Source organism: Dermochelys coriacea, chromosome 4, assembly GCF_009764565.3.
Source record: "Dermochelys coriacea isolate rDerCor1 chromosome 4, rDerCor1.pri.v4, whole genome shotgun sequence".
Taxonomy (NCBI): Eukaryota; Metazoa; Chordata; order Testudines; family Dermochelyidae; genus Dermochelys; species Dermochelys coriacea.
This window is the reverse complement of record NC_050071.1, coordinates 81,012,212-81,084,300: the sequence shown is the minus strand read 5'-3', so window position 1 is coordinate 81,084,300 and position 72,089 is coordinate 81,012,212. Positions and strand designations below refer to the sequence as shown.

General features: G+C 41.9%; 1 protein-coding gene and 1 long non-coding RNA gene across 3 annotated transcripts in view; both read left to right on the top strand.

Moving 5' to 3' along the window:
* The first annotated feature begins 17,004 nt into the window (after positions 1-17,004).
* Positions 17,005-50,647, top strand: DCTD (dCMP deaminase). 2 transcript variants are annotated; one of them, XM_043513546.1, is made up of 7 exons: positions 17,099-17,238; positions 27,649-27,760; positions 32,151-32,286; positions 32,765-32,839; positions 43,999-44,115; positions 47,586-47,682; positions 50,242-50,647. In XM_043513546.1, exons 1-7 carry the CDS (start codon positions 17,198-17,200, stop codon positions 50,318-50,320), a joined length of 657 nt encoding a protein of 218 aa, XP_043369481.1. In that variant the 5' UTR covers positions 17,099-17,197; the 3' UTR covers positions 50,321-50,647. The 2 variants fall into 2 exon arrangements, with proteins under 2 accessions (XP_038255511.1, XP_043369481.1); XM_038399583.2 differs by lacking the exon at positions 32,765-32,839 and having other exon boundaries at positions 17,005-17,238.
* Positions 50,648-62,788: 12,141 nt separating this feature from the next.
* Positions 62,789-72,089, top strand: part of LOC122459833 — a 16,753-nt gene continuing 7,452 nt past the window's right edge. Inside the window, exons 1-2 of the long non-coding RNA XR_006280787.1 lie at positions 62,789-62,798; positions 68,201-68,205. This is a non-coding gene — a long non-coding RNA (uncharacterized LOC122459833). The remainder of the gene's footprint in view (positions 62,799-68,200; positions 68,206-72,089) is intronic.

The following is a 72,089-nucleotide window of genomic DNA, read 5'->3' as shown; positions in this document are numbered from 1 at the left end:
AAATTCATCGAAGCTGACTCGACAAAGCATGTCCACTTCCATATATAATAGGAAACGTGAATCAAGTCTGTCCTGACACATGGTTGTTCTCTGAGGGTTTTTTATTCTTTTCATCTGAGAAAAAGAGCATTCTGCGGAGCAGTGAGTAATCATCAATGTTAGAAAAATATGTAGTGCGATCTCTACATTTGGAAATACACATTGTATTCTGTCTTTCACTATTGTGTCATGAAGATCAATGTAACTGAATTTCATTTTTCCTATTTCATTAAATTTTGTGCGCATATAACAGTGGAACTGCCATACTTCTCCACGGAAATTCATGTTGAAGTCAACAGGGTATGAGTCAATTTTTGGGAACCTTGTGAATATTCATCAGATAAGTCCATATCGTTTAGAAAAGAAAATCTACTTGATACTTCTTTGTACACTTCACCTCTCCTCTTCATATGAGCTTCAAATGTATCAATTATAGCGTAGTAAGTAGATACGTGAAATGTGTCTCTAGGATTCAATACTGTTTCTGTTGCACTGCTATCATTTGCTTGTTTTTTCCTGATTTGCTTGTGGGACTGGGCTTCTTTGTAGTTAATATCCGGCAAGATATCTTTTGATATGTCTTCAAATCTTTCAAAATCATTCCTCAAAGTGTGTAAGTGGTCTGCTAATGATTGACAGAGGTCTGCACATGTTTTCAAATCCAATTCTTTTTCTTGGCAAGCTTGATTTGTATGGTAAAAGTGTTGTAAAATTTCATTCCACATGATCAACATGAATACAAACTCTAGTTCTTGCATCTTGTTTGCAGTGTTTTCTGTCTCTCTTGTAGTTTCTCCCTTTTGTGATTGGTCTTCAGCTATACTTTCTAATGCATCCACAATCTTTGAGTAGGACTCCAGAATTTCACTTGTTGCCACTGCATGTGCATCCCAGCGAGTATTAGAAAGAGATTTCAACACACAATCATTGCCCAAATATATTTTAAGAACTGCCCATCTGTACTTTGAGGCAGAGAAAAATGTATAAAGTAACTGGACTGTTGAGAAAAAACTTACTGCTACCGGACAACAATCAACTGCATTGCGGCCAACAAGATTGAGAGAGAGTACAGCACATGGTATGAATATGGCATATTTGTTCTGTTCTAAAAGCTTCTTCTGCATTCCTTGATAATGCCCTGACATGTTGGCAGCGTTGTCATAAGATTGATCTCTGCACTTTGAGAAATCTATTTTGCACACTTGGCACAGATAATGCAGTATTTGATTTGCCATTTCTTCACAAGTGTGGCTTTTCAAATTGAGGAATGTTATAAATCGTTCAACTGGTTTTCCATCTGTGGGAGACACATATCTTAGTACAATACTCAATTGATCAATATGTGAAAGATCAGGTGTAGAGTTGAGAGATAAACTGAAGTACCTAGCAGTACTTATTTCATCCACAATAGCTGAATGAACTTTGTCACTCATTAGACCAATGAGTTCATCACATATTGTCTTGGATAAGTATGATGGGTTACCTTTGCCAGCATTCCCATATTTTGAGATATGATCTGCTAAAAAGGGGCCAAACTGAGCCACAAGCTCCAACAATCCCAAGAAATTTCCATTCTGCAATGATCCAAATGTGTCACTTGATCCCCGGAAAGGCAGACCACATTCAGCTAATGTTTGAATAACAGCTATAACAGACTGCAAGACATGTTTCCAGTATTCACACTCCCCTTTAATTTGTTCTTCCAATTTTTGTGTCAATTCAAAGCCCTGTCTTCAATTTAAATATGTCAACATTGAATCTCTGTGAGTAGTGCTATTTTAATGTTGTTCAATTAAAACAGTATTCCGCTTGTCACTAAATCCATCTGCAGCAAACCAGGATGTTAAAGGTTTATATGCAAAAAGTTTGCAAACAAAAGAGTACACAGACCCTGTTGATGGTGAATACAGTAGCCATTCTCGAGTGTATTTCTCACCATTTGCTTTCATGCTGAAAAATATTTTTTGCGAACAATATCTTGTTTGTTTGCCATTGGTAAAAGTCCGACGTGATTTCTCAAATGGCCCAGTGTGGTGTTGACAGTCATTTGGTCCACAATCTATCCAGTAAGCTACATCATCAATACTGAAATCAACCCACATACCAGGATCTTTTCTCCTATTATTTACAGCATGAGCAGATTCAGTCTCTGACACATCCACACCTTCTAGAACAATGTCTGTTTTACCACCAGGAGTAGAATGATCAGTTACAGTCTCTGACATATCCACATGTTCTGGAATGGTGTTTGTTTCACCAATAGAAAAAGGGTCAGTCTCTGAAACACCTACAGGTTTTGGAACGATGTCTGTGCTACTGAGAGAAGATGTTGCTTCTGATAGATTTGCTTTGAAAAATGTCAGCTTTGGAAGATTTTGGAAAATTTCACTAGTTTTTTGTTTCTTTTCTTCCTCCAGTTTACGTTTCATCCTGCCCTTTATCTCAGTTATCTGAACTTAAAAAAAAAAACAAATTACACAACGTACACTATTTTTATGTATAGATATAATATATATAAGAAAGAAAAAAAGAATCAAGTACGTATAACTCAGAAGAATATATCAATAATAAAACATAAATGTATTGCAATACATGACAGGATCTGATTTCCTCGCATTATTTTGTCCTATGTAGGACGCCCCCCTGGTTTAGGTGCGGATAAGTAATAAAAAGAGAACATAAAAACGGGGAAAGTGTGTGTAGTGGAGTGTAAGGAAGTCTAACAAAGTTCTGATTTTTCCCATGATGACTACTTTGATGCTTTTTTTGAAATATCAAATATCAAATTTTTTCCAAAAAAACCTCATCTTTTTTGGTGCCCCCTGCTTTGCTGGTGCCCTAAACATGTGCTTAGTCTGCCTATTGGGTAATCCAGCCCTGATAATGACACCATCAAATAATTTCACACAGGTCACCAAAGAGCCTTCTAACAGTATCAGTTTTGGACACTCCTAACCAAGACTGGACTTGAACCAATTAACTGTAGGTGAAAGGCTTCATCATCCCTATTACCATTTTCTTGAATTGACAGTAGTGCCAACCCCCATGTGTTCAACTATTATGATTCAGATCCCCCCCCCCCAAATCACCAGTTTGGTTTTAAAAATCATGTGATTTTAAAATAGTAATATATTTGGGGTTCTTTTTATTTGCCTTCTGGTCAGAGTCTTTAGGTTCATGTTTCACTGCACCAGGAGAATCTAGCATTTTTTTAAAAAACAAAAGCTGAGATTCTCATGGAATCACATGAGCCCCGGATCTTGGAGCTTTAAGAAAAACACCAAATATAATGATGCTTGCAATAAAATCATGAGAGATGGAAACCTTTAGGAAAATTCAGAGCTATGGTATTGGGGACTATTTTAGTACAAAACAAAACCCACTATGTGTTGTAAAAATAAACACTAACTCCCACACACATCCATATGCCAAGTCTAAAGAGACAAGCTTCTCACATGGGGGGTTCACACGAGCTAGGGAGAAGCGCTCTTGAATCTTCAATAATCATTACTGCTCCTTAGTTGTCACTCTGTGGGGTTCCTTGTCTGTGGTATCTGCACAGTGATGGTTCCAGTCTGTTCTTCCCCTGGCATGAATGAAGCTCTGCTCTGCACAGTGCAAGGGATATGTAGCTCTTGTACAGGATCACAAATCTAGATCCAAGCCCTTGTACAGCATAAACATACTGGTTTTGATCATTTGTCCCCTACCTGTGTGGCAATGCTACGAGAAGCAGGATTTACTTCTTTGCCATTGTTATAGTCTTTTCCACCAGCACCATTCATTTTGAGATATACAGTACACCTTTTCTAGCTGCCACTTATTTTTTCTTCATTTTAGTTATACAAATTAGTAGTTGCCAGCACACAATCTACAAGAGAAATTCGGCACAAGCAGTTTATATCTCCAATAGAATTTTTTTACTACTACTGTAAAACTATCAGGAGAATAGTGAGGACAAATATTTTCAAGAGCTATGTTTGGTGCCAGTTGGAAGCAGAACAGTACATTTATCAAAAAGCTTCTTACGTCAGAGGACATCTGTTATATTGCAACTAGCAAAAAACCGTATATAGCTTTATTAATATTCTTTACGGCTTCTGGCTTTGAGACTAAAAGTATGAGCTCACATGAGCCATAGCAGTTCACATATAATCTGTAACTCATTTCAGTGGATATCATCTTTCATTTGTCAGCTCAGAAACTGACAAACTCTGTGCAATGTCTGTTATTGACTGCAAAAGCTGATACTTTCTTAGTAATGATCTCAGTCCACATATCTGAATTTAAATGTATGATTCACATTCTTTTGAAGTTGTAGGACTCTTGGCTCCCTCATCCCTCTGCATCATGTTTGATAAAATTAGCTCCTATTTAACATTAATAATTACATTTTCCCTCATGCATAAGGAATAGTACAGCTCAAATTTCCCCAATAAATACATATTTTTGCTGCAATATTTTGCCCATGGAAGCAGTACTGTCATCCTCAAATGTTCAAAGTCATGAGCCAGGACCATCCAAATCATGAGCTTTTAAAAAATAAAATAAACTGGGGGTTGTTTTTATTTGGGTTCTGATTTTTGAGCCTTCATGATGCACTTGGGTCACATTTTCAAGGTTTATTCTACAACCACAAGGGCTAGAAATTTTGGGGGGAAGGGCGGGGGGGGAAGAGGGGCAGTGTTAAATAAATGGTAGCTGAGGTTCTCACAAAAGTAGTTGTCAGCATTTAAATAAAACATCAAATATTGTGATACTCATAAAAGTGGAGAAGGAGCTGTGTGGATTTGAAAATTGTTTGATATGAGATGCTGGCATACGATAAGCATTAAATGATACTAATGTTGTGGGATGAAGATCAAAAAAGAACACATCCCACTCAGTGCACTGAGACACAGAGGCTTGGACACCTGGACAAGAGCTCCACACAGACTGCCGGTTTGGACTTTTGCAGGGGCTGAATTTGAAGAACTGTCTGTCAGCTCCTGGAGAGATGGACCAGGCTCAAAATAGGGGTTAGAGAGCTAGAGTGTGGCAGGAGGGGAAGCACTGCTAGGCTCTTATGAGATTAGGCTGTCCCTATAAGTAAGAAGTAGGAAGGTCACTGAATGGTGGTGTTTTGTTTTATGTTCTGCTTACTTGGGTTAAATAAAAGTGTAGTGTTTTCTCAAATCCAGGAGTTTAGAGGTGTCATCAGTTGGTGGGTTTTGAAGAGATCTGCAGAGGTTTTGAAACAGAGTTTGGAAAAGGCTTTCTTGATATTCACAGGCAGGTGGTCCTGAGCAGGAGATCAGAGGGGTCAAAAGGCTGTTCTAGTGACCCAGAAACACCGGTGTTGAATAAGGTGTGTCCAAGAAAGGGCAGGTCGTGAAAGTTGGTCACGCTGTGGAAGCATACTGGGAAGGAGGACTGTGGTCAGTTCTACCTGCAGGTATAAATAGTGATTGAGAGAGAATGGAGTACATTTTAAAAAGATTAAATTAATGTTTGAGCTTCCTTCTACCACCCTACCAAAAATGATGGCAAAAATATTTGCTGGTGGAAAGAGAGATTCCTGTTTAATAGGATTAACACTACTATTTCATTAATCCAAGGGGACTTTTCTTTTAAATTTAATATAATCCATAAAACTAGCATTCCAAGGATGGCATGGAAAGTACCTATTCCATGTTAAGATAAAACTATTTGGCTGAACACAATTGTGATTGTGAACTAATGAATTAGATTACATGATGCTCACCATGATTTAGTGGTCATTCTACACCAGGACAAATCATGTCAGTTATTTACAATGGATGTTAACAACATAAGAATGGCCATACTGGGTCAGACCAAAGGTCCATCCAGCCCAGTATCCTGTCTACCAACAGTGGCCAATGCCAGATGCCCCAGAGAGCATGAACCGAACAGGTAAGGATCAAGTGATCTCTCTCCTGCCATCCTTCTCCTCCACCCTCTGACAAACAGAGGCTGACAAACATGGATTTAACCTCCATGAATGTATCTAGTTCTCTTTTAAACCCTGTTACAGTTCCAGCCTTCACAACCTCCTATGTTAGTAAATGAATGGTAGATTACAAGGTAATGCTGACTGATACTATATTTTTAAAAACTGAAAACATTTAACAAAAGACTTTAAGTTGATAAAGTTTGCACCCTGCAACTGCAGTTAGTATATGATTGTAATCATAAACAGTCAGCTACCCCTGAGCAAAATTCTCCCCTCACTTACAGAAGATTAAATAATGTAAAGCTGTATTGAAGTTAGGTCACAGAGTTCTTCACAGAACTTTTTACTGATGATTTTTGCAATGGCTCTTTAAGGAACTTAATTCATAGTCATTCCAGAATGACTTCTAGTCCAGCACCTGTCTCCAAGAGTGTCCAGTTCTGACTGGTTTCAGAGTCGCAGCCGTGTTAGTCTGCATTCGCAAAAAGAAAAGGAGTACTTGTGGCACCTTAGAGACTAACAAATTTATTTGAGCATAAGCTTTCATGAGCTACAGCTCACTTCATCGGATGCATTCTGACTATTTCAGAAGATGGAGTAAAACCTCTGTTGTGGACAGTCATGCAATAAGACGTCTATGGGAGAAGTTTTTCCCTATGCCCCAGCCATTTAGGCCCAGATCCACAAAGTGTTGCAATGTTCAGCATCACAACACTTAACCATTAGGTCCCTAAAAAATCACTGGTTTCAGAGTAGCAGCCATGTGAGTCTGTATTCATAAAAAAAAAAAGGAGTACTTGTGGCACCTGATCAGGCCCTGCATGCAAGATAAGCAAGCAAACATCCATCTTCCCCAGTTTGTGGATGTGAGATTGGTATCCAGACACCCAGTGTGAGGCAACAGTGCTTATGCCCAGAGGCAGAAACATAGGCACCAAGGGAACTTTTACCCTGAAAACTTAGGCGTTGAATGAGTTTAGGCATTTACAGGCTTTGGTGGGAGTTTTGTGGACCATAGTGGACCCTAAAGCTGGGACTAAGGCACCTAAGTCTGGGTTTAGATGCCCAGGTAAAAAAGTATGAGGCACTTACATATAAGTCCTGCTAAACTCTTCATCTGAGTGTCGTCTTCTAGGAATGAATGTCACAGGTTAATTATGACTTCTGCAATGACTTCCTTTTATCAGTATTAAATTTGTCTCCTTTTAATTTCAGTAGGTATCTCTTGTCCTTGCATTAGGAGAGAGGGTAAGTAGGTGCACCCAATTTACTTTCTCTATATCATTTATTATTTTACATACCTCTATTATGGCATTACTTATTTATCTTCTCTCTAAAGTAAATAGTTCTTATCTTTAGAATCTCCCCTCATATGGAAGCTTCTAATCACCTTTGTTGTCCTTCTTTGGGCTTTTTCCAATTCTACTGTGTACTTTTTGAGCTGGGATGGCCAAGAAAGGAATGCAGTATTTATGAGGCTAATGTTCCATCAGTACTGTCAGGCTGTCTGGAATGATTCCACGAAGTGGGTGCCAATTTCAGGGCAGACTGTTATTAACCAGGGTACAAACCCAAGCTGGTTGCAGTGGCGCTGGAAGTTTTTAGAGTGCTGCAGCTGCACTCCCCTTTCCCCTGTCTGCACCGCTCACAATCCCCTAGATCTGGGGCCAGTGCAGGGGCATGGATAAGGGGGCTGAGGCTGGGGCCACAATGAGTGCAGGGTTGGCAGCCGGGACCCTGGGACTGGGGCTGGCAGCCAGGCACTATGCTGGCAGCAGAGCCCCCCGGGCGTGGGGCCAGCAACCAGGACCCATGCAAAACCTGGGGGTGCTTGCAGCACCCCCTGCATGCCTAGTTCCCACACCTCTGGCTAGTTGTGCGCTCTATAATTAGATTTCCCCAACCAAGTTCAAGTGTGAAATCTTCAAGCACTATAACAGCTTTAACTTGGAGTCACATGCCCTTGGACATGCTGGTCTACTTGCACCCAGGCAAGCTTGCCTTTGTAAGAGATGGTCCCTTACACCAAAAATCATAACAATATTCAGTTCCAAAGGACTTACGCCAAGTTAATTGTACCTTAAATCTCTTATCAAAGACAACACTTGTAGCCAATCCTCTAATAACCTAACTAAAGGTTTATTTGCTAAGAAAAGAAATGAGAGTTATTACAAGGTTAAAGCAGGTAACACACACACACAATGAGTTACAATCTTAAATTCCAAAAGACGATAGTAGCTACTATATGTGCAAGCGCTACATGTCCTTTAGGGCTAACCCAAATTAAGCAGCTTGGGGATCCCTTACTTATGCTCATAAATATTGCATTCTCTGAATTCTAAGCAGAATAGTGATGATAATTTCTCCTTAATGGGGATTTTTATTCCCTTCCCCCAGCACTCAAGCTGTGATGGGACAAGGGCTTGTGCCGGTACCCTCTTCACTGATGTGGGGCAAGCGATTAACATAGTCTTTTGCCCACTGATGTTTTACAATGGTTTGTCTAGTGTCTATATACCACCTCTTGTGGTAAACTAGTATTCCACACTTGGTAATGCTCTCTCCTAACTGTGGGATTTTATGGGTTCAGCAAACACTTTATAGTTACAAAGCAAATACTTAAATATTACATGGGGACAGAATATAAGTAAAAGTAATACATGCAGCATCCTACAAGCACTTCCTGAAGTCTAAACATAAACACATTCTATAACTCTAATGTCTATTTTAACAATACTAACACACAAGCAAGCCAGACTGGTTTCCAACTATTCAGTGAGGCCAGGGGCCATAGCATAACCTGGCACCTGGTCTGCCAGCGTCACAAATACCTCTCCTGGGGTTTCAAAGTAAGCTAGGAAATACAGAACACCACTCCCTCTATTCTTAAGTGTATCTTAATGCATCCATCTTCAGATTCTCCTTCTCAGATAAAATTGTCAGAGAATTGGGTGTATGTGCAATTGTCCACTAGAGAGCAGCCTGAGACCAACAAACCTTTTACTTGTGTCTTAGCCAATTTGAACCCAGGTGTTCAGTGTAAATTGTTAGGACATTAAGCACTGCACTCTCTAGCCTCCATGTTAGTTTATAAATTGCTATCAAGTTGATGGCTATAGCTTGTGAAGCTTAGTGACCCAAGATGGTAATAATAAAGTATTCTGGAACCTGGATAACATTTTATTCTGTCACTCTGGTTTCTTGCTCGGGTGACATCAACTAATTTGTACTGGTTTACAGGGAATTTTCTATATCCAGCTCTTTAGCCAGAGTCTCGGTTTCCTTACATTGCTCTTACTCTTTTCTGTCAGACTGAATTTCTTTCAGAAAAAAAAATATTGCTCGATATTGATTCCAGTGCACTAGATAATTCAGGTTCTCACACTGTAGTTCATCTGAAGCACTGCTCAATGTTTTCCAAAGGCCTGAAAGCCTTTGTACAAAAGAGCAGTTTCTTAAATCCTTTGAAAGATTCTTAAATCCATTTAAAAAGACCTATGAATTGAAACTCTTTCCATTGTTATTAAAATTGAACCATATCATAGGGAGTTGTATCAGCAAAACCAGCAAGTTTTCAAAAAAGCCATAAAGCTTTTATGTTTCCTGGACTATTTCTTACTGTGCTTGTATAAAATGTTAGCTTGTGTGGAGAAAATATGTATCTGCAAAGGACAAATGTACAGTGAAGACCTTTGGAGATTTCCTTGATAGCTGCCTGTAGAGATTCTTCAGGATTGTTGTTGCAACTATAAGGAATTTCTTGGTGGACTTGCCAGTAAATGACTAATGTCAATTTCAACTTCCCTCTGCTTCATCAATATTGAAAAATAAATTAATATTTTATGTTATTTTGATTGCTTTATTTTCCCCTGCAGCTCTAAACGAGGGTAGCTTCAAAGCAAAAGTAACTTCTATTAACTTCAACCCTTACAACCCTAATATCCCGCTCTAGTATTGGAAGGATAAGAACAGAGAATAACCAGCTCATCACCTCTCCTGCAACACTGCCCATAGGCCTACCTTACCTAAGTACTTTTCAAGAGTACCTAAAGTTCCCCCTGAGGGCAGGCAGCATCCTGCTTACTGCCTTCATCCCCCCTCCAGCTCCTTAGCACAGAGCTGCTCTGGGCTCCATGCAAGGATTCTCCACCTCTCCTGTCTAAAAGTTGCCCTTCCCTGCTGAATAAATGCTGCTTTAATTTATATGATTTTATAACTGTAATATCATTAACTCAATACCAACACAAACTGGAAAATAAGAATAACATAATTATAGAGGAAGACACACCACATGGAAAATTTCAGCCCAGATGATTAAAGATTGGCAGCTAGAAGCAACTGAAAATAGGGTCTTACAATACAAAAGTGTGAGGCAATCTTAAGTATGATACCAGCTCTACCTATTATATAATTAGGCCTACCAACAGCTACATTTTCTCCTTACATCTATAGGGTGAGCAGACAAATCGGTTCCCTTAAGCTAGGGTGTTAAATATATTGCTCTGGACCAGATCCAGCCCACTGTGCACCTTTGACACATCAAAGCAGCTTTCAGCTGTTCCTCTGTAGCTAGTTCATAGAAGCTGAGAGAGACAGGACAGAGCATGAGTGAGAGAAACAGAGAAAGAGCTCATACCTCATAGGGCACAGGTATCTGCTCCAAGCACAAGAGCCATGGCTCAAAATGGGGGCTCCTTTTCAGTCTCTCCTGCTATGTCTCTGTCACTACTGCCACCAAGCTTGTAGCACTGGGCTCAGGGGAGCACTTACCCCTGTGGACCCCTACCACAGTAGGCTCAGGTGAGCACTTACTTCCCACCCCTCTTCTTCCCCCAGTTCCTGCCATCACAAGAAAACGGGATCCAGGATAAAAATGCCCCAAATGTGAAAGAATTAGAGACACAGAGTGGTGGGAAGGGAAGAAGAAGACAAGAGGGTGAAAAGAATCCCAAAGGGGATGGGGAGAATCTCAAAGGGAGTAGAGGGGAAGAGATAAAGAAGGAAGGCAATCTCAAAATGTAAGTAGGTGGGTGGGGAGAAAGAAAAATGCCCAAATTATTATGGGGAAAGGAAAACATCCGAGGGGCTGGGAAGATGGGAAAGATGGAAAATTCACAAAGTGTTGGAAGGCAAGAGGGATACTGGTCATGGGAGGAGTGTATGGAGGGGTAACTTAATGAACAGAGGAAGGGAGATTGTATGAGTGTATTTCCTTTAAAAAAAAAAGGAAAGAAATCAATGTTTAACCTTGCTAACTAAAGAGGAGTATTCTGAAGTCATAGAAGACTCCAGAATTGGCCTCCTAACAGTTTTACTTCGGTCCACAGACTATAGCTGAAAGGGTAATTCAGCTCTCACCACAGAAACATTTGATACCCCTACTTTAAGCCTTCTAGCTCTAAGGCTTACATTCAGATACAACCAACTATTTGTATAGCTTCTTTTATATAGAAGTTGAGTATCATCAGTGTGATATCTAAGATTAAAGGTACAGTTAAGATGACTGAAAGGGAGAAGTAGATCGGAAACTAGGCAAAAAGAAAAAAAAAAAAAAAAAAACTAAAAAAAAAGGAATTAAGGCTTGTGGGACTCCATACAGGAGAAATTTTAGGCTTAGCACAGATAAGGAGGCATCACTGAAATACAGAGGATAGGTATACTAAGAATGAAACTGGCAGGAGAATTGTTTGCAATAGCAATAGAAGCTGTCCCACACGATGGAATGCTTTTCTGAGGTCAAGGAGAATAAGTAGAGAAGGAAGTTACATCTGCAGAAAAAGGTCAATAACTATAAAAGGAAAACAGTTTTCCTGATATGGCCAAAGTAAACCCCAAATTGCTAATGCTCAAGGCTATTGATGTGTGCTGGAAGAGATGAGAAAAGGCTATACAGAATTTTGCCAAGAAAGGCAAGGTTAAAACTGAAGTGGTGGTAAGAGAATGTCATGGTCAGACCTGAAGAAGAGCTCTGTGTAAGTTCAAAGCTTATCTCTTTCCCGAACAGAAGTTGGTCCAATAAAGATATTATCTCACCCACCTTGTCTCTAATATCCTGAGCTCAACATGACTACAACACTGCCTGGTTAAAGAAGGGTTTTAAGAACTTTATGGACAGTAGCAGATTTTAAAGCATTGGGAACAGATACAGTACCAAACAATGGGAGTAATGTAAGAAAGCAAGGAAAAGAGACAGGAATTAATGATAAAAGATACAGAGTCAAGAGAGTAGGTAATTTTCATAAAGGGCTGGATGATGTCAGATGTCCACAAAGAACAAGGAAGGGTAAGGAGAGGAAAAAGAAAGCTAATAAAAGCATGGGCAGGTATTGCAGGTGGAGGAGATATTCTCATGAAACAGGCAATTTTATACTGAAAACAGAAAACAAATTCCTGGGAAATGACTGGGATTGGCATGCGTTCGAGTGGGTGGAGAAAGATAATGTCTGGAAGAGAGCGGCAAGTATTGCCAGAACCATTGGAAATAAGAATCGAAGATTTACTTTGCAATCCAATGGTGTAAAAGGATTGGCACCCACCTCTCACGAGTGCCCCCTTCTGGTTGGCATATCTGCATTCTTTAGTTCTGATAACCCCTTTTGGTGGTTCTCAGGCAGGTTTATCAGTGACACAGCACTCTGGCCACGCTGTCTGCATGTTAACCAGCACAAACCCCTTTAGGGGTATATAGTCCATCGGTACTATTTCAGTACCCCTCTGGTGGTGTCTCTTTCTAGCCCTCCCTGAGCTGTGGTCTTTAAGTAGTCGAGCCCTGGTATGGGGCTGTATCCCCAGAGCTTCCTTCCTGGAGACACTATCTTCCTGAAGCCCTTCTCAGGCTCAGTCCCTACACAGTTCTAGCAACCAGCCAGGGGCTCCCTCAATGCTCCCCAGGCCCTGCCACTCTTCAAGCAGCCAGGCCTACAGTTCTTCTTCTTCCTGCTCTAAGCAACAACTGACTACTGTACTGTTCTGCAGCTCCTTTTATATGGCCCTCCTGGCCCTGATTGGCTGCTTACCTGCCACCACTCTATCCTGCTTGGAGGACCTCTCCACTGCTCCTTCCTTGGGATGGGTGTGGCAGAACCCTGAGGCCTCTAACAGGGCCTTAGGGCCTAGTCCACCCCATCACAAATGGGCATCCTGGTTAAGTGTCTGATGAGAACTTCCAGTTCCTGTGGTGGGCAAGGAGATAGAACCTGTGCTGTTGTCTTTTGAGGTACTGGTCTGTGCCCTTCAGTGCAGCTGGTCTGTATAATGGGGGAACTTGAAGTGCAAGGAATAGTGTGGGTTTTGATGAAGACAAGTTGATTAAAAGCAGAAACTGGTCAGGGCTGTAAATATTAACATATGAACCAGAAGGAAGGAACGAGCAAATCCAGCTGGAGAATCTACTGGTATCAAAGCAATGAGTAGTGAGACAGGGTAATTTTCTGAGGAGCAAGGCAAAGGAGAGCATGTCCAACTGTAACCAGAGTGGTCAGTGTTGATGGGAATGGGCGACGGGGATGGATCACTTGACGATTACCAGTTCTGTTCATTCCCTCCAAAGACCTGGCATTGGTCACTGTTGAAAGACAGGATATTGGGCTACATGGCCCTTTGGTCTGATCCAGTATGGCCCATTGGCTGTTCTTATGATGGCATGAGTAAAATAAGCAAATTAGGGGGATGAGGAGAAATATTGTATGTCTATGGATATTCTTAAATGAGATGATAAACAAGACAAAGCGGTAACCGTCAAAAATGGAAAGTAAATTAGAAGAAATATAAAAAGATGTTATCGATATGCTCATTCAAGTCCCCAGTGATGGTGAAGTCTGCAAAAGAGACAACAATCAGGGAGAAGATATTAAAGAGTTGTTCTCCTTCCCTCAAGGAGGAAGTTGGATTTAGGAGGGCTGATATACCACAGAGATTTTGAGACAGGAAGACAGAGAATAAGATGTTCAAAAGAGAAGAGATCTTGGAGGAAAGAGCAGAAACTTGAATTCAGTGTTGGTCATACCTTCAATACCACCATCTTTACCCAAGCTGTTCAAAGAAGCAACATCTTGGGAACATAAGGAAGCAGTTTATGCAAGCTGGCAGCAGTCTGAGTATGGGAAAGAGATCACCTTTACAAGAAATAAATTAGCAAAAATAGTCCCATATCAATGTAGAAAATCCCAAGAATATGGTGAAAAATTAGCCATATTCCTGGGATTTCTCTACACTGATTCTTTTCCTGAGTAATTGATGAACAGTTGCCAAGTGGTTAAATATTTAGCATATGAGTCTTTTTTGCAGCTAACTGGCTTCTCCATTGCAAGGACATCTCAAATGTTTGTAATCCACTTGATATATTAATGGCTGGTTTCAGAGTCGCAGCCGTGTTAGTCTGTATTCGCAAAAAGAAAAGGAGTACTTTTGGCACCTTAGAGACTGACAAATTTATTTGAGCATAAGCTTTTCGTGAGCTACAGCTCACTTCATCGGATGCATTCGGTGGAAAATACAGCGGGGGAGATACACAGTGGTCTCCCCACTGTATTTTCCCACCGAATGCATCCGATGAAGTGAGCTATAGCTCACGAAAGCTTATGCTCAAATAAATTTGTCAGTCTCTAAGGTGCCCCAAGTACTCCTTTTTCTTTTTGATATATTAAGTGGCTAAATGTAATATTATGTATTGACATCTATACAAATGTGCTTGCAGTAGGCATTGCTAAAAACTCTTCAGAAAAAAAGAAAACTCAGGAGGAACTTAACCTCCCTCTTTATATGATAGGTTTCTGATAGGTTTCACTTTTCTTCACTTTCTCCTTCTCTGGAAGAAAAGAGAACTGAATGGTGAAACAGCTAAAATGTCAGATACATAGGCAACAAAAAGAGTGGGTGAAGTACTTACATGAGAGAGGTTTTGCTTGAACCCGTTTCTTCCAGAGCTCATGCCTACTTTAAAGGTAACTTTAAAGTACCACATTCCCGTGACGCTATCAATGAGGGCTGAATGTCCCTGTTCTGCTGAAGGATTCAAACTTCTTTTTATAACAATGCCAGAGAAATTTCACTATTATATTTTAAAATATATTTTATTATAATTTTTGTCCTAAAATATTAGCTTTTATATTAAAACTGTCACAAAATAGTCTGAATAGTTATTTTACTAACTGTATCCATTTCTTTGTGGTTTTTTTTAACATGATCCTGTTTGCAAAGTGAGAAATCAGATTTTTCTCTGTTATTTTTGGCTGAATTTTATATATTATTCCTTGGCTGGAAAATATAGTGGATGTAGACAGAGGGAATTGTTTGCAAAGGTACCTAATCATTTTAGATTATGAAAAATTCACTGGAGGGAGCACTATCACATTCTGGCTAAGCAAAAAAATACTGCAAGAAACAATTGCTAATAATTTTACTGAAATATATTATTTCTTCAGGGCACAGAAGAGAAAAAATAATTTGTTGTATGTGCGTAGCATAAAGAAATAAACTGCTTTTTAAATGTTAAATATTTATTATGGTTTATCTTCAGAACCATAAACTTTGCAAATAAGAAAAATAAGTAGGAAAAAAAATCTAATTTAGAATGGATAATTGTAGCATTAATTCTCTGTTTTATACTTAGAGAAGGCACATATATGCATACAGATACCAGAAACTTGTTTAACTGCTAAATTATTCTCTGGAGAATTAAGATTTATTCAGTAAATATTCTTTACCTTTCCAGGACCAACCATAATCATGTCTTTCATTTCACTTTCAGGTGAAATGTTTTCCCTGCAGATAATTATTTCATTAATTTTCTTTTCCTTTTACATTTTTTTTGTTTCAGTTAACAATAACTTTGCAAAAAACATTTTCTGTACATATGAAATAACAGAGTTAGAGACATGATTATGTAGTCCTTGCTCAGACATTAAAGTAAATGGAAATTCTGCCTGAGTATAGGCTACAGGACTGATCTCTTGTATGCCTGGCTACTGCATTGATGGACTTTTCAGGTTTACAAATGAACAGGAATATATATCTGAAATGAACATCTTCCATCGTGTAGTTTCCCATGCTCAAAATGATAAATTGCTGATTCAGAACTCTAAAGAAGCTCTTTTACATTTAAGAGATAAGGACCTCTGTTTTGAGCTTACTATTAGTGTCCCACTTCTGCTCTCAAGTTGACTTCAATGGGAGCAGTATCAAAACACTTAGGGCTCGGATTTTTGCCAGTTCTTTTGTGTACTCTCTACCGCCTCCTCGCAAGTCCTGTGCAGCAGACAGCCATAAGTGCAAATCGTTCTTGCACTCATTTGAGTGGCACGACTGCAGAACAAGTGCTGCTACAGCTCACTTCAACTGATGCATGTGGTGTGCAAATGCATCCGATGAAGTGAGCTGTAGCTCACGAAAGGCTTATTCTCTAATAAATTGTTAGGTCTCTAAGGTGCCACAAGTTACTCCTTTTTCTTTTTACTCTGAAACCGTTCATTTAAACTATAACCCCAGTGCCCATGGTTAGAGCCCTGCAAACTCGTGGACATCTGCTTTATATCCCTGGACCATGTGTGCGGATCACAGGATGCGGATCCAAATTTTGTATCCCCGCAGGGCTCCATCCATGGTCCCTTACTCCTGATGTAAATATTTCCAGCCACAGAGGGTGAGAAGCGGAGGCGTCCCTGGGAACGAGGGGCAGCTGCAAGCTGCGGCACGGGTGTCCAAAGTCTGCCCTCCGCTCCCATGGCTTTTGTGGTGAGCAGAGCTATGTGGCACTGGAGGGCAGACAAGATATTTTAATCATACGCTACTATTTCGGTGCTTCATATGCGTTTACCCCCGGGGGGCTGCCGGCACTTAGTCCGGGGCAGGGGACCACGCGGACATCCTGCCAGCAGCGGAGGCCCGGGGACCAGTTCCTCCTTCGTAGCCTCCTGCGCTGCACAGCCAGGAACCGCGGCAGGGTCGGCCCCGCCTCACCTCCGTGCGACTACGGCTCCAGCGTGCCATGCTGCGCGGGCCGCCTCGCCGAGATGGGGCGTGGCATGCTGGAGCTGCAGTCCCCAGGCTCTTGCCTGCGCTCCCAGCCCGGCCTCGGCCGGAGCCCGCGCGCGCCCCAACGCGATTGGTTGGGCGCGCTCACGCGGCGGGGGGCGGGGCACAGCGGCTCCGCCCTCTCCTGCTTTGGCGCCAAAGAGCGCGGGCGGCGGCGGAGTGGCTGTGAGCGAGATGAATGGGGATCAGCACAGCTCCTGCGGCCAGCTCAATGGGTACAGCCAGCGGGCTCCGTCCCGGAGGGCGGGGATTCGGCCTCGGCCTCGGCCTCGGGTCACCCTGGTTCCCGTGGCCGCCTCCACCCTCCCCGCCACGGCTGCGCTCCTGCCCTGCCCTGCCTTGCCCGTGCTTTGCTGCCCCGGCTGAGCCGCACGCTGTGGAGCACCGCCGGCCCCGGTCCCGGCCGGGTTACAGCAACGCGGGGGTGGGGTGGAGTGCTGGGCGCGGCGCGGGGCTCATTGCTGCTCTTCCAGGGTGCAGGGAGGGAATCCACAGAAGTGGGGTGTAAGTGGGGGCTCCGCCAGCTGGTGGATGGATGGTATGGAAAGGAGGACAATGAGTGGGGGATTGGGGCTGGCATCGTGGATGGGGCAGCGCACAGTACCACGGGCTGATGATGTGAAAGCTGTGCCGCAGGCCCCTTCAAATAGCAGCCGCCCTGGCATTAGGGGTGAGGCTGCTGGAAGGGTTAGGAATGTGCCCATCGCGCTAGGTGGGTCTAGATAAGTGCTACTCACCAGCAGATGGGGGGTTTAGCATCTTAGGCCTCAAGTTCAGATCCTCAGTGTCCGTGGAGCCCTTCCGAATTAAATAAATTGAGTCCAAACCTAGTTTATTGCCAATGCGCGATTGTTCCCAAGTTCACATTTATTAGACTTGCTTTGCCAAATCTGATTTAAAATCTTTCCCTATGAGAGGGCTTCTGCTTCTTCCCTTGAGTCTATTCCACAACCTGTTAGATTTTACTGCCTGGAAGCTTTTTCTGTTATTTAGTCCAAATTTCCCCTGTCACTTATATCTAGTTATTTCTGGTTATATGCTACTTTGTTCCACTAAATAATCTGTCTCTTGATGTTTACATCCTTCAGATATATCTTTCTGAAAATATCTTTAAAAAGCCCTTTACTGTTCATGGATGCTACACTCCTCTTGGCAGGGGTTGGAATAGGTCCCATATGAGGAGAGATTAAAGAGACTAGGACTTTTCATCTTGGAAAAGAGAAGACTAAGGGGGGATATGATAGAGGTATATAAAATCATGAGTGATGTGAAGAAAGTGAATAAGGAAAAGCTATTTACTTGTTCCCATAATAAGAACTAGGAGCCACCAAATGAAATTAATGGGCTGCAGGTTTAAAACAATAAAAGGAAGTTCTTCACACAGCTCACAGTCAACTTGTGGAATTCCTTGCTTAAGGACTTTGTGAAGGCTAGGACTTTAACAGGGTTGAAAAGAGAACTAGATAAATTCATGGAGGTTAAATAGCTATAGCCATAATAGCAGGATGGGTAAGGAATGGTGTCCCTATCCTCTGTTGTCAGAGGCTGGAGATGGATGGCAGGAGAGAGATCACTTGATCGTTACCTGTTGGGTTCACTCCCTCTGGGGCACCTGGCATTGGTCACTGTCGGTAGACAGGATACTGGACTGGATGGACCTTTGTATGGCTGTTATTATATTTCCTGATAGTGGTATTTGCCCCTGTGCCCTTGGCCAAAATTTCCATGCACAGACCCTTCCTGCAGTGTGCTAATTAATTGCTGCTCCCCAACCCAAGATATGGCAGTAAATCAGTGTAGCTGTTTGTATGAAAATACTACGTAATTTGCAAGGTCGTTGAGATTAAATGTGTAATGTAAAAGTAACTTTACCGTCACTGGTTATCTTCTAGACACTCTAAAAACTTCAAAACCCATTGAAAATGGGTTTTAATATATCTTGATGATATAATAATTGTTTGGAGTTTTGTTTTTTTAAAATGGTTGGACACTCTAACTGGGGTAGGCTGTGGCAGAATGTATATATAGTCTTGTCCATCTGTGCCAGCTGTATTGCTTATTATGACAACAATTCCAAGTTTCATGCAAAGATTGGAGGATTCTGGGGTTACTTATCACAAGTCATCATTTTGAAAACTGTCACAAATTTGCCACTTTTCAGAGTAGCAGCCGTGTTAGTCTGTATTTGCAAAAGAAAAGGAGTACTTGTGGCACCTTAGAGACTAACAAATTTATTAGAGCATAAGCAGTGAGCTGTAGCTCACGAAAGCTTATGCTCTAATAAATTTGTTAGTCTCTAAGGTGCCACAAGTACTCCTTTTCAAATTTGCCACTGTGATTGTATATTGGCTCTCTTGTGGACTTAAGCCCTTGTCCTGTAAATATTGGGGGGTAGCCGTGTTAGTCCACAAAAACAAGAAGGAGTCCGGTGGCACCTTAAAGACTAACAGATTATTTGTGCATAAGCTTTCGTGGGTATCTGAAGAAATGATGCTTTTACCCCATGAAAGCTTATGCTCAAATACATCTGTTAGTCTTTAAGGTGCCACCGGACTCCTTGTTGTCCTGTAATTGACTCCAAGCAGGTGGAGCTTTATTTAAGTCACTGGGACTTTGTGAGAGTGACGTGCCAGCAGACCATGGAATCACTGAGAGGAATGGGTCTTGAGTCCTCTACGCAGCAAGGAATTTCCCACAATCCTGGAGCTACAGATCCTGATCCAAGAATCAGAGGAGTGAAGTTTTGGAATAGCCTTCCAAGGGAAGCAGTGGGGGCAAAAGATCTATCTGGCTTTAAGATTCTACTTGATAAGTTTATGGAGGAGATGGTATGATGGGATAATGTGATTTTTGGTAAGTAATTGATCTTTAAATATTCAGGGTAAATAGGCCTAATCCCTGAGATGGGATATTAGATGGATGGGATCTGAGTTACCCAGGAAAGAATTTTAGTGTAGTATCTGGCTGGAATCTTGCCCATATGCTCAGGCTTTAGCTGATCTGCCATATTTGGGGTCGGGAAGGAATTTTCCTCCAGGGCAGATTGGAGGGGCCCTGGAGGTTTTTCGCCTTCCTCTGTAGCATGGGGCACGAGTCACTTGAGGGAGGCTTCTCTGCTCCTTGAAGTCTTTAAACCACGATTAGAGGACTTCAGTAGCTCAGACATAGGTGAGGTTTTTCGTAGGAGTGGGTGGGTGAGATTCTGTGGCCTGCGCTGTGCAGGAGGTCGACTAGATGATCAGAATGGTCCCTTCTGACCTTAATATCTATGAATTGCTCATTCTTTTATTTAAAGCACCCCAGATTCAGTATGCCACAAAACAGAGACTGGCATAAAGAATTAAAAAAAATTAAATTCCCAAAATGATTCTGTGAATGCAAAATACCGTGTGACTTGTGGAAACATTATTCACTCTTACAGAGTATTCAAGAGGGACTGATTATTGCCAAAAGGCCTGGAAATTGTAAACATAAACAGTATTATCTTCTGTAAAGATTTTGATTATAGCCAGTCTTCTATGTGGGGGGTAACATTCAATTTTAAGGAATACTCTTAATTCTTTGCTGGAAAATAGATATTTATATATATTTAAGTATCACCCCTCAGATGGGGGAGGGAAGAAAATCTAATTAAAGTAAAGGAATCAACTAATTTTCTTGACTAGAGGCTATAAATAAAACAATTAGTGGTATGGGGAGGAAAGTTAATAGCCAGAGGTCAAGTCCACATATTCCTTGTGCCTCTCTGGGAGGTGGAGCATCACCCAAGTGTTATGCTATACAAAGCACACTGGATCTTTTATAGGAGTGAAGGCAAATACGCCATATTTATTGAAAATACAACAGTTAGCATATGCTTTTTCAGTCACACACAGATACACATCATGCAAAGAGTCTTGCCAGTTGGTTTTTATAGTTACCATCTGTTGTAGCTCGAGTCAATCTAATGGCCAGTTAGATTGAACACAAGTGAGGAGCTGGGTTCTGTTCGTCGTGATCGGATGCTCTGAGGTTTTGCAGGACTGAACCCAGAGTTCCATAGCAAAACACCCCATCTTTATAGTTGTAAATTCCCATTTGAGTCCATGCATTTTGAAATGTCATCCTGTAATCATTAGTCCTTAAGTGGTGTTAATCTTGGGGTTTTCTGCTGTTGTCATTTGATGGTTATTGTCAGGCTTCCCATTGCTATGTCCTATTTGTTGTCTCACCTTCCAGGGTGCCAGCCTCACCTCTGAGGTCGCCCGTGCTGCTAACATGTTTAGCCTCAGATACAATGGATATGTTTTGATTGTCTTCTGATGTTTCCAAGATTCTTTTTTTTTTTTTTTTCTTGACCATCTGGAAATTTGTGATGGCTTTTACACCTTATCTTTTCCAGATGCATGCATTCCTCATTCACACAAACAAACTCTTACAGAGAAGACAGCAGTATTTTATATTCAGCAGAATACATTGTAAATTAAACTTCACTAAATCTTGTGGTCAAAACAGTTTATATTGTGGCTCAGGCCTTTAACATTCCTTTAATCTAATTAACATTGACACAGTACAAGATCCTGTCTTTTACTCATTAAATCTTAAAACAAAGAAATGTGTATGTAACTAGAGTGCCTAATTCGTAATACATATAGGAAATCATAGTAGACATTATAAATTATCCTAAAACAAAAGGATGACCATAATCAGTCATAAGGATTGTTCTGGTCAGACAATGAAGATAGAGGAAAAAACTACAAATATGAATAATAAGGCCAAGGACCTAGGACCCAATTTTCCTCAGAATGTACTTTACAACTCCATTGACCTCAATTTACTCTGGTTTGAGAGCAGAGCCAGGGTCATAGTCTATTTCAGGATTCTCCACTAAATCTTTCATAATTTCTTTAGTAAATTCTTCCTTCCTTTCCTCCCCCCCCACCCCAAATGCAATTGTTGCATTTTTAGGGGTTCTGGAACTATACTTGTGTTGCCATAACTAACTTGAAGGCTACCTGAACTTTAAAAAAAAAAAAAAAAAAAAAAAAAAGGCTGGTGAGATGCCTGACTCATAAGGTGACTTTTTAACTGAAGAATAACTTATGTTGTTCTTAGCTAGGCTGGATGTGTAATTTGGAAATAAATACATTATTCTTTACATTGCAGTTTCTCTTTATCTCTTGCTGCTTTCAATATATTATTTTGCACAGTGGGCTTACACATTGCTGGTAATTCTAGAATTTGCAGAAGACATCTCTTTCATCAGGGATCTTTTGAGCAGAAGTAAGCATGATAGTTGTAAATTTCCTACCCTGCTCTCAGCTTTCATTTTGTGGAAATTATCATCCCAATATTTTTATCAGTTAAATTCACAGAGCCTTGTAACATATCACAATGTTCAGCCTTATTAAGATCTGTGGTAAATATCTGAACATTTCCTGTAGTAAGAAGAAAAGGAGTACTTGTGGCACCTTAGAGACTAACAAATTTATTTGAGCATAAGCTTTCGTGAGCTACAGCACACTTCATCGGATGCATTAGGTGGAAAATACAGTGGGGACATTTATATACACACAAAGAGAACATGAAACAATGGGTTTTATCATACACACTGTAAGGAGAGTGATCACTTAAGATGAGCCATCACCAGCAGCGGGGGGGGGGGGGAAGGAGGAAAACATGGTGATATTCATGGTGACAAGCAAGGTAGGCCATTTCCAGCAGTTAACAAGAATATCAGAGGAACGGTGGGGTGGGGGGGAGAAATACCATGGGGAAATAGTTTTACTTTGTGTAATGACTCATCCATTCCCAGTCTCTATTCAAGCCTAAGTTAATTGTATCCAGTTTGCAAATTAATTCCAATTCAGCAGTCTCTCCTTGGAGTCTGTTTTTGAAGCTTTTTTGTTGAAGGATAGCCACTCTCAGGTCTGTAATCGAGTGACCGGAGAGATTGAAGTGTTCTCCGACTGGTTTTTGAATGTTATAATTCTTGATGTCTGATTTGTCCATTTATTTTACGTAGAGACTGTCCAGTTTGACCAATGTACATGGCAGAAGGGCATTGCTGGCACTTGATGGCATATATCACATTGGTAGATGCGCAGGTGGACGAGCCTCTGATAGCGTGGCTGATGTGATTAGGCCCTGTGATGGTGTCCCCTGAATAGATATGAGGACACAGTTGGCAACGGGCTTTATTGCAAGGATAGGTTCCTGGGTTAGTGGTTCTGTTGTATGGTGTGTGGTTGCTGGAGAGTATTTGCTTCAGGTTGGGAGGCTGTCTGTAAGCAAGGACTGGCCTGTCTCCCAAGATCTGTGAGAGTGATGGGTTGTAGATCCTTGATGATGCGTTGGAAAGGTTTTAGTTGGGGGCTGAAGGTGATGGCTAGTGGCGTTCTGTTATTTTCTTTGTTGGGCCTGTCCTGTAGTAGGTGACTTCTGGGTACTCTTCTGGCTCTGTCAATCTGTTTCTTCACTTCAGCAGGTGGGTATTGTAGTTGTAGGAATGCATGATAGAGATCTTGTAGGTGTTTGCCTCTGTCTGAGGGATTGGAGCAAATGCAGTTATATCGTAGAGCTTGGCTGTAGACAATGGATTGTGTGGTGTGATCTGGATGAAAGCTAGAGGCATGTAGGTAGGAATAGCGGTCAGTAGGTTTCCGATATAGGGTGATGTTTATGTGACCATCGCGTATTAGCACTGTAGTGTCCAGGAAGTGGATCTCTTGTGTGGACTGGTCCAGGCTGAGATTGATGGTGGAATGGAAATTGTTGAAATCATGGTGGAATTCCTCAAAGGGCTTCTTTTCCATGGGTCCAGATGATGATGTCATCAATGTAGTGCAAGTAGAGTAGGGGTATTAGGGGACGGGAGCTGAGGAAGTGTTGTTCTGAGTCAGCCATAAAAATGTTGGCATACTGTGGGGCCATGCGGGTACCAATCGCAGTGCCGCTGATTTGAAGGTATACATTGTCCCCAAATGTGAAATAGTTATGGGTGAGGACAAAGTCAAAGTTCAGCCATCAGGTTAGCCATGACATTATCAGGGATACGGTTCCTGATGGCTTGTAGTCCATCTTTGTGTGGAATGTTGGTGTAGAGGGCTTCTACATCCATAGTGGCTAGGATGGTGTTTTTAGGAAGATCACCAATGGACTGTAGTTTCCTCAGGAAGTCAGTGGTGTCTCGAAGATAGCTGGGAGTGCTGGTAACGTAGGGCCTGAGGAGGGAGTCTACATAACCAGACAATCCTGCTGTCAGGGAGCCAATGCCTGAGATGATGGGGCGTCCAGGATTTCCAGGTTTATGGATCTTGGGTAGCAATTTCTAATCATGTAGTTCCAGGTTTCACAGATTGGGGGTTAAGAATGGCAACTTGCTAAAATATGTTACATGTCCATGCATTTCCACTAGTTTGTCTCCTCCTTAGTCTTCAAGTTTCTTTCCTGTGTGCACTTGACTGCACCCCTAACTTGGATGCTACTAAATCAGAACAATAGCATTTTATCCCATTCTGTGCTGGTATAAATGAGTGCACAAGGTGCAGGGAGTGGAGAATCTGTTATTGTTAGTCATAAGACTGTCCATAAGTGCCATTAAAAAACAAACCAGAACTGTAGAGCTCTTTCTTTCTCTCTGTACAAGCCTTTCATCGACCTTGTAGTATGTCACTTCTCCAATCCATTCATGCAAAGTTGGCACCTTAGAGGATTTCCAGTTACGTGTTATGTATAGTTTGGCACACACAAAGAATAAATGTAATAGCTTGGTCCTTTATTCTATGTAAATATGGTTTCCAGGAAATAGTTTAGCAACAGAGATTGCAGGAAAAATGTTCTTCTCCTTTATTCAATATAGCATTAGCTATTTGGAGAGCTTCTTAGCTTCACATTATAATGTAATATATCTTCATCATCAGTTATACATCCCCAACATTTTTACATTGAATCTTGCTCTATTTGGATTGATTTTAAAGTAGCTTTTGAAGTCTCTTCCATTTGTGATTTCCCCCCCCCCCCTTTTTTGTTTGTTGTGTATTTCAATGAGACACTAGTCTCAAATCTGTTGAAATTAATTCATTCAGATTGTCACAGCTTGACTACCCTGTGATGGTGTTTGGGTATTGGGACTTCATGAGAGGTTTCCAGTTTCTCCTTTTCTATCGCACTGTCATCTTTCACCAAGAATTCTTCCTTCCTTAGAGGGCAGTAGGAAAGTCCTCAGGCCAGTGCTGGCAGAATCCTTTACTTGTGCTGTCTATTTAGGATAGAGGGATGACTAATATGTTTTGCCTGTCCAGCATTACAAACTCTTCTCTCCCCAGGAATGGAGAGGATGAAAATTCCCCCATCAGGAGAGAGTCAAATTTCCACATTCACAACCTGTATTTTAATAGTGGTGCTACTAGCCTCTGGACTTGCTTCCCCACCCAACGTTTAGAACAAAATAACATAGGAAAAACCCTTGCTGTTAAATCTCCTTCCTAATGTACTTTTGTATGCAGAGGGCGCCTGACTCTGCATTGCTGTGAGGTGTCCTGCTGTCTGATGGGAGGCCATCATCTGCTGAAAAGTGCCTCTGAGGCCCCCTCTTGCAGGGCATTCTCCATTGTCTTGGAGCTCTTAACTAGATTCACAACTTTCTTCTCTTCTTATCTTTCTGATATTTTTAACTGGGATCCTTAGTAATAGCAACTCTAGATTAAAAAAGAAAAGAACTTTGTTCCTTTGTTTTTACAGGTTATCTACCATGTTTTATATAGAAAACTCTGGTTTCAGAGTAGCAGCCGTGTTAGTCTGTATTCACAAAAAGAAAAGGAGTACTTGTGGCACCTTAGAGACTAACAAATTTATTAGAGCATAAGCTTTCGTGAGCTACAGCTCACTTCATCGGATGCATCCGATGAAGTGAGCTGTAGCTCACGAAAGCTTATGCTCTAATAAATTTGTTAGTCTCTAAGGTGCCACAAGTACTCCTTTTCTTTTTATAGAAAACTCTGTGGATGATTGGAGAATTGATGGGATTATGAGATAACAAGTGGGGTTTTTGTTTGTTTTGTTCTTTGTTTTTTTTAACAGTTGGGAAAGGAAGAGTTTATGGTCAGTTTGGTAGTTTCAAGCTCTTTTTCTGTTTTGACATGTCTGCTTAACTCAAATAAGTTACAGCTGAGAGAAAATGTTTTTGTGAGAGATTCCTTGCACCCACTCCTTCAATTGTAGGATATGGAAGTACTCAGTACAGTTCTCCAGTCTTCCCAACAGTCCTTCAGCCAAAAATAGGGAAGATAAGATTTTTATATATTAAATTAAAAAGCAAGCAGGGGAAAAAACTACTACCTTTCAGCTGCCTTTATATTATCTATCTGTCTATCTATCATAAAAAAGGGTGTGGAGAAAGGAGCACAAATCCATTTTGCTCCTTTCACTTTTTTGCAGGTCATCTTTAAAGGGCCTGTACCTGAGCAAGTCTTTTTACTCTTGATTTTTAAAACAAATTATTACATTCAAGAGTTATATTGCAGGAGTCTCCTGTTTGAGATAGAAGAATTGGTAACTGTTGCTACTATATGTACTTTGGTGCTTGCGTATTGTGGTGGTGAACAGTGTGTAAATGCCTTGATAGATAATAGTCTCTGTGTGGTGTGGTGGGGTGGATTGGGTTATGCAGATCAGTTCTCTTTCTGTGGTTTTTTGTTCTTTAATCTCAACATAACTTGATGCATGGAAACTCTTTTTCCAGTTCAGGGAAGAGGGTGGAAGGCTTACTTTAAAGCTGGACACATGCTCCCACCATCCTAAATACATCGTTTAAAGCCTTATTTACCTGTTATGCTTGATGAGATCTGTTGACTGATATGTTAGGGAACAAGATGGGGGGAGAGGGGGAACTGGCAGTTTGTAGCTGCTTCTGTGTGTGGCAGATTTGTTCTGCAGCGGATGCATGATTAGGTCATTTGAACCACTTGTAGCCTAATTGTACACACCAGGAATGTTGCTTGTAGGTGTTATAAGTGAAGGCAACTTATGGCTGTAGTGGCAGCAAGAGAGGTGTTTAACCACAAAGAGCGATTAGAAACACAAGTCTGCTTAATAGTCTTTATTATTGGCCATAACAAATAGCCTGAATCAGATATTTGCAATTAGAACAATGGACATGAGAGATTACATTGCCTGAGTGGAAAGAGTTTTGGTAATACAGGAATAGGGGACATACCTTTTCTGAGAAATATGCAGGCAGTTATCTTTGAGGGATAGATAATACCTGGCTTTGAACTATTCAAAGACTGAATTATTTCATCCAAAGCTGTAATGTATGATCGCCTTTTGTCCTCTTTTGTTTGAAGGGAAGTGTTGCTTATAGGTTCAGAGCAAAACACTGATATGCTTTACCATTAAACTTCTGATGTGAATCCATAACATTCAGGGACAGATTCTGCTGTTGGCTTCAATGGTGTAAATGCAGAGTAACTCCATTGAATTTTATATCAGTGTAACCAGGAACAGAATCTGGTCCCCCAGTGTGTTTTGAAAGCAAGCAATAAAAGGGCTTTACTTTATTTCTTTAAAAAAAAAATAAAATAAAAAAATCAGGAAATGCAAGCTATAGCCTCTTTATTGACTACCTGTTTTGTTTGATTTTGTAGGTTTGGCAGTGAAATGCTCTGTAAAAAACGGGAGGATTATTTGGAATGGCCTGAATATTTTATGGCAGTAGCTTTCTTATCAGCACAAAGAAGCAAGGATCCAAATTCTCAGGTAAGAGCGCAGCATGCAGGAGTAATGTAATATAGGTTGTATTGCACTATGTGTCACACACCCAGTTTATATACAGTGGATTTTCATTAGAAGTTATTTCATTATAGAGCTACCCAAGTTACAGCACAGTGGGCACTTTTGCTACAGGAATTTTGTTCATGAGTTTGACCTCAGATATAGCTCTGTCGTTACTTACATTACTATGAACTTTATCATCATGGTTGAAGAAGCAGAAGCACTCCTGTTGATACCACCTACACAGCCATTCATTAACCTCCAGAATGTACGTGTCCCTGCCTGGATCCTTTCTCTCAACTGAGAGCATGGATGAGAACACCTGCCCCCAACTCCTTCACTCTCGTTCCCAGAGCCCACAGTAGTCACTGCTGATCTGCTCAGGTCAGAATTGGCAGTATCATTAGTGCCCACGTGAATCATCAGCATGTGGTAATGGTCAGAAGAACCTTGGAAACCTTTCTATATTTCTCGGATGCGGTCTCCAGGCAGACAGCACAGGTCCTGGGACATCATGTCAAGTTGGCAGATGGTTTTTCCCCATTCCCCTCAGAAGGGAATCCCTGACAACCAGCATTCTAAACTGCCTCCTCTTGGGTCTGGTATCTGTGAGCCTCCCTGCCTGGGGGACTGGTGACGTTTCCTCCTCAGCCATTTGGGTCTGGTCCTCACCACCTCTTTCAGGTATTGTATACAAACATAGAATCAAACAAACAATATCAGGGTTGGAAGGGACCTCAGGAGGTCATCTAGTCCAACCCCCTGCTCAAAGCAGGACCAATCCCCAACTAAACCATCCAAGCCAGGGCTTTTTCAAGCCTGATGTTCAAAACTTCAAAGGAAGGAGATTCTACCACCTCCCTAGGTAATGCATTCCAGTGCTTCACCACCCTCCTAGTGAAAAAGTTTTTCCTAACATCCAACCTAAACCTCCCCCACTGTAACTTGAGACCATTACTCCTTGTTCTGTCATCTGCTACCACTGAGAACAGTCTAGATCCATCCTCTTTGGAACCCCCTTTCAGGGAGTTGAAAGCAGCTATCAAATCCCCCCTCGTTCTTCTCTTCCGCAGACTAAACAATCCCAGTTCCCTCAGTCTCTCCTCGTAAGTCATGTGCTCCAGCCCCCTAATCATTTTTGTTGCCCTCTGCTGGACTCTTTCCAATTTTTCCACATCATGCAGTACAGTGCTTACGTATGTTTAAGACCGTGCACTCCTGCATAACGCCTGCATTTAACACTTCTGAGAGTCCCTGCTATCAATTCCAGGTTCTAGTTCTTGATCAGAATGGATCAGGGACCTGAATGGGAATGGAGCACTGTCTACTGTCTGAGGTGGCCAGCAGCCAATCTCTTTCCTGTAGAGTAGCCTGTTCTCCTTCCTATTCTGCTGCCACTATAGTCGACTAGCATCCTTCATCCCAGATGTTTCCAGTTGCATCCTGTCAATGAAGTCCTCGTACTCGCAGATGCTAGGCAGAAGAGCCGGCCCCTCATGCAGCTCTCTTACCTTCTTCCTGGGAGATTCCATCAACAGAGACCTCTCACACTGTGTGGTTCCTGAGCCTTGGTTTCGATAGCAGGCACATGCAAACCACATATCCAGCAAGACTAGGGCTTGGGTGGAAGCCTTCAGGGTCAAGATGCTTGTCTGCCAGGGCTTTCACGGGTGCAGGCAGAGTAAGAGCTAGCAGTGGTATTGGAAACACACACTTTTTCTCCCATTGCAAGGCCTTCCTTGTAGGGTATGTACATATTAAGGAAAGAGGTGTGGGGGGGAAATGGGAATAAGTATAGACAGTTTTGAGATAATTTGACAAAATTTGATGTTAGATGGTGTCAAGGTTCCTTCCCCACTCTGAACTCTAGGGCACAGATGTGGGGACCTGCATGAAAGACCCCCTAAGCTTATTCCTACCAGCTTAAGTTAAAACTTCCCCAAGGTACAAACTTTGCTTTATCCTTGAACCGTATGTTGCCACCATCAAGCGTTTTAAACAAAGATAGGGAAAGAGCCCACTTGGAGACATCTTCCCCCAAAATATCCCCCCCAAACCCTACACCCCCTTTCCTGGGGAAGGCTTGGTAAGAATCCTCACCAATTGGTACAGGTGAACACAGACCCAAACCCTTGGATCTTAGGAACAATGAAAAACCAATCAGGTTCTTAAAAGAAAAATTGTAATTAAAGAAAAGGTAAAAGAATCACCTCTGTAAAATCAGGATGGTAAATACCTTGCAGGGTAATCAGATTCAAAACATAGAGAATCCCTCTAGGCAAATACCTTAAGTTACAAAAAGACACAAAACCAGGAATATATATTCCATCCAGCACACTTATTTTACCAGCTATTTTCTAGCTAGATTACTTACTAACTTAACAGGAGTTGTAAGGCTGCATTCCTGATCTGTTCCCAGCAAAAGCATCACACACACAGACAGAACCCTTTGTTTCCCCCGCCTCCTCCAGATTTGAAAGTATCTTGTCTCCTCATAGGTCATTTTGGTCAGGTGCCAGCAAGGTTACTTCAGCTTCTTAACCCTTTACAGGTGAAAGGGTTTGCCTCTGCCCAGGAGGGATTTTATAGCACTGTATACAGAAAGGTGGTTACCCTTCCTTTTATATTTATGACAGATGGCTAGATCAAATTTGTTTCCATATCTAACTGAAGTTTCTTCCCCTCCTCTTTGAGGCACTGCAACTTATTTTACTCTTGGGTTGCATGGGTTTGGTGGTTTTTTTGTTCTGCACAGGACTCCTGACTAGTATTCCCACCCTTTGCCTTCTTCTATAGTCCTCCCTGCAACCTGCTGTTAACAGAACAGCTGAGAGAAAAGGGGGAAGATGGGACAGTGAAATCCCAACAAAAATACCGAGATGAGAAGATGCCCAATAACCATCAATACTCAGTTATTTGCTATATCCTGGACCTCCTTACTCTGCTTAACATTCTTTCTAGCGCCAAATCCTCAACTGGTCTTATCTAAGAGCTCATCTGTATTTAACTTGTATAGAAATAACAATTTTTTTTAATTTGTACGTTTAGAGACTTAGGCTTAATCGAAATAGGACATTTTTTATGCCAAAATAAGTCCAGCGCGCGCAGTTGGAGTGATATAATAAAAGGTGAGAATTAAAACAGGTGTCTAGTATTTTGGTGCAAATTTGTGTGTAGAACAGACCTAAATCGCTAAACTTAACCGATTTATAACCGATTAGGATCAGTCCCTTTAGGCTCTCTGCCTGCAATCTTACATGATTAAGGGTTTGCAGGACTGGGTCCTTCAATTGTATGGAGTTTGTCTCTTGTTGTTTGCAAACTGGCTTGCATACTCCTGGTGCGTATATTAAATAATAGTAGAGCTGTCAATTAATTGCAGTTAAGGCAATCGATTTAACTCAAAACAAATTAACTAGATTAAAAAAAAAGTTGAAATTAATTGTGGTTTTAATAACACTGTTAAACAATAATAGAATACCAATTTAAATTATAAATATTTTGGATGTTTTTCTACAATTTAAAATATTGATTTCGATTACAACACAGAATACATAAAGTGCCCAGTGCTCACTTAATATTTTATTACAAATATTTGCACTGCAAAAAAAGATAAAAGAAATACTATTTTTCAGTTCCTCCTACAAATACTGTAGTGCAATCTCTATCATGAAAGTGCAACTTACAAATGTAGATTTAAATTTTTTTTTTAACATAACTGCACTTAAAAATAAAACAATGTAAAACTTCACTGCCTATGTTGAAGAATGAAAGGGCATATAAATGTTTAGCACATCTGGCATGTAAATACCTTGCAACGCTGGCTCCAACAGTGCCATGCTAATGCCTGTTCTCACTTTCAGGTGACAGTGTAAATAATAAGCAGGCAACATTATCTCCCACAAATATAAACAAACTTGTTAGTCTTGGCGATTGGCTGAATGAGAAATAGGACTGAATGGGCTTGTAAGCGCTAAAGTTTTACATAGTTTTGTTTTTGAGTGCAGTTATGTAAAAAAAAAAAATCTACATTTGTAAGTTGCACTTTCACAGTAAAAAGATTGCATTACAGTGCTTGTATGAAGTGAATTGAAGAATAGTATTTATCTTTTTTTTTACAATGTAAATATTTGTAATCCAAAATAATATTGTATTCTGTGCTGGAATTGAAATCAATATATTTGAAAATATAGAAAAACATCCAAAAATTTTATAATTTAAATTGGTATTTTATTATTGTTCAACGGAGCAATTAAAACTGATTAATCATGACTATTTTTTAAATCTTATGAATAATTGCTGCTATTTATTTATTTATTTATTTATTTAAATGGTCTAACAGCCATAAATGATAGTAAATCTCTGTTTTATATAGGTTGGTGCCTGCATTGTGAATTCAGAAAACAAGATTGTTGGAATTGGATATAATGGGATGCCTAATGGTTGCAGTGATGATTTGTTGCCCTGGACAAGAACAGCACAGAGTAAGCTAGACACAAAATATCCTTACGGTAAGGAACACTTTCTAAGCAAGGCTTCCTATGTGTTGCAAATAAAACTCATCATTTAAATATGAGAGTCCAAATGATGTCCCAGCATAGTAAATATTGATCCACTTCCCCTCAGCATGGCTGACTTTAACAGATGTGCAGGAAGTATACCACTATGAAATCACAGTTCTAGAAACAGTGTTTATTAGCTCTCTTTCTGCAGAGCTGGTAGGAGAGGCAAACAGCATCATCTTGTATTTTACAACTTCCTAGTAATGCACTGACAGTGGGGGTTTTTTAAAAAACATTTAAGATTCTTAACAATTTTCCACATTGCTTTACTGAGTCAAAATTAGTAAACAAGTTAACTAAACTTCCATTATTATAGCACATGGTTACAGTAGATGTAAGTGGTGCTATTTTTCACATGTTGATCTTTACAGTGTTTAATTGCCTCATCACATACTACTTTTTCCACTGCATGTTTTTTCCCCCACAGGCTTACAACTTGGGAGAACTTTTAGAAGGACAGCCCAAAGGCCACACCCTGCCAAATGTCAGGGCCCTGCCCTAAGTAAAGGGGCATTAGAATTTCTCAAAAGTTTCACCAGAATTTTGTAGCTTAGGCAAAACAGTGTGTGTTTTCCCCACTAACTTTGTTTGAAACAGCTGAACTAATATGGCTGAAATCCCCCCCTCTCCCCCCCCAAATCCGCTTGAGAGGCAGACATGGAAAAATTCAGCCTCAACATTTTAAAGTGTGGGAGAGTTGTAAGCAGCTGAAAATAGAGAAGCATTAGGCATTCTTGGGCTCATAGCACTGTGTATAATGAAAGCACTACAATAGTAGGACTTAGTTTTGACTACTTTTATCTCTGGCAAGGAGAACTAGATTTTCCTCTGGCTACTCACCCTGGAAATTATGAAATTGTTGAAGTATTACACTTTTTTTTTTTTTTTAGTTATAGTTTGGGGCTTAGAGATGTGAAAATGCTTTCACCGCATTTGGTTTTTGTAGCAAGTAAGCACCATTAATACTTGATGCTATTGTTTTTGTATTTTTTTTTCCAAATAATATTCTAATTGAATACACAGCCTGCAAGATGGGGTCATATTTCCAGGACAGATGAAAGACTATGCTGAACATTTCTCCGCCCCCCCATAATATAAAAAATTGGCCTAAAAAGACCTTGCTCTTATCTTTTTATTTCACCATTAATGCTTTTTATTCCCATTAACTTTCATATGATAAATGTCATTAAGAGAAACTGCATTAAATACATGTTTTGTAATTGATAGATCACTTTATTTCTAAGGTTGTCTTTTTAATCCTGATAATGCAGCTACCAGGCAAGAATGGAATTCTTCTAGAATAAAACTACTGCTGCACTCAAGGAAACTTTTTTGCAAAAGCTTCTAAAACCTCATTAAATGATGTCTTTCTGCATTTCCTTTTTTATTTTTGGTGATTACGACAGTGTTTGTGTGTAAATTAAAACTTTCTCCTTTCATCCTTGCCTGCTTGCTGCTCCTCCTGACTCATTTGTTCAAATATGATAAAATCCCAGTGCTTGCCACATTACAATTCATCATTGTGGAGGTGCTTATCTCCATGTCACTAGCGCTATATTGTAGTGTCACTAACTGAACTGGGTTGCATAGTGGTATAATCTGTACAATGAGAGATGGTAAAATTGGGATAATTTATAGTTGCTTTACCTGACAGGGGTGGTGTGTGGATAAGTATGTTAAAGGTTGCGAGGCCCTCGGATACGATATTGTTTGTGGTGGAGCACCATAGTACCTGGATAATGTGTTGCAGTGATTCTTGAAGTTGGATACTATGAATCTTCTTTCAATAGTCGCGTTTTTAAACAGATAAACATTTAGTGGTTTAATAGGGCCTGGGACTGCAAGCTGTTGAGTGCCCTCCACTCTTCCAGAGGAGGGCGTTCAGTATCTCACAGGGAGGCACTTTACCCTTTGCTGGTTCAAGCCTTCAGTCTCTTGCCAATTCGTGTGTTTGAGGCTCTCGGCCAGTGAGAGAGTGAGTGAGTGTGTGAGAGTGAGTGAGTGTGTGTGTGTGTGTGAGAGAGAGAGGGGTTAGTCTTGAATGGCTGATTTATTAAGAGCTTGCTGAAAGCTGAACCTAAAGCTATATGTTCAGTACAACGTGCAGAAGCTTCTTCATAATTAGATCAAACTTTTGCTTTCAATTGGAGTTGAAACTGAATGCCCTCTGGTTTTTTAAACAAATCTAGGATTTGATGACTTACTATGTCCTCTCACTTCAAACCTAAAGTACTCCATTTTTCTCATATCAGCATATGTCTTTATACTAATGCTTGTTGATTCATTCTCTTGAAGTCCTCTGTCTTCACAGTAATCTAGGAATATTTGTGAGACAAATAATTTAATTAGAGACAAAAAGACTTGCAAATATAGGAATCCTTTGAGCCATTATATAAAGAATAAATTGAGCAAACCTATTTTCAAATATTTACAGATTCAGATTTAATAAAATGTGCATGGTATAAAACACAAATATACATTCATTCCACTGTATGTGCTTTGTAAAATGAAACAAACTGTCTTTATGTTTGAAGTATCGGCATTATAATTTTGTTAGGGCGCATGGGCTCTTTGTAAATAACCTCAGATGCGAACATCTGAAAAATATTTTAAGCAAGCGTTTTAAAAATTAATGGTTCATTATTTTCATTGAATCATAGGACTTTAAGGGACCTTGAGGTCTTCTAGTTCAGTACCCTGCACTCAGGGCAGGACTAAGTATTGTCTAGACCATCCCTGACAGATATTTGTCTAACCAGCTCTTAAAAATTTCCAGTGATGGAGATTCTAAAACTCCATAGACAATTTATTCCAGTGCTTAACTACCCTGACAGTTTGTTAGGAAGTTTTTCTTAATGTCCAACCTAAACCACCCTTGCTGCAATTTAAGCCCATTGCTTCTTGTCCAATCTCAGAGGTTAAAGAAAACAATTTTTCTCCCTCCTGCTTGTAACAACCTTTTATGTACTTGAAAACTGTTACCATGTCCCCCCTCAGCCGCCTTTTCTACAGACTAAACAAGCCCAATTTTTTCAATATTCCTCATAGGTCATGTTTTCTAGACCTATAATAATTTTTGTTGCTCTTCTCTGGACTTTCTCTAATTTGTCCCCATCTTTCCTCAATTGTGGTGCCCTGAACTAGACACACTACTCCACTTTAGGCCTAATTATTGTGGAGTAGAGTTCGATGAATTGCTTCTCAACACTCCTGCTAATACATCCCAGAATATTTGCATTTTTTGCAACAGTGTTACACTGTTGACTAATATTTAGCTTGTGATCCACTATGACTGCCAGATCCCCTAACAAGTTGACACGGTAAAACCTGATTTGATGATGATTAAATTTCTGTATTGACAACTGTAAGCATTCAAAAACTGTTAGTGCCTCCTCCCTCTCTCTTTGCCATGTCCCCCCTCCCCAGTAATGAATTGTTAAGGATTTATTTGCCTTCTGATTTTTTTTGAACTTCTAGGGTACACTCAAGTTACATTTTCAAGCTTTTCTACAGAAACAGGAGAGCTAGAAACTTACTTTATTTTAATGAGAGCTGAGATTGTCACATATTCACACAACTCCAGGAGCTGGGACTTTCAGGAAACGCACCAAATATGACATTTGCTTTAAAACCACAAAAGTTGGCAATACATTCACATAAGGCATATATAAGGATCGCACAGTTCATAAACTCTCATACTGCCCAGCTAACCATGTTGTTAATAAAGCAAGTGTTACTATTTAACTCTAGTTTATAGTAAAACAAAAGTTTATAACATAATGCATTTTATGTATATACAGTACCATCTCTAGTGCATAATATTTCAAAACACTTTAGTGTCTGTTTCAAATGGTAATTGTTAATGCATGGTAAAATAGAAAAGTCAAACTTTGCACCAGATTTCCTTTGTGACTGCTACTTACTATGTGAAATTTTATAGTGATCTGTTATCAAACCTGTTGGTCAAGCAAGTAAACATAACGTATTAATGCTCATATGGTTCTTTTTATTACTGTTTAGGCCAAACACTTTTTTTATTAGGTGGGAAGAGTAGTTTTGACATTACAATACACTGAGGACATTTTCATGGCAGGATAGAGGATATACAGAAAGCAACAGGAATAGTGTGAAGAAAGGTCTCCTTTTTGTTTGTTTGTTTGTTTGTTTTTTGTTTGTTTGATGTACTGTAGGAAAGACTTTGGCTTAAATATTAGATCATAACACTAGATGAGACATCCAACATGGGACAATATGGTGCAAGGTGAAAGGAAGTAGAAATGTGATACTAGTAAGAAATATATTCTTGCTAAAGAGTAGTGAGGTTAGTCCCCACCTCCCCCAACTTTTTTTATTAAAGCATTCACAAATAGTCAACACTGTAGATAAGGTTCCAAAGTTGGCTTCCATTCGGAAAAAGTGGCTCGGAAAATTATTCTCCGAAGACTGTTAGCAGTAGAAATAACCATATAATGAGAATTGAGCATGTTTTTCTGACCCTGCTGTCATGTACGGAGGGAGGGAAGGGGGGGGATGGAATTTTCCCCACAGGATATTGTAAAATTGGTGGCTCTAACAGTCTCAGTTTTGGAAACCTTATGTTGTATTATATACCTGTGCAGAATTCATATGAATAGAGGAGTTAATCTCTTACTGCTTGAAATTGGATTTGTAATCCAATATGTATTGTTGTTAATGGTGGACGTTCCCAGCCTGTTGGTATCAAGATGTTAGAAAACTAGGGCGAACTACTTACTTATTAACATAGGGTAATCAGGACTCCTGGGTTCAATTTCTGGCTCTTCCACTGACATGTCGCATGAAATTAAACCAGTCACAGAGGTAAATTAAGGCACAGATAGGCTAACTGTGTATAAATGGGGTAAACTGATACCACCTCAGAGGGATGCAGATCCTTTAAATCAACACAATTTCAGATCATCCAAAGCAAAATATTTATTTTGCTCTACTGTTTCCTCACTTTTTCGGTTGCTCAAGACTTTTTCAAGCGCATTGCTTTTGGAATGAAAGCTTTCTTGCTTGAGCTTCACCTAACTGAATATTTTTATTTTGACAGTTTTTGTAAAATCAGTTCAATCCCTTGAGTGTCTTTCTGTCTGTAAAAACAGATGAGGCAGTGTCATGAGCCTCTCCCTTGCTGCTGGGTGATTATAAGCAGTACCAGGACCTTCTCAGAAGGATTACAGAATCTCTTCAGATACCATTTGAGGTGGTTCAGGATCTCAAACATAAGCTCCTGGACATTCTGTAGGCTGTGGTTTTCTCGAGTGGCACTTATGATTTAACAAAGCCATAGTGGAGCCTACTAAAGCAATCTGGCATATATCTGCCACTTGCACCCTATCCCCTAAGAGGGCTGAGAAGAGGTACTTTGTTCCTTCCAGAGGGGCAGAATATTTTTCCCCACCTCAACTCCTTAGTGATCTAGGTTGTTTGCACCAGCTCAAGCCTACTCCTCTTAACAAGCTAGTCACCAGATCTTTCCCTCAGTGTCCCTTGTTATGGTGGACATGGCATCATGCTCCATGACTCCCTTGTAATGAGATTGACTCCAGGACTGTGTTCCCCAAAGAGGTTCAAACAGCTGTAAAGGCCCTCCCCTTTTCAGTGAGAAAACAGATGACTCCCTACCTACGCTTAAGGACTCTTGCTCTACCCTCTGCTCTCTGGGGATCTCTCCCTCTGAGTGAGTGAGTGTGTGTCTGTATGTATGTATCCTGGAAAAAATATTCTAGGCCTCCTCTGAGATTCCTCCCAGCACCTCTATCCATTTTTCCAGAAAAGAACTCCTGTGTGATAGGCACCCAGCCCAACTGGTCTCGTCTCTTTTCAGTCCCAGAAAGTCATTTTGATGAGATGCACCAGAACCGCCAACCAGTCTCCACACTGCTTTCCATCCCATTCAGTGGCCACCTGGCACATTTTCTGCCAATGAGTCACCTTATCATACTGGACAGATGGGTCCTGGATATTATATCAAATGAGTTTGTGAGAGTTACTGTCTGCCCCCTCCTTGTCCCTTTCCAGGAATTCCTCTCATTAGAGCAGGGGTAGGCAACCTGAACTGATTTTCAGTGGCACTCACACTACCCGGGTCCCGGGGGGGCTCTGCATTTTTATTTAATTTTAAATGAAGCTTCTAAACATTTTTAAAACCTTATTTACTTTACATACAATAGTTCAGTTATATATTCTAGACTTATAGAAAGATCTTCTAAAAACGTTAAAATGTATTACTGGCATGCAAAACCTTAAATTAGAGAAAATAAATGAAGACTCGGCACACCACTTCCAAAAGGTTGCTGACCCCTGCATTAGAGGATTCTCAAGCAGAGATGGATTCATTTCTCCAGCTGGGGGTTATAGAGCCTGTCCTATTTTGACATGAGGGGAATGGCTTTTATTCAAGATACTTCCTCTCCCCCAAGAAGAAAGGGAGGCTGGAGACCAATCCTGGACCTCAGACAGCTAAATCTCTATATGTCACTTGAAGTTCAGGATGACTACCCTTGGTTCAATAATACCCTTCCTCAGCAAAGGTGACTGATTTGAGGCCCTCCGTTTGAAGGACACGTTTTCATTTGGACATTCACAGGGGATTCCTGCATTTCACTATAGGCCCAGAGCTCTTTCACTGCTAAATGCACCTCTTTGGCCTCTTGATGGCCCCAAGGGCCTTTACAAAGATGCTTATGGTGGTGGTGTCCGTGTACCTTTGCAAACAAGGCAATCTGATATTTCCCTACTTGGATGATTGACTGCTCACAGGTCAATCATACCAGGAAGAACAAGCCGCAACTACCTCCACATTACACCTTTGTCATTCTTTGTGTGATGTGTGTATGAGTTGTGTACAAAAACTTGCATATGCGTTCTGAAAATGTGTTTGGGAGGCAGTGCATAAACCCAGCCTGTGCTAAACAAAAAAATGTTTTGTTCCTGTGTCTCCAGTGTAAATTAAAGTGAAGCCAGAGGACAAGGAAAGTACATTTACATATAAAGTAAACAAAGACACAGACTGCATCCTAGGAAGTCTTTCTGGCTCTTGAGGCCGAGACTGTGGACTTTGGGCAACACAAGGGGACCAAATACAAATTTTTAAATATTTGTCACTTAGGGGACAGCACTTTCTGAGCCTCTGAAAGTTGGATCCCTTAGCCTTGTGGGCTAGAGATGCTGTTAACTTGATGTAAGAAAGATTAGACAAAGTGAATTTTAGCAAATTACAATCTTTATCACTAGAAAATGTTTTTGTATTTGTTTTGTTTGTAACTGTCTTTCTTTCCTCTTGCTTAGTATTACTGAAATCTCTGTTCTTTGTTAATAAACTTATTCTTAGTTTTACTATAAACTATCTTAGCGCTGTTACTTTTCAATATAAGCGTGAGTCCACAACTAAACTAACAAGCTGGTGTGTGCTCTGTCTCTTTGGAGGCAGCAAACTTCTGTAAGTGTCCAGTGAGAGGGAGTGGATGCCACAGGTAGACATCTGGGGAACTGGGGTTCACTGATTGTTACCTGCAAAGCAAGTGTTGGCCTGGAAGAATCTCAAGGAAGTTTGCTGGTGAATCAGACAGACTGGTGTGGCTGACACACAGTGTAATCTCCAGCAAAGCTCACTTTTGATGAGGCTCTGGGGTAACACAGTGGCTTACAATTCTGGGTGTTGTGAGCTGAATGTCAGTCACATGACCACTACATGCACATCACCTACGTCTGCATTTATGGTGCCTCCAGATCTGGTTCAGCGCGGCCTTCCCTTGGAGCAGGGGCTCCTTGAACAGCAAGGTCTCAGTTCCATAGAACATGCGGATATCCCTCACATGGTGGGAATTCAAAGTATTTGGGAGAGTTCTCTTTATTCCTTCATTACCTACAAAGATACTCATCACAAATATATCTCTAGGACAGGGAGCGCATCTGGATGACCAGAGAGCCCAGGGTTCCTGGTTCCCGCATCAACCTGCGTATCAACCTGCTTGAGCTTTGGGCAGTCCATGAGGCATTCAAAACATTTCTACTTGCTGTCTGGTCTACACACATTCAGGTCAAATCAGACAATGTCTACCATCTATTATATAAGTGAGACAAGGCAGGTGAGGTAATATCTATTGGACTAACTTCTGTTGGAAAGTACAAGCTTGCGAGCATCACAGAGTTCTTCCTCAGATTTCAAGAATGAAATCAGTGTGTCTGAGGTAAATATAATTTGGGACAGATTGTTAAGCATAAAGGGTTAACACATTTTGTAGGAGGGATCACTTAAAATGAAACGGGCAACTAGGGGTTAGCAAGCAGTGGGATTTGTTTACAAACTGATGTAAGGAGTCATAAAACCATGGTCTCTGAGTCCATGGTTTTTAGTGTCCAGCAGAGTTATGATTTAAGTTCCCGGGATCACTGTTTATGCAGGTTTTCTTTTGAGGATGAATACTGAGAGGTCAGATAAGGAGTGATTGTTTGCCCATGGGTGATGGTGTTTTTGTCGCTTCTAATTTTCCTGTGCAAGTTCATTCGAGAGCATAATGATTATCTGATTTCAGTTATTGAGGCATTTGCTACATTGGATGATGTACACCACATGCCATCATAGGCATCTCTAGAACCTATGAATCTTGAAAGGTGTGTTGGGGTGGAGGTGTATTGATCATTGTAGTAGTGGAGATACATATACAGGTTTTGCATCTGTTGTTCTGGTAGGGTCTGGTGCTGATTTGAGTTTGTGTTCTGGTCTGTGGGGACCTTACCTCTGATGAAGAGCTTGGTGAGGTTGGGGGAATGTTAGAAGGCCATGTGTGGAGGGATGCTTAGTCTGTACACATCCCACTACTGCAAGCTTCCTGAAGATATCATAAGGACATTCCTTCCAGTTCTAAACCGTCCCTACATGGCATTTGAACCTTGTCCTCTATGTAGAGCCCTGCACGGATACAAAAATGTGGCTCTGCATCCAATCCACATCTGCAAGAATCAGCTTGTATTCAACCTGGGATCCACACCCTGTCTTTTATCTGTATCTACATGTGCACCGCATCTGCAGCAGCACACTATCTCTCAGAGCCTCTCAGGAGGAGCATCTGTGTGCATGCATTGTATTGTATATAGGATCTCAAAGGTGGGGAAGCAGCTGGCTGCAGCTCATAGCCTATGAAGTTGCTTCCTCACCTTTTGAGATCCTATATTCTCTCTCCCCTGTATACAGAGAAAGGGGTGATCACAGGTCAAGACAGGGAGCAAAATCCCCCATGCTCCGATCCTGGTGGTTTAAGGAGCCAAGCAATTTAGGAAACCTCTCCTGATGTCATTGCCATATTAGGTCAGTTGGAGAAGGAGGCAGCTGCTTCTGCTAAGTAATTATGGGGAGAGGGAATATAGCATCTGGAAGGTGGGGAAGCAGCCTTATAGGCTTTGAGCTGCTTTCCCATCTCTGAGATCCTATAAAGCAGATATCTGCAGATTTGTAGGTTTCTACCTCTATGCTTATAAGACCACAATTTGAGCCTTTGGCCTCCTGTTTCCTTCTTCACCTATCCATGAACGTTACCTTCCTGACAGCCAATTACCTCCACTAGGAGAGTGGGTGAGCTTGGGGCTTTTGTGGCAGACCTGACATGCTCGGTTTTTCACAAGGACAAAGTGTTTTTGCAGCTGCATCTCAAATTTATCCCTAAGGTGCCTTCTGAATTTCACATTAACCAGACTGTTCACCATCTAGTGTCTTATCCAAAGCCTTATCATGGCATGGAGGCAAGGGTGACGGAACCATTGTAGAAGTGTGGGGGGACTCACTGGTGCCAGAACTAGGGGCCCAGGGGCTATGCTCCCCACTTTTTAATGTGGGTATAGTTTGGGGGATGAGCAGCGAGGCTCCGGCAAGGGCTGAGCTTTGTGGCAGTATTCTTTCCCTCTGCCCCTTCCCCCGCCTCATACTTCAAGCCTTGGCAGGCATGGAGCGGCGGCACCCCTGCACAAAACTTGCAGTTTGGGGGGAAACGCCATCCCCTGTCCCCTCAAACTATGCCCATGTTAAAAAGTGTCAATCACTTTTTACACAAACTTAGCACCACTTTGCCACACTTACTTTTGGCTGCTGCTGCAGCCTTAAGGCTCTCAGCTGGAGCCCCACTGCCACCTCTGGCTGAGGGATTGAGGGAGGAGCAGAAGGAGAGTACGGGCTGCCTCCCAGTGAGTGACTGGGGGCGGGGGAGGAGAGTCCAAGCCAGGATGAAAAGGAGTACTTGTGGCACCTTTCGAGACTAACAAATTTATTCGAGCATAAGTTTTCGTGAGCTACAGCTGGGCTCAGACTATCAGCCGTGGTGGAGGTCTGGCTGTCGATTTAGGTCGATTTAAGATGCTTTACGTCAACCTAACTGTATAGTGTAGACCAGGCCTGAGATTCTTGGCATGGCATAAATAAATGCCTCATTACTGTAGCTGTACACTGTCCAGTGTAATTTGGAACATCAAAATGGCTGAGGACTTAAAATGGACAGTAACAGACTGCAGAACCCAGAGATGATTCAGCCTGGTGACATTCTGAACAAAAGAATCTCTTAACCCTGCTTATAGCTGTTTCCATCACTTCATGCTGACTCTACAGTCATAATAGGCTTCAGACCCACAGAGTAGCATTCCTGGAATTCTATCTCTATAATAAGTTGGTGATCTCAGTCCTTTTCCTAGTCATCAGGTATCCGAATCACAAAATCCACTATTGTTCTTGATATTACTTAGCAGAGGGTACTCTGCTAGAACTGCCATCTAATTCATCTATCCAGTATTTTATATTGCACACATCACTGCACTGCCCAGGGGCCTTGAATGATTGAATGTCTAGGGAGACTGAAATATACTCCAGTTTGCAAGACATTAAATACCATCTTGATGTGTCCAGTATGAGAATTTAGACCTATAGATGTGGCCTGTTAAGAGCTGAGGCACGTTGGTGGAATGGTACAGTGAAGCTGCTGCCTTTGCTATATTTGTGCTTTAGAGAAAGAGAGGACTTTGTTTTTTCATTCAGGAAGGCTGGCATCTTTTCATGATCAGTATGCTCACTTAACATTAAAGATAAGAACATTCTTATGGTTATGAGTGTCTCTTGTGTATTCTCAGGATGAGAGAATCATGCAGCAACGGTGAGCAGTTCTGACACCCTGAGGACAAAACTGCTCAGTTTTACTTCATGATTCTCCTGCCCTTAAGAGTGCAGATGGCACGTGTATAGCCATAAGAATGTTCGTATCTGTGCATGTAAACAATAAATGAGCTGTTTTATATTGGCAATTAGATACTCTAGAGAGTTGTGAAGCTGTAAGATATTGCCATACTTAAGGTGGTTGAAGACTAAGTAGTTTCAGCCCTAGAGCTTCGTTGCCTACTATAGGTGCTAGGAAATGGCAATGCTAATGTGCTTAATGATTTCATTCCTAATCAGCAGCCTGGTCAGAACAATTGACCTTCATTAATCTTGGTATTTCTGGTTTAATTTTTTATCTTTTCCCTCTATAATGAACAAGTCAGGTTATTTGACTTTGAAAGAATGCAGGCAGTTAACTTTTAACACTTAGTTAATTTTAGATTGACTCATTTTAATGAACAGTATTATGAATATTTTTCTTCTACTTTTTTAAAATCCAGTGTGCCATGCTGAATTGAATGCCATTATGAACAAAAACTCAGCTGATGTGAAAGGCTGCAGCATGTATGTTGCCTTGTTTCCATGTAATGAATGTGCAAAGCTCATCATCCAGGCAGGTAAGGAGCATTGATGCCAGCTTGATTTGTCAGAGTTGCAGCAGTGCTTGCTCATCAGTACCTTATAACAGATTTATTTGATTTTAAATTGCTGCTGTTTAGATCTAAATTAATTGCACTATCAACTTCATAAGATACTTCTTGTGTTTTTGCATTTGAGTGGTGCCAAGTTTTTCCAGTGCTAATTGCATCCTCTGTGATTCTTAGCATGTTTTTAATTTAGGTTTACAACTTCTTAGACCAGGAGCTGTATATCATTACTGTCAGTTTACTGTGCTCTGACACACAGAATAGAGTATGGGGAAAAGAAATAAACTTCTGCTTGACACAAGGTCTGTTGGGATTATATACATGAAATTTTAATTTTAATGTAATACATGGTAGATATTTTAAGATTTTAAAATATCGTTGCTCATAAATGTCATAAGACTTCTATGATCCTACTTTAATTATATTTTTCATTTCAATTGTTATAAATCTACACCACTGCAGCAAGTGCCTGCATGTTTTGCCTTTTTCAGATTATTAGGTGTAACTGCAGTAGACTTTGATTTCATAAAACTCCCTGCCTAAGTTCCTAAAACTCCGAGTTAGCAAAATGTGTGTTTATAAAGGGGTTATCTCCTGAGAGAGCAGAAGGTGAAAGTTAATGGGGAGACATTTACTGGGTATAGGGATTCCGGGACTCACTGAACTATAGTCAGACCTCATGTAGTGAAATCTCATCAAATTCTGGGAGGATGTAAAAAGTGAATGAAGATACCCAAGATAGAGCCCGTCGTCCTGCCTTTGGTCCACCTTCCTATACATACCCACGAAGGTTAGGGAATGTTGATATTTGGGATGCTACAAGATGCACATTTTGATGTATTACTTGGGTATGATGTATTGTAAGCTTAAGCCAAAATCCTGCTCTTTTCCCTGTACAAACAAAAGACTGGTATCAGGTGCTGCCAGTTGGCCATAAGAGTGAGTGAAGGTGTCATCCAAAATCTAAATGGAGAGGCTAGGATGGAGGAGGAGGGCATAATTTCCACCTACTTGTGACAATAGGGACAGGCTCTTAAAGTGAAGCTACATGTGCAGCATCTATGAACAAGTGTATAAAGTGGAGGGTGGTGAAGGACCTCTATCCATTTCTGCATGGGAGATGACAGTCACACAGGCCCACATGTAAATTCTCTGAAGCCTGACTCTGTGACTAGGGAAGCTAGCTCACTGCCTATCCTTACAAAGGAAACTGAGACAGAGCTGAACATTGCTGTAGCCAATCACAAATAGAAGTGGGTGAAAGGTGCTGTATGTCCAAACTTCACTGAGAGAAGGGACACTGAGACTGGTAAAGAATGTTCCTAACCATATGGTACCCACCAGAGCAGGAGGGAGAGGGAAAGATATTTGTTCCTTCATCTATAACTGCATAATGATTTATAGAAATGTAAATGGACCTGAGGCAGATGGGAGGAAGTGCTGGTTGCCTCACGTGGGAAAAGAGGGACTCCACAGTCATCACAGAGTGCAAACCTAGGGGGCAAGGATGCAGTCCACTGCCTCACCCTGGATTCCATGGTGAGGAATCACCCAAGGGGACTAGGACCCCTGGAACACTTGGGGGCAGGGCAGAGAATGGAATTTGGCTCTGGGGAAAATTTTGTGGATTCGCCCTGGGGAGAAGTGAACACCCCATATACCAGTGGCACTAAATGTTCGTGTGGATCCTGCTGCTATGCACTAAAAGTCCCCTAATACAATTTAATCTATCCTGCTTTGAAACAGGAGTAGATTAGAGTGCACTAAGGAACTTTTAGTGCACAGCAGCAAGGTCCTCAGATACTTAGTGCATGGCAGGCTTAGTGTGGAGTATATTTACAACCGAGCTTTCTGCAAACTCAGTGTTCATATAGCCAAAGTCCTGCATTTGACCAGGTCAGTGAGGAAAAGTTATTCTAGATGCATTAATCTGATTTATGTTGGGGCTATTAGAAAAACAAACAAGGAAGTAGTACAATGGCTTCCTAAATAAGTGCATTTAGATATATGCTAGACAGACAAGAGGACCCAAATTTTAGTTTCAGAGATCCTATAACTTGTGTCCCATATGCTGTGAATGTTGTTTGGTGATACTGGGATCTAGCAGATAAAAGGACTTCACAGGAATCAGATTTTTTTTAACTTTGAAGTTGGGGGTACTTTGTCAGAAGCTGCCTACGGGGCAGGCTGACACATAGAGACAGACTCTGGGAGGAGTCTAAAGGAATTGGCCTTTCCAGATCTAGGGAATGGTAAGCATTAAGGAAAAGCAAGCATAGCATTTAGGTTGGCTAATTGTTTTTAAGACACTTTTTTTTTTTTTCTGTAGTGCTTTTTCTTCTAAATAAATGATGCTCTGCTTTGATTGTTTATTACCACTGTCATTGTCCTGGAGGAAAAAGAACAGCAGGGTGTTAGACCTCTAAGGTGAACATGGTTGACACAGGAGTCTGCACTCCAGTACTTGGTTTGAGAGCTGGAGAATTACCTGATTCCATTCTGAGACCTAGGGGTAGAGGGGCACAGAGAGAGAGAGACCAGGAGGGGGCAGAGTAACTGTGACATTGATGACCAGGATTCTAGAAGAACCAAATTAATCCACAGTTAATGCGTTTCAAACTTTACAGGGATTGAAACTGGGGTGAAAAAGAACTTACGGTGTTTTGCATTCAGACCAAGGTGTACTCATTTGTGACACCAAAATAAAAGGTTCGCAGCTCTTCACAATATAGTTGTTCATTTTCTTTCTTATGTGCTTTGATCAGTAGTTAAATAGTTAAGTGTTAATAGTTATCCTAATTAGGAAAACATTTTAACAGAGAAAATGTGGTAGCCATTGAAATATTTAAATATCACTCCTGGTTCTGCCTCTTCATTTCTCCTCTGACATATTTAAGACAAGAGTAGTTAATTAAGAGCTGAGGCACAGTCAGTTACCCATATGTAGGGCCTGTATTTGAAAAATGGGGAATTGCTTCCTGGCTTAACTATGATGAGTCATATTGGTTTGTACAAAGGCTAGTGAAAAATTTCCATCAAAATTGTTCGTGATAGAAAACTGTGTTTTCAACTAAATGAAAATTTTAACAAAGTATGCGCTTTCCATGGAAAACTTCAGCTCTTTGTTTTTTTTGTTTTTTGTTTTTTTTAACATACTTTTCAGGTTTTGGCTGAAATGTCTTGGTTTTCAGTTTTTCATGGAAAATTTCAATTTTTTTAATTTTCACCAAAAATTTTCCATGGGGAAGCTATTTTCTGAACAGCCCTATATTGTACTGCTCTACTCTTAGGGTACAATTTATAATACATTTTCATGTGATGTGGCACCTAGAGTGTATGGATAAGTGCCCTTTTTAGCCTGTATACATCTAAATTATTTTCCCCTAGCATATTTATTTCTGCTTGTAATTCTAGCATGTCTCTTGATAAAATATTTCTAGGTATAAAAGAAGTTATTTTTATGTCTGACAAATACCATGATAGCCCTGAAATGACAGCTGCCCGTCGCCTGTTTGATTTAACTGGAATTATATACAGGTAAGACATAGTCTTGACTGGTGGTGGTGGTTGATTTTAAATGTGAAGATGAAGAAATTGCTGTATGAGGAAGACAACCTTTAGGCAAAAGCTTTATTTTCTCCTTAAGTTAATTCTCTTATAAAAACTCTCATGCAGATTTAGTACCAGTCAATTCAGCACCTTTGATAGCCTTTGACCGTCTGCCCCCTGGAGAACAGCAGCAGATGCTTCTGTACTGTGCCCTGCCAATGTGCCTTAAGTCCAATCTTGTAGGACTTGGGAGTGACCTACCTTCTCACCCCAATATTCATTCAATCCTTGGCCTTTCTCCTGAGATGCCATCAAGATTGCCAATTGGGGTCTTGGTTTCTGGTGTGTGTACTCATAGGAGCTGGACTGGAACCATCAATTTGTTTTAGGTAGACCATGGAGCCCTGTTGGAAGGGTAGTAACCTTCTGTCACAACCAGACTGAGCTGGAGTTAAACTCACCACCTTGGCACCTCCTGCTGGCTGTGCTGGGAATTAACTCTTGGTTGCCTATGCTCCTTTCTCTAGTGGTGTCTCACTACCATCACTTCTGCTCTACCTCTAAGACGTGCATTGCTCCCCAGACCGTGGCATCCTCTTCTGGGCATGGCCCTCAGGCTGTGCCCCACTCCACTTTCTCCCCCCCTTTCAGGGGAATTGTCTGTCTCTAGTCCATCCACTTGCTGCTGCGGCCTACTGTAGCCTTCAGTCTAGCCCCTCATCTCAAGGGGTAAACTGCAGTCCGAATAGTGGCCACCCCCCTCTGTGACAAGTGAGGGTATTGGGAGCGAGGGGGGTCTGGGCCCACTCACTACTCCGGGTCCCGACCCAGGGACCCTTTAGCCAGCGACCACGTGCTGCCGCTCCTCCAATTCCTACTGCCTATTTCCCTGGGCCACTTCCCTGTAGCCCTAGCATCTTCCTGGCCCTATTTATGAGGGGCCTCGCTCTGGCAGTCCTCAGGCTGGAGCTCCCTATTGCTCCCTGACCCTGCCCAGCACTGCTCTAGCTCAGATACACTTCTAAGGCAACCAGTCCTTCTCTCTTGCACTCCAGGGAGAGACTACTCTCCGTTGAGCAGCTCTTTTTATGTGGCCTCCCTGGCCCTGATTGGCTGCTTCAACAAATCTTCTGCTGATTGGCTCTCTACATGCCCTCCTCCCATTGGTTGGTTGGGTTTTGCGCAGCTTCCCTGAGGACTGCTTTAACCTTCCATCTAGCTTTGTGGGGCAGCTGCTCCACCACACAGCCACATAGGGTAAGAGGTTCTCGTATAATCATTTATCAGTCCCTATCACCATCTGGTCTTCCGCAGTGTGCTTTCTTAAAGGAAAAGAATAAAACCTGAAATATCTGTCCTGAAGTAATGAGGATCTGAATGATTTGTTAAGAGTGGTTTTTTTTAAGAGTAGTGACAGAGATCTCAAGACAATCTGTCTGACAGCTAGTTTTATATAAATAACATGCTATGAGTGAGATTAATTACGGAATCATGGGGAGACTTTAAAATTCTAAAAAGTTTTGTAATATTAATATAAAACCTTCTTAAATTTTACAAGTACAGCAATTCTGACAGAGAAAATTTTATGATGAAAGCTACCTGCTGGGCTAAGAAACACCCATGAACCAGTGCAGCAGTATTTGAAATTCACTTTTAAAGTCAGTGTATTTCCTTCCCCTAAAACTACTTGGCTTAGTAAGGCATAAATCATTCCTTTACAAGTGAAATCTTACCACCGTTTCCCCATGGTGAGTGTTGTTACTTGCTTTTCAGACTGCTGGTCTGGACAAAATGGGTATCATAATCCTTCAAGGTTTCTGTAGTCAACAACATATCCTTTACTGTGTTTACTGTTTTCACCTGTTTTATTGATTATTAAGGATACAAGTTGTACTTAACAAATCTCGAACTGAATTGTGGAGCCTAATGAGACACTAAATTCGCACTATTTGCATAATCCTTTTGTTGATTCGTAGATTGTAAATTATATATTTAGTCCCCAAATACCTTCCTTGCTAATTGCAGTAGCAGATGCTCTAATGGTGTAAAAGGAATTTTGTGGCAATATTAATTTTACAATTTTAAAGTTATAATTTTTAAATGATTCCTTCTTAACCAGTTTAGTTATTTCTTGTATGATGCATAATGCAATCTATTCCTTTTGCTCAAAAACTATTGAAGTGTACTTTTAAAGTTTGCTGTGAAAACTTGGCAGGAAAGAAAAGAGATAAAATTTTGCAGAAAAACTCGTAACGTGATGCCACCTCCTGCAGCTAAGTTGTTAGAAATCCTTTGACTCCTGTGTAATTTATGAACTCCAATAGCTGAAGAACATACAGACTAAACAACCCCATGTATCTTTTTGTCTTAGTCTTTCTTGTCCGGGTTTCTCTCTGTATGTTGCACTATAATTGGCTCCTATAGAGATAAAACGCTAAGTGAATCCAAGGAAATTTTTTTCTTCAAAAAATTTAGTTGGAGCCAAAGCAAACACAATATTTAATCACTCTCTGGCTAATATCTATCCATATTTTTTCTTATTTTCAGGAAATTCAAACCAAAGTGCAATAAGATCATCATTGACTTTGATTCAATTAACGGCAGACCTAGTCAAAAGCCTCTGTGAGTTACGTCTCATTAAATCTCTAGAAGATTGTGATTATCCTTTTCTGAGAAGCTGCTAATGCCTTTCATCTTGAAGTTACACATAACTTTTTAATAGCCACTACAGCCAAAGTAGACATCTGAAGAATGTAAGGCCTGAAATTTTTCTCTGTCAGCCTTGTGGTACAGAATCTACATCTAAACTTTTGGTTGCTGCATTTTTTTTCAAGCCTGCTTTAAAATCTAGAACTGTATAGAGGAAACATAGCACTGCATATGTACTACAAGAAAATGGTTTTGATTCTTACTGTGTCCATCATCTGCTCTATTAAATGGAGTTAGAATCATTGAAGACAGTCCAACAGTAGTATTTATTGTATGCAATAGCATGCTGGAAAACCTCACTTACATATATGGATCTGTCCTTATTGGACACATGGATCGAAATAGCTAATCCACATGAAGTGTAAGAGGAGATGTCCATGCAAATATTGATATTAAATCTACAGAAGCACTAGAATATTCTTGTTAAAAAGTTACAACAATTAGATTAAAATATTGTGGTGTCAAACTATAGTGTTGCAATGTACTTTTATTTGCAGATGTGATAGTGATTTTTCTTTTAATTGCTGTCTTACATTGTAGTGTGTGCGTGTGTGTGAGCGTGTTAGATATGTTGGGAGAATTTTCTGTGTTGGATTAGGGTTAGAGGGGCTTTAAATTCTTTTTCCCAAGACACCATGAATTTAATGGGGGCTAAGTGAATAAATCATTGGACTTTCACCTATTATTATTATTATTTATTATTTTATTTATTATTATTTGGAGTTGATTTTCTTGCCTAAAAGGAAGTTAGTTTATTGGTCTAAGTTTCTACTAGACAATCCAACACAGTTCAATCTCAAAATTAACCTGTAAGGTAACTAAATAATTTCTTGTCCTCTGAGAGAAACAGGAGATATTCAACCCATGTTGAGGTTGTCTATGCCAAAAGTAGTAATTATGGTTTTAGCTTGTTTCTTAATGCTGGCACAGTGCTTTCATTTTCAGAAATGTTGCCTAAAATAATGTCCTTTTTAATTTTATTTTCAGGTTTGGGAATAGATTTGAGTGCCTTTTCTTTAATTTGATTTTTTTTAAATTAAATATGCCTAATGGTTTTGTTTAGAATTTTTTATCCCAGAGGTAATCATATTTTTTTAAAATACAGTTATATTTCAGTAAGCTTTTATTTTTTCTGTAAAGGCTTTCTGTTCCATATTTTGGGACATAATAGTACTGGTAGGAAGCCAAATTACATAAAGTATTAAAATCTGCTGTGCTGAAGTAGACTCATTATTATAATATTACAGCATGTGCTAGACTCCAGAGTGCTGCTGTTCTTGCAATCATATGCAAAGCATATTTAGTACATTTGTGATGTCATTACATAAAGTGTAATGTTCAAAAACCACTTGGCTCCTAAAGGGACATTATGGTGTAATGGTAAGATGTCAGTTATCTGTGACCCTTTTCCCTTACTCCCTCCAACTTCCATTATTGTTTCTCACCTGAAATTTGGTCTGAAGTCAAGAGATTTTTTTTTTAATGTGCTAATTTTGACGTGGATTGGACTGACTATTTGAGAATCTAAAAATTACTTTCTAATTTTTCTACCCCCACCTCAGTTCTCAAATGGCTTATCCTAGGAGCTCCATGATTATTTCAGTATGTCTGTAAGAGATGAAATGTAAAGAGATATGTCAAATTATTCTGGGTTGATCACTGGGGGAAAATCTTTTGTAGCTACTGCAACAATGAATTTTTGGATTTTAAAATGCAATTGTTGCAAATATCACAAGGAGTTCTCTATCTTATGAACAACATTTATTGTTCTGCAATGTTTGGATCATGTCAAACAAAAGACATGATGACAACATGATCTTAAAAAAAAAATTGAGCTCCATTTCAGAGTGAATAAATGGTCTGAAGAATGAATTTTCTCTTGCACATCTTTTACAGTATCTGCTGTTACATCAGTTCATCCCTCCATTTTTAAAACAGAACATTTTGACATCAAGAAATGTTTAGTCTAGGAATAGATTAGTTTTTTATAGTGCATTTCTCAAAACATTTGACTCTGAATCACCATGTAATAGGATGGGAAGTTCTTGGGACCTCTGTAGGAAAATAGGCCTCTTCTGCTGAGTCACTCTAATGTAAGATCTTAGAACCCTGTATAAAGCTTGCAGAGTAGTTTCAGCTTATTCATGTTGGTAGATGGGTCCTATGAGCTCCAAGCCAGCCCCATATAAAAGGGGACAGAAAAAGCAAAGGGCAGATTGGAAGTCTTACATTGTAACATATGGTATGCTACAAAAGCAAGCTGAAGAGAGAGCTTAGTCTGAGAAGTTAATGTGCTGTTTAACAGTAGAGGCAAACCCTAAAGAGGCATTTAGACCATATCAAGCTTTTGTATCCTGTTTAGAGTAGGATGGATACTTGCTTGCCGTCCTTTAATCCAGAAGAAAATACATTTGTGTAAACAACATGAAGTATCTCCTTTGACTTCCAAATAAACAATAGTTGTGCTTATTGTAAATCATATACTCCTGAGGGAATTCTGCGCAGGTGCAGAATTCATGTACCCTGCAGATTTTTTGTTTCCCCACAGAATAATAGATTCTGACGGTGAAGTCATGAGAGGGGTCATGTGCCCCTCCCTGGCAGCAGTCCTGAATGGGCACATAGTTTTGGGCATCAGGAGCAGCGGGAGAGATGTAAATCACCACCGGGTGGCGGGGGAGCATGCGGGTGGTTCTGGGAGTGTGTCTGAGATTTTGTCCCTCTCACTTGCTATTGCAGTGTGCCTGGCATGGAGGGGCAGGGCCCAGGGGGGAAGGGTTAGCTCAGTTGGTTTGAGCATTGGCCTGCTAAACCCAGGGTTGTGAGTTCAATCCTTGAGGGAGCCATTTAGAGGTCTGGGGCAAAAATTGGGGATTGTTCCTGCTTTGAGGGTTGGACTAGATGATCTCCTGAGATCCCTTCAAACCTTGATATTCTATGATTCATGCAGTGCTGCAACCCAGGGAAAATGCAGTAGCTTAGACATGCCCCCAGGGCAGTATGCAGTATGGCAGGGGCCACTCCAACTCCCGGAGTAGCCTAGGATCAGACTGTGGAGGTGCAAAGGTGGCTTAAAGTTCTCTCTCTCTGCTTAACAAGTCTTGCTCTGATGTTGATGGTTCCTTTGTTTCAAAGAAACTTGGCTGTTGTGAGATAGAATGGCTATGATCTGAACCAGTGGAAACTTTCTTAAAAATCAGCATCTTTATTCCAGGTGCAGCACATTAGCACTAATATTCCAACAAGGCATAATCCATAGCAGAATTTTCGATCTTCAAAGTTCTGTATAAAACTTAATTCTCACAATAAGCCTATGAGTTAGGAAGTATTATCCCTATTCTGCTGTTGGGGAACTGAGTCACAAAAAGACAGGTTTCAGAGTAGCAGCTGTTAGTCTGTATTTGCAAAAAGAAAAAGAGGACTTGTGGCACCTTAGAGACTAACAAATTTATTTGAGCATAAGCTTTCGTGAGCTACAGCTCACTTCGTTGGATGCATTCAGTGGAAATGCAGAGTTACATAAAGTGACCTAAATTAAGCCAGAGAACAAGTCATTGGAAGATGTGAAATCAGAGTTCTTGATTCTTGGTCCAAGCATCTGTAGAACTGTGAGGCTGTTACATGAAATGCGAATAAAGGAACTTTTCAGCTTTAGAGTGGGTAATTATTACAACAGGTGTAACATTTCACAGCTGAGGAGAATCACACATTTCTCTTTCAGAAGACAGTGAATCCTTTGAGTGTGTTTTCTCCAGTCTCATTGCTCCTTTTTTACCCAAGCCCTAGCTTTAGTCAGACTGCACTTTACACCCCCACACTTGATCATTTTATTTATTTACTTTTCCATTTGCACCTGTCTAAAACTTTCAGTGCATATTATGCCAAAAAAATACAACTTGTTAGATACCTTCCTGGCCACAAGCAAGACTCTGATTGTAACCTGCCTCCTCTTATTACAGAGTCCCCCTGGAAAAACCTGGTGCAACAGGTAAGTCCCAATAGTATGTCCTGTAATGAAGTCCTGTAGTGATCATGAAGGTTGCCAAATCTAGGCTCGGGAAGCCAAAATAGCAAGCCAGTTCCAAAGCCAAGGACTCTCCCTTCTGCCAGCCCCTCCCTATCTAAGCCACAAGAGCTGTTACTTCGAGCATCTTAGCTCAGAGATAGCTAAACTTACTGACCCTCTGTGCTGCATATGGCAACCTTCAGAAGTCCAAGAGCTGGAGCTAGGGACTGCTGCTCAGCAGGATTTGGGGGTCTCAGGGCTTCAGTAGGGGCAGGGCTGAAGTCCTGAGCCCCAGCAGGTGCCTCCGGTGGGGCTGAAGCCCCTAGCTCCCCCACTCCTTCCTGCTGGGCAGAAGTCCCTAGCCCCACCATCCTGCCACAGGACAGAAGCCCTGAGCTTCCCTAAACAGTCTGGGAGGGAGAGAATGGGTGGTAGGGGGGGCTCCGTAAGCTGAACTTTAACTGTAAAAGAGCCACAGTTTGGCCACCCCTGCCTTAGCTAATAGTAGCTTCAACAGTGTTGGTTGTGAGGTAGTCATTCAGGTGAATAGGATTCAATGCATTTTGAGCATATAGGTTAAAACTACCTTAAATTTAATCCTGCCCTACTTAAGTTTTCATTCAAGATACTGCCCTGACATGCACACTGTGAAACAAGAAAAAAAAATCTAAGAAAGCAGCAATATCCTATTCTCAGTCTCGTCAAGAAAGGGGAGGGTAGTGGTTTTTCATAATGTGGCTTGTTGTACAGCGGCAATAATCTTCATATAAGTAGCTTTAGTTGTGCAATAATGTCACTCTATTGCTTTGTATATTAGAAAGACTTTATAAATACCCTTAAGAGTGCTGTTGGCACCAAAATGACCATTGTCATTGCAGGAAAAGGTTGGAAAGGCCTATTTTAGAGGGTCCTCAGGTACAATGCTCAGAATGAATGCTCTAACCCTGTGACAGCCACTAATCAACTGCATCTTGCTAAGGGTTCTAAGGTGACGAGAACAAGCCAGAAAAGAAGAACTGTAGCTGTTGGACTCAGTTCTCAAAGCAATGTGTGTCTTTCTTAAGGGGAATGAGACCAGGTGCAGAGTCCCTATCTGATCACCAGTAAACAGCAGGTTAATTCCCTATTTGATCTCACACAAGTGTACAGGATGGGGACTGAGGACTGAAGCAGACACCCAGAATACAGGAAATTAAGGAAAAAAACCCCATCTGGCTGGCAAACACCCAGAGGTCTCTGAAGAGGCAGAGTGCTGTACTCAATTGCTAGAAGGTTGTTTTGTTAACCCAAATGGGTTTTTCTGTTTTCTTCTGTAATGGGAACCCATAATAAGACTCAAGAATAAAGCCTGGAAGATTACCACAGCTGGTGAGGACCTTCTAGCTTGCTACAGTCTCTTTTCATCATCTTACAGGTGGGAACAGGCTTCTACACAATTAGTGCCTTGTTTATCTTTCTGGCGGTGATGATCCAGAAGGTTTATTTTACAGGAGTCTATTCTGGTGGGTTTCTAGAGTTCCACTCCCTTTGAAAGTTAGGTGTAATGATGAGCTTAATGCAAATCTCCTCCCTGCAAATTCAGAATGGAGGTAAAATCTGCTTTTGGTCAAGTATTTTTTTTCTCCAAATCTGTTCTAAGATCTCACACTCAGTTACTGAAAGGTGGGTGTCAATGGGGCATGAGGAAGATAGATTCTCATTGCCATAGTAACCCCAGTTATGGTTTAAATTAATATGTCCTTTTGTAAAAGCTCAGGGTTTGTTTTTTGTTTTTTTTTTTCCCACTCATCAAGCTCAGGGGAATTGGGAAGAAGGGTTGTAAGAAGAGCTGGTGGTGAATTGTCTCTGTATTACAATTTCATTTAGAGAAACAATATCTCCTTGGCATTTGCAGTTATTTTGTTAAATGGTGGTGAAGGCTTTAATGAAGCATACGGTTTAATCAAAATATGTAAAAACGAAATGTTTGATTTTTTGCTGTGGTAGGAGCTTAATCATAGTAGCTTAGTTCCTAAGGGTAGTGATCTGCGGGAGGAGTGGAATTATGCTGTCCAGAAATGTTTTGAAGATGTCAGTGTTCCAGTTAATAGGGGGTGTACTTTGAACTGGTTGCCTTTAGGGGAAGTATTCCAGAAGGAAGAAGTCTTGAGTAGCTTTGTGCCTTTAAGGCATGACTAGATAATTGTGGCATAATGGGTCTATATCTGAGAGCAGTGTTGCTGCCTGTCATCACCAATAAGTAACAATAAGGACACCATCTTTCTGTGAACTGTTCAGCAGTGGGGCAGCACTAAAAAGGAAAACACAAGGAAGAGAGCAATTTAATTACACTGACTTGTTTTGTGCTTGCGCTAGATTTTCAGGGGGAAGGCAAGAGTGGGGATGTGAGTGGACAGCTGCCAAATATTTTGTGTATGCTTAAGGACTCATAGAAAACCTGGTCTCAGCCAGTGTATTCCCACTGTCTACTCCCCACAAAAGTGAGACACAAGACAAGCAAAATGAGATGCCTGCAGCTGCTTCCTAGTTGTTTGTATAGTTTACTCTATGCTGCTCTTTGTACCTTAGTTAGAATAAAATAGTCGTAAACAGAACAAGAATAATGTGCCCAATCAGCAGAATATGGATAATAAAAAGAGACTACCAAATAGTGCTTCCTGGGATATCTTACTCATGATCGTCCCACCCCACCCCCCTTTTTAAGACCATGTGTATTCCATTCCCTTCATCCAAGGGTTCAAAAGGACTCAACACGCCAAAGGAAGAGAAATAGAGTATATTCAAGCCACCACGTTAATATATTACAACTTATTTGACAAAGACTTGGACACACGTTTTAGCTGGTCTCAGTCATAACTCAGGTAGCTCTTCTGTCAGCTTGTGTGAAAGCCTTTCTGTAGCATGGTCTTTTCCCTGAAATATTTAATCAGCTGTTACCACTAATCAGCAGACCGTTGGCTACCCAGTATTGATTAAGATTACAATTGTAATTGTAATTCTGTATTTACACTATGGCATTTTAATAACAGTACAAGAAATAAAGAACCTAATAATGATGAACTTGTATAATGAGGTTGTTTTCATATTTCTTGGAAGAGCTGTCAAATGTGACTAGAGAGAACTCCATAGTCAGAATCCAGGGTTAATCCACACATTTCCTTTTAAAAAAGACTGTATTTAGACAGTTGCATTTGGATAATAGATTATTATAGTATTGGCTCTTACTACGTAATTGACTGTTGGCCAATAGTCGGAAAGCCGGTGTGGGGAAGATTGAGTTTCTACTATAAATCCTGAAAATCTGGCTTTGTCTTTGTCCTTTCTGGTCTTTAAATCACATCTGATTGATAATGGGATATGATTCTTTGTTTACAGAAAGATTACTGGAATCTGTGGTGGCTCTTGTAAGGCTTAAAGCTAACCAAAATGTTTTTTGTGTGTTGATTATAAAAAGTATATAGTAGGATGTTCTATACTACAATTATTCATTTTTGTCCAGTCTCCTGCCTTTGACAGTAGTGTGTAGCATACTGCTTAGTAGAAGACCAATCCCAGCCTTTCTCCATAATAAGTTAGATCCCTGTAAACCAAAGTGAATAAGCACCTTATAACAGAGGAATTGTGCTATATTTTATGCCCCTATTCAGGACAGCACTTAAGTATGTGCCTAAGTCTGATTGAAGTCAATGGGACTTAAGTAAATGCTTTAAAATTAAGCAGTGTTCAAGTGCATTCCTGAATTGGGCCTATACAGAGATGGAAGCTAAATTCCTTCTTGACTCCAAAAGATACTAGCTATGAAAAGAATAATAACCACCTTCACTCCAAAGCAGTGATGTTTTAGCAATATTGTAGCATGTTCTGATTCAAGGCCCTGTCCACATGCTGGAGCTAAGAGAGTATTTCCTAAACTGGTTTTAAATATGCTCTAAAAATTAGCTCAGGCTAACATGGCTAAGACATTGTTTACCTAAGGGAAAAAGCCACAGTCAGAAAAGTCAGAGGGACTGTGTTCAGCATCGAGATCTTACCAGTGTAGTGGGTTTTATTGTTTAAACTAACCTCCTAGTCTAGAAAAGCATTTTGTTTTCTTTTTAAACCCAAAACACTACCATTTAAAGATAAGGCATAGCGATCTCCATTGGGCTGGCAAATTTAACTTGTTTTAGCCCAGTATAGAAAAGACAGACCTATCCCAATGAATAAGATTCCATCATTCACATTAATGGGAGTTAGAACAGGACACACAGACACAAATGTCTTTGCATTTCCTTATATTAAAGCAAATTACATTCTGAAGTATTTTACGTTATCTCACGTATTTCTGTGTTAAGACCTTTCAGTCTTGGTGACTATAAACATGTAAACCTGCTGTTTTCTCCTCCCCCCCCCCACATTCCCCCCACACACACTTTACTGATACCTGTCAAAATGGTCCTGTCTAAGGTGCAAGCTTGTACCACTGACGTCTCCCTTTTCCTCCACTCGGTGGCTGTATGGACTCAGAATCTAGGCAGTTTGGCTAGTTATGTTCTGATGTGAGCAGTAAGCATTGCAAAAGCATGTCAACCTATATGGGTTGTCTGTTCCAATTTGGGGGGGGAAACTTGGAAAGCTGCAGCAGAGCCTAGTGTCTGGAAAGGAAGCCTCTAAAAAGAGCCAAGAGCTGTATTTAAGGAAAGCAGATTGAGACTTTATTTGGGGGGGCATTCTCAGACTTCAAGAAGTTCAAATCTTTAACAAATATAGCTTTTATCTACCCTAAAGATAAAGTTATGTGTACTGAGGAATAGAGGAAAGGAGAGGAACTGCAGAAAGCTATACACAGAACCTGAATCCAGGCTTTCAAATTCATCTAGGCGGAGATTACAAAATTACACCACACTTCTTAGCATTCTCGTGGCCCAGAGCTGCAGACTATTAGTAGCACAACATGTGGGATCTGAGCATGATATTCACACTGACTCTTCCATGCCATGAGTGAGGGTGTGGAAACTTAATCCCTTTCCCTTCTGGCTGTTTTACTAGTGTCCAACCCTTCTCAGCTAGTGAATCTCATCACAGTGCAGAAGCCTGAAAGTTATAGCTAGGATGTGGCTACCCTTTTCCATGGTATTGAGCACTGTGAGGGAGGAGTAAAAGCAAGGGGGGAGGGAATGAAGTTGAGCTTAATGAGCCTTTTCGTTGATGGCAGACAAATGTTACTTCAGTTACCAAGTGTAATTTAAAAGACATTTCAGCGTAATGTGCACTAGCCAAATAAGTTTAATCATAGTTAATGTAGAATTTGCTAGTGCCGCCTATTGGTGAAAAACGCAGTCCTGAAACTAATTCTTAAGTCACAGAATCCTGATTTGGGAATAATGATTGAGGGAAAGATTGTTTCTTGAATGCTTAAAATAAGTTAAGTTAAAATGTTTGTAAAAGCATAATTTTGTATGGGCTCATTATTATGTATTTATCTAACACTGTAGCTCTACACATGCTTTGCAAAATGATCAGACCAGAAGAGTTTGCATGCTATAACACAAATATGGAAAGAATGGGGGATTTGAAGGAGGGGGTGATTAGCAGACAGAAGTGGGAGAATCTTCAGATACACAGAGCAATATGGAAGAAGCTCAGAGAATTAATTTGAGAGGACTGGAAGGAGCATAGTGAAGGAGATGCTTATAGTGCCCCTGGTTTAAATATCTTCACTGTGTCCATTTAGCAGTTGGGAAGTCAGAGTAGCCTAGTGGTTAGAATACCAGACTAGAACGCTGAAGACTGGGGTTCTCTTCATCACTCTGCTACTGAATCTGACTGGTCAAGTTTCTTGACCTCTGAACTTGCTTTCTTGCCTGTAAAATAGGGATCCTTCCCCACCTTTGAGATCGTGTTGTGAAAGAGGCTGTAGAACTATGTCGGTTTCATATTTGAGTCAGCCTGAATCTCTGTGGGATACCCAAAGTTCCACTGTATCCATTCAGGCTTGTCTAGGTACGACATTAAGGTTCCTCTATTCTCTGAGGTTGTGGTTCTTCCTGCCAGCTCCACTAGTGAGGTCAGAATAGTTATATCCAGAGGCAGGTAGAAGCAACCTGGGCAGAATGTTTTGAGCACCCACAGAACACCGAGTAACTTCTAAAGGGGATATATCCCTTCTGCAGCTTCTGAGAGATCCTATGCAGGTTATATTTGGAAATACCCAACATTTGAGAACCAAGTGAATCCCACCCCCACCAAAGTTTGCTTGTTAGAAATATCTTTGAATCAAGTCTAAGCTTCTTCCTCAGAAGAGATGGGTTGTAGCAGCATTCAGAGAGGTGCTGAGCTGAAGTCCATAAGAGGTAGGGAAATAGCCCATCCCCTTCTAGCTATGTGCATACATTGCATAAATCATTCAGATATTAATGTGCCAAGTACAAACATTTTAACTTTAGCATCATCCTAAACACATTTTTTCCCTCTTCCTCAATAGAGAAGTTGTATTCTCTCTCTCTTCACTGCTAGGCTATTTACCTAAGAGCAAGAGAGCTTTTCTTAAAGAGAAAATATTGAATACGTTTTTAAATTATTAGAACCATCATTTAAGACTCTAAATTAACAAGCTATAGGGATAGGCTTAAAAACAACAAATTAATACTCTTTAGAAGGTAACAAAAACAACCAACCTTTTAAGACCAAGTTCTGCTCTTGAGGAGCGGAAGATATTTCAAAGACCATGGGCAGTAAAAGCATTGAATGTTAGATGACTGGGGCTGTGAGGGGAGGAGGATGGGGTAAATAATGTGTCGGGGAGGGATCAATCTGCCAGGTAAGGCTTTGGGCTTTGCTTACACCAGTGGTCTCCAACCTTTTTACTCAGGAGATCACTTTTTGAATTTAAGTGCAACCCAGGATCTGTCCCTCTCTTCCGCCTTGCTCACTCCCTTCTCCTTCCCTCTCCCCACCCCCACTCACTTTCACCGGGCTGGGGCAGGGGGTTAGGGTTCAGGAGGGGATGCGGGCTTTTGGGCTGGGGCTGAGGGGTTTGGAGTGTGGGAGGGGGCTCCAGGCTGAGCCTAGGGCAGGGGGTTGAGGGCAAGTTCAGGGAGGGAGTTTGGGTCCGAGAGGGGGCTCCAGATGGGGCAGAATGTTGGGGTGCAGGAGCGGGTATGTAGTGCTGGTTCTGGGAGGGGGCACAGGGCTGGGGGTTGAGGTGTGGGAGGGGTTCCATCTGGCTCCCGCCGGATGGCACTTACCTCAGGCAGCTCCCGGGCAGCAGTGCAGCAGGGCTAAGGTAGGCTCCCTGCCTGCCCCAGCCCCAGGCCACTCCTGTAAGCAGCCAGCACACCCCTGCGGCCCCGGGGAGGGGGCAGAGGTCTCCGTGCACTGCTCCTGCTTGCAAGCACTACCCCTGCAGCTCCCATTGGCCACAGTTCCCCATTCCCAGCCACTTCCAGGAGCAGCGTGATGCTGGGGCAGGCAGAGAGTCTGCCTTAGTAGCTGCACCATTGGACTTCTAGCTGCCAGAGATCGTGATTGACTGTCAAAGGCTCCAGGATCGACCAGTCGATCACGATCTACTGGTTGGTGACCACTGGTTTACACAGTTGCTCAAAAGCACAGCTGAAGAATAAAGAAGCTAATTGATCTGTTTGTCTCCCTTATTCCCCCTCCTCTAGTCATGTGTGTCACAGTTCAGTGCAACTACACCCATATTTCCCCTCAGTTCATCCAACAAGGGCACCCACTGTCAGGCTCCTACTTCCCTGTCCATCACCTCGCTTGGGTGGAGGCATGTATTTTTTTCTCTTCTAATGGGGGTATCCTAGGCTGCATTCACTATTATTCCCAGCACAGACAGGCTGCCCAAGGACACCTGGTTGCTTCTACAAGCCATTACCCTCTGATCCCACTGAGGGTAACCAAAAGAAACTACACCATCTGCTCAAGAAACCCTCTGAAAAAACACAAGAACAAATCCACACAGACACACCCTAGAACCCTGACCTGGGGTATTCTATCTGCTACCCAAGATCCATAAACTTGGAAATCCTGGATGCCCCATCATCTCAGGCATTGGCACCCTGACAGCAGGATTGTCTGGCTATGTAGACTCCCTCCTCAGGTCCTACGCTACCAGCACTCCCAGCTATCTTCGAGACACCACTGACTTCCTGAGGAAACTACAATCTATTGGTGATCTTCCTAAAAACACCATCCTAGCCACTATGGATGAAGAAGCCCTCTACACCAACATTCCACACAAAGATGGACTACAAGCCATCAGGAACAGTATCCCCAATAATGTCACGACAAACCTGGTGGCTGACTTTGCACTCATCCATAACTCTTCCACATTTGGGGACAATGTATACCATCAAATCAGCAGCACTGCTATGGGTACCCATATGGCCCCATAGTATGCCAACATTTTTATGGCTGACTTAGAACATCGCTTCCTCAGCTCTCGTCCCCTAATGCCCCTACTCTACTTGAGCTACATTGATGATATCTTCATCATCTGGACCCATGCAAAAGAAGCCCTTGAGGAATTCACAATGATTTCAACCATTTCCATCCCACCATCAACCTCAGCCTGGACCAGTCCACACAAGAGATCCACTTCCTGGACACTACAGTGTTAATAAGCGCTGGTCACATAAACATCACCCTATACCAGAAACCTACTGACTGCTATGCTTACCTACATGCCTCCAGCTTTCATCCAGACCACACCACACAATCCATTGTCTACAGCCAAGCTCTACGATACAACCGCATTTGCTCCAACCCCTCAGACAGAGACAAACACCTACAAGATCTCTATCAAGCATTCTTACAACTACGATACCCACCTGCTGAAGTGAAGAAACAGATTGACAGAGCCAGAAGAGTACCCAGAAGTCGCCTACTACAGGACAGGCCCAACAAAGAAAATAACAGAACGCCACTAGCCATCACCTTCGGCCCCCAACTAAAAACCTCTCCAACGCATCATCAAGGATCTACAACCTATCCTGAAGGACGACCCATCACTCTCACAGATCTTGGGAGACAGGCCAGTCCTTGCTTACAGACAGTCCCCCAACATGAAGCAAATACTCACCAGCAACCACACAACAAAACCACTAACCCAGGAACCTATCCTTGCAACAAAGCCCGTTGCCAACTCTGTCCACATATCTATTCAGGGGACACCATCATAGGGCCTAATCACATCAGTCATACTATCAGAGCCTCGTTCACCTCCATATCTACCAATGTGATATATGCCAGGAATGCCCCTCTGCTATGTACATTGGCCAAACTGGACAGTCTTTATGTAAAAGAATAAATGGACACAAATCAGACATCAAGAATTATAACATTCAAAAACCAGTTGGAGAACACTTCAGTCTCTTTGGTCACTCAATTACAGATCTAAAAGTGGCAATTCACCAAAAAAAACTTCAAAAACAGACTCCAATGAGAGACTGCTGAATTGGAATTAATTTGCAAACTGGATACAATTAATTTAGGCTTGAATGAAGACTGGGAGTGGATGTGTCATTACACAAAGTAAAACTATTTCCCCATGTTTATTCCCCCCCGCTCACTGTTCCTCACACGTTCTTGTCAACTGCTGGAAATGGCCCACCTTGATTATCACTACAAAAGGTCCTCCCCCGCCCCCGCTCTTCTGCTGGTAATAGCTCACCTTACCTGATCACTCTTGTTACAGTGTGTATGGTAACACCCATTGTTTCATGTTCTCTGTGTATATAAATCTCCCCACTGTATCTTCCACTGCATGCATCCAATGAAGTGAGCTGTAGCTCACAAAAGCTTATGCTCAGATAAATTTGTTAGTCTCTAAGGTGCCACAAGTACTCCTTTTCTTTCTTCAGAGATGGCTAACAGGTGTAATTGCTATGGTTATAAGGGTGTCTACACTACGAAATTAGGTTGAATTTATAGAAGTCGGTTTTGTAGAAAGCGTTTTTATACAGTCGATTGTGTGTGACCCCACACAAATGCTCTAAGTGCATGTAGTCGGCTGTGTGTGTCCACAGTACCGAGGCAACCATCAACTTCCAGAGTGTTGCACTGTGGGTAGCTATCCCACAGTTCCCACAGTCTCCACCGCCCATTTGAATTCTGGGTAGAAATCCCAGTGCCTGATGGGGCTAAAACATTGTCGCGGGTGGTTCTGGGTACATAAAGTCAGGCCCCTTCTCTTCCTCCCTCCGTGAAAGCAAGGGCAGACAATCGTTTTGTGCCTTTTTTTCTTGAGTTACCTGTGCAGACGCCATACCACGGCAAGCATGGAGCCTGCTTAGCTAACCGTCACCATATTTCTCCTGGGTGCTGGCAAACACAGTACTGCATTGCTACACAGCAACAGTTTATTGCCTTTTGGCAGCAGACTGTGCAGTATGACTGGTAGCTGTTGTCGACACAGTCCAGGGTGCTCTTTTAACTGACCTCAATAAGGTCAGGGGCTCCTGGGCAAACATGGGAGTGATTCAGCCAAGTCATTTCCCTTTTAAGTTTCATTTCATGGCGATTCAGTCCTACTGGCAGTGCACTAGCCAGCAGAAGACGATGGCCAGCAGTCATACTGCACCGTCTTCAGCTGAGCACCCAGGAGATGATGATGGCTAGCGGTCGTACTGCACAGTCTGCTGCCAGCAAGATGTATAAAGATAGATGAAGTGGATCAAAACAAGAAATAGACCAGATTTGTTTTGTATTCATTTTCTCCTCCCTCCCTTCGTGAAATCAATGGCCTGCTAAACCCAGTTTTGAGTTCTAGCCTTGAGGGGGCCATTCTGTTCCTCGCAAAGCCACCCCCTTTGTTGATATTTATTAATTCCCTGTAAGCCAACCCTGTAAGCGATGTCGTCAGTCACCCCTCCCTCTGTCAGAGTAACAGCAGACAATCGTTTCGCGCCTTTTTTCTGTGCAGACGCCATACCATGGCAAGCATGGAGCCCACTCAGATCACTTTGGCAATTAGGAGACATTAAACACCTCACGCGTTATCCAGCAGTATATGCAGCACCAGAACCTGGAAAAGCGAAACTGAGTGAGTAGGCGATGTCAGCTAGGTGACGAGAGTGATGAGGACATGGACACAGATTTCTCTCCAAGAATGGGCCCTGGCAATGTGGGCATCATGGTGCTAATGGGGCAGGTTCATGCGGTGGAACGCCGATTCTGGGCTCAGGAAACAAGCCCAGACTGGTGGGACCGCATAGAGTTGCAGGTCTGGGATGATTCCCAGTGGCTGCGAAACTTGCGCATGTGTAAGGGCACTTTCATGGAACTTTGTGACTTGCTTTCCCCTGCCCTGAGGCGCAAGAATACCAAGATGAGAGCAGCCCTCACAGTTGAGAAGCGAGTGGAAATAGCCCTGTGGAAGCTTGCAACGCCAGACAGCTACCGGTCAGTCGGGAATCAATTTGGAGTGGGCAAATCTACTGTGGGGGCTGCTGTGATGCAAGTAGCCAATGCAATCAAAGATCTGCTGATATCAAGGGTAGTGACCTTGGGAAATGTGCAGGTCCTAATGGATGGCTTTGCTGCAATGGGATTCCCTAACTGTGATGTGGCCATAGACGGAACCCATATCCCTATCTTGGCATCAGAGCACCAAGCTGGCAAGTACATAAACTGCAAGGGGTACTTTTCAATAGTGCTGCAAGCACTGGTGGATCACAAGAGATATTTCACCAACATCAACATGGGATGGCCGGGAAAGGTACATGACGCTCGCATTTTCAGGAACTCTGGTCTGTTTCAAAAGCTGCAGGAAGGGACTTTATTCCCAGACCAGAAAATAACCATTGGGGATGTTGAAATGCCTATAGTTATCCTTGGGACCCACCCTACCCCTTAATGCCATGGCTTATGAAGCCATACACAGGCAACCTGGACAGTAGTCAGGAGCTGTTCAACTACAGGCTGAGCAAGTTCAGAATGGCGGTAGAATCTGCATTTGGACATTTAAAAGTGCGCTGGCGCAGTTTACTGACTTGGTTAGACCTCAGCAAAACCAATATTCCCACTGTTATTACTGCTTGCTGTGCACTCCACAATATCTGTGAGAGTAAGGGGGAGACGTTTATGGCGGGGTGGGAGGTTGAGGCAAATTGCCTGGCCGCTGGTTACGCACGGCCAGACACCAGGGTGGTTAAGAAGAGCACAGGAGGGCGCGATGCGCATCAGAGAAGCTTTGAAAACCAGTTTCATGACTGGCCAGGCTACGGTGTGAAAGTTCTGTTTTGTTTCTCCTTGATGAAACCCCCTGCCCCTTGGCTCACTCTACTTCCCTGTAAGCTAACCACCCTCCCCTCCTCCCTTTGATCACCCCGTGCAGAGGCAATAAAGTAATTGTTGTTTCACATTCATGCATTCTTTATTAATTCATCACACAAATAGGGGGATAACTACCAAGGTAGCCCAGGAGGGGTGGTGGAGGAGAGAAGCAACAGGAGGGGTGGTGGTGGAGGAGGGAAGGACCCGGCCACACAGCACTTTAAAAGTTTAAAACTTATTGAATGCCAGCCTTCTGTTGCTTGGGCAATCCTCTGAGGTGGAGTGGCCGGAGGGCCCCCCACCGTGTTCTTGGGCATCTGGGTGAGGAGGCTATGGAACTTGGGGAGGAGGGCGGTTGGTTACACAGGGGCTGTAGCAGCAGTCTGTGCTCCAGCTGCCTTTCCTGCACCTCAACCATATGCTGGAGCATATTAGTTTGATCCTTCAGCAGCCTCAACACTGAATCCTGCTGCCTCTCATCACGCTGCCACCACCTGTCAGCTTCAGCCCTCTCTTCAGCCTGCCACCTCTCCTCCTGGTCATTTTTGTGCTTTCCTGCACTCTGACGTTGTCTGCCTCCACGCATTCGTCTGTGCTCTGTCTGGGAGGACAGCATGAGCTCAGAGAACATTTCATTGTCGGTGCCTTTTTTTCGCCTTCTCATCTTCGCTAGCCTCTGGGAAGGAGAAGATCCTGTGATCCTTGAAACGCAGCTGGTGGAGGAAAAAAAGGGACAGTGGTATTTAAAAAGACATTTTACAGAACAATGGGTACACTCTTTCATGGTAACCTTGCTGTTAACATTACATACATAGCACATGTGCTTTCGTTCCAAGGTCGCATTTTGCCTCCCCGCATCGTGTGGCTTACCCCTCATCCCTCCCCCCTCCCTGTGACTAACAGCAGGGAACATTTCTGTTCAGCTACAGGCAAACAGCCCAGCAGGAACGGGCACCTCTGAATGTCCCCTTAAGAAAAGCACCCTATTTCAACCAGGTGACCATGAATGATATCACTCTCCTGAGGATAACACAGAGAGTTAAAGAACGGATGTTGTTTGAATGCCAGCAAACATAGACTGCAATGCTTTGTTCTACAATGATTCCCGAGTATGTGCTACTGGCCTGGAGTGGTAAAGTGTCCTAGCATGGTGGATGGAATAAGGCTGCCCTCCCCAGAAAGCCTTTTGCAAAGGCTTTGGGAGTACATCCAGGAGAGCCGCGAATGCCAGGGCAAATCAATCATTAAACATGCTTGCTTTTAAACCATGTATAGTATTTTAAAAGGTACACTCACCAGAGGTCCCTTCTCCGCCTGGCGGGACTGGGAGGCAGCCTTGGGTGGGTTCAGGGGGTACTGGCTCCAGGTCCAGGGTGAGAAATAGTTCCTGGCTGTCAGGAAAACCGGTTTCTCTGCTTGCTTGCTGTGAGCTATCTACAACCTCATCAGCATCATCTTCCTTGTCCTCAAAACCTGCTTCCATGTTGCCTCCATCGCCATTGAAGGAGTTAAACAACACAGCTGGGGTAGTGGTGGCTGAACCCCCTAAAATAGCATGCACCTCATCATAGAAGCAGCATGTTTTGGCCGTTTGCCTCTCTGGTTTTCTGGTAGGCTTGCTCAGCTCCTTAAGTTTCACGCGGCACTGCTTCGGGTCCCTGTCCTTCATGCCCTGGGAGATTTTTGACAAATGTTTTGGCATTTCGAAAACTGGAACGTAGTTCTGATAGCACGGATTCCTCTCCCCATACAGCGATCAGATCCCGTACCTCCCGTTCGGTCCATGCTGGAGCTCTTTTGCGATTCTGGGACTCTAGCATGGTCACCTCTGCTGATGAGCTCTGCATGGGTCACCTGCAGCTTGCCATGCTAGCCAAACAGGAAATTGAAATTCAAAAGTTCACAGGCCTTTTCCTGTCTACCTGGCCAGTGCATCTGTGTTGAGAGTGCTGTCCAGAGCGGTCACAATGGAGCACTCTGGGATAGCTCCCGGAGGCTAATACCATCTAATTGTGTCCACAGTATCCCAAATTCAACCTGGCAAGGCTGATTTCAGCGCTAATCCCCTTGTTGGGGGTGGAGTAAGGAAATGGATTTTTAAGAGCCCTTTAAATCGGGGGAAAAAAAGGGCTTCGTCATGTGGATGGGTGCTGGGTTAAATCGATTTAACGTTGCTAAATTCGACCTCAACTCCTAGTGTAGATCAAGGCTAAGTTACCTCAGTTTTTCCTGTGCAGCCTACTTTATTCTAAAACTAAAAGCTTTACAGAGAAAACATATTAAAATCAATAAAAGAACCTGCACACATGTTAATAAGTTCCCAGAGCTCATCCCAACTCTCACGTGGATTTTGGCAGGAGCAGTCCTTCAAACTCCATGTGTTGGGGAGTTCACCTCACGCTAGCCCTAGAAGGGTTAACATAGCCAAAAAGAGGCCAATTAGCCAAAGGCATTCCTGGAGAGGAGCTAGGATGCAATGAGGCTTAACTGGGGATGAAGCTCACCTGGGTAGAAACAGGCAGGGCTTCTGTAAAGCCAGGAGCTAGCAACAGAGAAGGGGAAGAGGGCTGCAGTGAGAGAGCCTGTAGCCATGCTCCCGATACAAGGGGGGGGAGAGTAGTAGCCTGTAATAGGAGTGTAGGAAATAGTCCAGGAAAGGAGCTGCAAAGTTTGAGAGCATACACACCTGTACTGCTGGTTTGAGAATACCTGGCCTGGAACCGGGGGGGATGGACTCAGGTTCCCCTAAGAGCTACTGTAGGAGTGGCACAATCAGCGCAGTGAATATGCAGACTGCCTGAGACTTTGTAGAAAGAGATGCTGCTGAGACTCCAGAAGGGGAGTACGATTGTGACTTGGCTTGGGAGCTAGGCCATGAAGGAGAGGTGCTGAAGCTCCTGACTACTGAGAGAAGGGCTGCAGAATGAGTAACTGAAACAACTGGACTGACTGATCGAAGGACAGGGTATGGACAGTGGTGAGAATTCCCTAGGTAAGGCACGGGGAGGTGCCGCCAAGTAGTGAGTGGAATACCCTGTTACACCCTACCTAAGTGGGATTCCTTGTGGTTACAAGTTCATCACAGCTTTAGCTCAGAAAAAGCCCCCAGTCTTCTGAGACTTCAGTAGGCCTGGTTCTTCCAACCATACTAGGGTTGCCAATTTCCTAATCACACAAAACTTGTGTGTCCCCCCCCCCATTCCCCAACCCAGAGCCTCCTCCTGCATCGTAAAGCCCTCATTCCCAAGGCCCTGCCCCCCATTCACTACATTTCTCCCTCCCTTGGAAGCTCATTCTCCCCTACCTTTCCTCATTTTCACTATGCTGGGGCCCTGATTTGGGGTCTTTGGAGGTACAGGAGGGGGATCCAGGTTTTGGGGGGCTCAGGGCTGGGACAGGTTAGGGTGCTGGAGGGGGTATGGGCTCTGGGCCAGGGATGAGGGCTTTGGGATGCAGGAGGGGGCTCTGGGTTGGGGGGGCTCAAGGTAGGGGGTTGGGGCATGGACTTACCTCGCACGGCTCCCAGTCAGTGGTGCAGCAGGGCTAAGACAGGCTGTCTGCCTGTCCTGACACTGCTTTGCACACATGCCAGCAGGTCCAGTGTTAGTAGGCAGGGAGCAGGAGGCTCTGTGTGCTTTTCTGGCCCACAGGCACTGCCTCCCCAGCTTCCATTGGCCTGTTTCTATCCAATGGGAGTGCAGAGCTGGTGTTTGGGGCAGGGGCAGTGCACAGAGCTCCATGGTCTCCTGTGCCTAGGAGCTGGACCTGCTGGCTGCTTCAGGGACACAGCGCGGTACCAGGACAGGTAGGGACTAACCTGCCTTAGCGCCGCAGAACCGCCAACTGGACTTTTAATGGTCCGGTAGGCGGTGCTGACAGAGCCACCAGGGTCCCTTTTTGACTGGGTGTTCCAGTCAAAAAACAGACATCTGGTCACCCTAAATCCTACCATAAGGATTGGGGACCTCTGGGGCCCAGGGGTCCTGTCAGTTTTCTGGATCAGGAAGAAAGCCCTAAGCCTGTTTAAAACCAAGCTATTTATTCAAAAAACCCTTTCTGTATCTGTTGGTCCCTGGAGTATCCAGTTTGAACTGGTATATGCAAACCTCTCCCAGGGGCTTCAAAGGCTTGGTAAGAGGAAGTGCATTATCATCCCTCTCCCTAGTGGAGAAGGTACATACAATGCTACAATAACACAAGTGCATTTTTAAGACAATGTACCCACCAGAAGTATTAACCCTAATTTAATAATGTTTAACTTAATTCAGGAAAATTTATCTCAATTCCATAAGGTTTGTTCAGGATATTGTCAGTCTGTCACATTATGTATGCAACATCCCACACATCTGGAATCCATAGAAATTGTCTCTCACAGTTAATCAGGGCTGTGCATTTAAATCATCAACACTGAAGTTAAGTACTATAACCCCTCCCACGCCCAACATGTCAGTAGTTTGCATCTTCTATAAAGCAAAAGCGGCTTTCTGGACTAGTTGAAAGACCTGATGTTAATGGGAATTACTCTATTGTACCTAATGTCAGCACAGACCAACTAGTACTAGTTGGGCCAGTTAATCAGGTGTGCTAAGCATACTAATGATCCATCTAATCAAGTGTCCTGTTTCCAGTGGTGGGCAGCTTCAGCTTCATTTTTCCCTAACTGCAGGCAGCTAGTGATTGATTTACATCCTGAAACAAGGTTGGGTTTCTCAAGGATCTGTATGAGGTCCAGTCTTATTTAGCATGCTCATTAATTATCTGTAAGAGAGAGTAAATAGAAGGTTAATGAAATTCACGATGATGCTAAAATGAATGGAGTTGTGACCATTGCTGGGGAAGGGGAGAGAATACAAAGGGATCCAGAAAGAATAAAGTTCTGGTAAAGAAATAGGAAAGTGGGATTATTTTGGGAGGGAGAACAAACTAATGCATCTGAGGAAAAATAATCTGAAACACAGAGATCCGCTGGGATTGAAAAATTTGGAAAACAGTAATGAGGATAGCAAGCTCTAGAGACGTTTCCACTGAAAAGGCCAAAAATCATAGTATGCAATCCTGGAGTTGTCATCTTCTATATGCATCTGGTGATTCTGTTGAATCCACTTTTAGCTACCTCTATACAAGACAGAAATTGTTATAGGCCATTTAGAAAACAGCATCAAAAATGGTTAGGATGCTAGAGACCTTATGAGGAAAAGGTTAAAACTGTAACCAGTGTAAACAACGACAAAGCAGAGATATAGAATAGGGTTGCCAATTTTGGTTGGACGTGTTCCTGGAGGTTTCATCACATGACCAATTTAATTGGGAAAAAAAATCTTTAATTCCTGGAGACTCCAGGACAATCCTGGAGGGTTGGCAACCCTTACATAGAGTTGCCAAAAAGTATTCAAACATGAGGAGAGGAGCT

Coding starts and splice junctions, on each gene's coding strand:
- DCTD (XM_043513546.1), top strand. CDS start 17,198: ATGAATGGGGATCAGCACAGCTCCTGCGGCCAGCTCAATGG. Junction 32,840..43,998: donor ATGTCAGGGCCCTGCCCTAA/GTAAAGGGGCAT, acceptor TTTAAAATCCAG/TGTGCCATGCTGAATTGAAT. Junction 47,683..50,241: donor TTAACTGGAATTATATACAG/GTAAGACATAGT, acceptor TCTTATTTTCAG/GAAATTCAAACCAAAGTGCA.